Source organism: Ammodytes marinus (genome assembly GCF_949987685.1).
Source record: "Ammodytes marinus genome assembly, chromosome: 10".
Classification (NCBI taxonomy): domain Eukaryota; kingdom Metazoa; phylum Chordata; class Actinopteri; order Uranoscopiformes; family Ammodytidae; genus Ammodytes; species Ammodytes marinus.
This window is the reverse complement of record NC_137214.1, coordinates 26381628-26453716: the sequence shown is the minus strand read 5'-3', so window position 1 is coordinate 26453716 and position 72089 is coordinate 26381628. Positions and strand designations below refer to the sequence as shown.

General features: G+C 40.2%; 4 protein-coding genes across 4 annotated transcripts in view; 2 read left to right on the top strand and 2 right to left on the bottom strand.

The window, feature by feature from the left end:
* Nucleotides 1–478: 478 nt before the first annotated feature.
* thoc3 (THO complex 3) lies at nucleotides 479–4235 on the bottom strand. Its single transcript, XM_080035212.1, has 6 exons — nucleotides 4053–4235; nucleotides 3219–3375; nucleotides 2511–2715; nucleotides 1734–1895; nucleotides 1444–1544; nucleotides 479–948 (listed from the first exon to the last, which is right to left on the bottom strand). The coding sequence occupies exons 1-6, from the start codon at nucleotides 4206–4208 to the stop codon at nucleotides 785–787; spliced, it is 945 nt and encodes a 314-aa protein (XP_079891338.1). The 5' UTR covers nucleotides 4209–4235; the 3' UTR covers nucleotides 479–784.
* Nucleotides 4236–14007: 9772 nt separating this feature from the next.
* shtn3 (shootin 3) lies at nucleotides 14008–44316 on the bottom strand (the record flags this gene model as incomplete). Its single annotated transcript, XM_080036098.1, has 17 exons — nucleotides 14008–14134; nucleotides 14734–15010; nucleotides 17004–17133; nucleotides 17486–17548; nucleotides 18063–18077; nucleotides 18798–18901; nucleotides 19336–19406; nucleotides 19661–19841; nucleotides 20989–21142; nucleotides 21936–22082; nucleotides 22921–23015; nucleotides 23512–23593; nucleotides 23774–23871; nucleotides 24216–24384; nucleotides 24894–24988; nucleotides 39481–39541; nucleotides 44245–44316. 17 exons carry the CDS (start codon nucleotides 44314–44316, stop codon nucleotides 14008–14010), a joined length of 1941 nt encoding a protein of 646 aa, XP_079892224.1.
* A 1926-nt stretch (nucleotides 44317–46242) lies between these two features.
* Nucleotides 46243–51985, top strand: gm2a (ganglioside GM2 activator). Its single transcript, XM_080035031.1, has 4 exons — nucleotides 46243–46480; nucleotides 47179–47331; nucleotides 48898–49080; nucleotides 49876–51985. The coding sequence occupies exons 1-4, from the start codon at nucleotides 46376–46378 to the stop codon at nucleotides 50029–50031; spliced, it is 597 nt and encodes a 198-aa protein (XP_079891157.1). The 5' UTR covers nucleotides 46243–46375; the 3' UTR covers nucleotides 50032–51985.
* Nucleotides 51986–63793: 11808 nt separating this feature from the next.
* The window catches only part of pcdh12 (protocadherin 12), a 15983-nt gene continuing 7687 nt past the window's right edge, over nucleotides 63794–72089 (top strand). Inside the window, exons 1-3 of the mRNA XM_080035116.1 lie at nucleotides 63794–63829; nucleotides 64183–67089; nucleotides 70532–70623. Of these exons, the coding sequence (XP_079891242.1) occupies nucleotides 64219–67089; nucleotides 70532–70623 (2963 nt within the window). The 5' untranslated portion in view covers nucleotides 63794–63829; nucleotides 64183–64218. The remainder of the gene's footprint in view (nucleotides 63830–64182; nucleotides 67090–70531; nucleotides 70624–72089) is intronic.

The window sequence follows — 72089 nt, the reverse complement described above, 5'->3', positions numbered from 1 at the left end:
AAAAAATTTTGTAAGCTTCATCCTACACCTCGGCTTTAAAGGCAGCACACTTTTAAAGCTGTAGTGCGGGACTTTTTCATAATTGCATGTCGGTCACATTCAAGCCATCGCCAGACGAGTTGACACAAAGTTGATTAAGCCTATCAGCTCCACACAACTCTCTCTGTATTTCTCAGTATGGCAGGCAGCGTTTACCAGCTGGCGTCGCACCCCTACAATGGCGCAGGAGATCAGAAAAATCACAAAAACCGTCGAGGAAACATTTCAGTTGTTGAATCTACTGCTAAGAGAGTACAGCAGTTGAACTAAATATGTGCCGACAGTGTTGTTGTAATTACTCAGAATTACTCATGGGGGCAACCAAAGTTATGCACTATAGCTTTAAACGCACACCATAAAAGTGTATATATTTTATAAATAAAAGGAACAAACACCAATTAATTAGTGATTTAAAAACCAGGGTTGGAGAAACACTATGTATAAAGAGACCCATTTTTAATATCAAAAACAATGCATATCTTACATGAAAACAATATGTTACAGCACTGGGTATCGTGTTTTTAATCAGTGTACAAAAACCACAGGGAATGAAGTCACAGCTGTTATAATGAAGAGCTAGGACAGCTGCACTATCTGCTGGTGGCTTCAGGAATTGCAGAAGAAAACATACATAGCAGCATCCTTGGGGCTGTGATGCATGCTTTTGTTCCCTTATCTCTCTCCGAAGGCTTGACTGATCATAATTGGAACAAAGTAGTTTTACCATTTAAGAAACTGATCTGTCTCAAGAGTCATTGGGAAGGCCAAAGAGTTTGACGGTGCCTGCCTCCCGGTTGCTGTCGTATTTGCCCTCCTTGTCGTCACAGGCGTAGGCCAGCAGTGGCCTCTTGGGGTGCCAGGCAACAGTGAAGGTCGGGGAATCACACTGGACCTCCCACAGTTTCTCTCCTACACACAAACAACCATGGGGAAAAAACATGTAGTTTTGGTCACTTGAATGTATGCGCTTTTTTTTCTCATCTTCTTATGGACATTTAGGACTGAAAAAAGCCTTTTTAAGTCTTTAAACATTTTCTGGAGCTGCTATTTTGCATTAACATTTGGTAAACCTGGAGAAATCCATTAAAGAGGAGACATAAAATGATATTGAGTGGGGTTTCCATTTACCATTTTTTTTTAAATGCACCCACTATGGTACAAATAGGTTGTGTATCTCTATGTATGGAACAGCAACAAACTGAATAGCTGACTCAAAACTTAATACCTTGCCTGAGTAAAGTTTGTTAACATGTACTGAAACTGTGCAAAGGATTTATGATCCAAAAACAGTTTACTAACCACTTTGTTTGCCTACAAACTGCATTTTCAGAACAAACACCAAGCTCTTGCCAAAGTCCCAAATAGATAAGCTTTCTGTTCTTCTCTCCTACAATGCGTACTGACCGGTTTCCACCTCTGCGATGTCGATGAAGTGATCCTCCGAGGCCGAGGCTAACATCTTGCCGTCATGGCTGAAGCTCAGTGTCCTCACAGGCCAGTCCAGCCTACAACGTCACAATTAAAAGAAATTAACAATCAGATAAAAGAAAATATTAACCTAGATTAGTTTACAGAGTAAACTTCTAGTGATATGAGTCATATTATCATGTCATGATATCAAATATCTATCAATATATTCTTAAAAGGGGTTATTAGATTGTGCAGCGCACGCATGCACACACACACACACTGACCTGGAGAAGCAGCGAACACACACCAATTCCTCCACACTCCACAGGCTGACCAGGGCGTCAGCACTTCCTGTGGCAAAGTATTTCCCCGTGGGGTCAAACTTGATACAGATGCAGTTGGACGGGTGAGCGTTGATGGACTGGATGGGCTTCAGCTCTGGATAACTGCAAACAAACACACACTGTTCATTTCAGCTTCGAAATACACGTCAGAGACGTTTTTACAGAACAGACACAGCACCAGAGACCTTTCACAAGTTACATTATTCTGACAGGATCTTGACACCAGGTGCATTTACAATTTGTATAGGGGAACAACCAGTGTTGACACTAAATTCTGAAACGCAAGTGATATATTGTAATAGTGGATGCATGATTTTCTTGTGTGCTTTTAAATGTTATGGATCACAATGATCTTCTGTTGAAAGTTCCCTTTGCTGTTTACTAAATTGGTAAATACCACCTCTGCTACAGTAACCCGAGGTGGAAAAAAAAAACAGGGCAAGTGCAGCCTGTCTTTCGCGCATAACGTTTTACCAAATACTCTGTCCAATTAATCAGCTGCCTGAGTGTCATGTGATTTATGTTATAGGTGATCTGGCAAAGCTGAGACCTGGCTAGTAACTTCATATCATAAAGAAAAAAACAGCTTTCATAAATATTGTATACGTTGGGGGAAAAATAAATACAAATTTAGTTCGCAGAGTTTTTTCTGTAGGAGGCCTGGTGTCACTGTCAAATCCTGTCTTCCTTATTTCACACAGTTGGGTTCCTTCCTACCTCAGAATATTGATGCAGCCGTTGCCGTTGGTGAGGAAGAAACTGTCGTTGTCGTTATTCCAGGAGATCTCGTTCACCTCAAACTTGAACTGCTCTTCTGCCCTGGAGCGGTGCGTCTTGGCGTCAATGAACGTCACCACGTCATCTTTGTTCCCCACTGCGATGGTCTGACCGTCGGGGCTCCAGCAGATGTTGATGTTCTCCCCTACAAAAACATTAGTTGACACTTTAATAAAAATCTCAAAAATAGTAGTTTATCTGGGATTCATGGTTAATACAATGTTGACAAATGGATTCTGTTACATTGTTGTTTTTAAGTCTTTCTTCAGAAACAAATTGATACCTCAAAACGTACCCACCAGCCTGGAAAATCTCCCTGATCAAACATAGGTCTAGCCAGCAAACAGAATAAAATACCCCCAATGTTTGGGAAGGGTTTCAACTCGCCATGCTTTAAAATCCTTGTTTTAGGACGCCATAAATGAACAACTTACAGTATATTTACTTTTTTTCCCCCATGTTCATTTCTTACATGAGGACAGAGCCAAACAGAGGAGAAGGGATTGCGCAGAGTGTGCAACATAGCAGGTGAGATTCAGGAAGTGTTTCTGTGTTAAGTATATTAAAATGAATAGTTGTGTATAGCTAAAACGGTCAAATTTCAATTTCATCTTTAAAAAATAAATAAAAAATGCCACAAGCTCCCACCTTTGGTATTGACAGTGGCGATGCATTTGGTGGTGCGGACATCCCAAATACGGATGGTCTTGTCTCCAGATGCCGTGACAAACAGATCTGGGTTGGTTGGGTGCCAGCACAGCTGATCCACACTGTCACCATGACCTCTGTAGTTGTTCTCTTTCACCTGGGAACAGACACAGAGTCACATATTAAACCGGTATTATAGCCTACAATTGCCCACTTACAATATCTACCTTCAGCCCTGAGCTGATATAGACGTGTTGCAGCCTCTGTGTGACCAACATTATGCCATAACGTTATTTATCATACAGTAAACCTGTAACTTGGGAGCTTACTTGTACACATCCACATCAGGAAACTGTGATGAAAACTTAGTACACAACACTATTAAAAGAAAATTATAATTGGACAAATATATCATATGAAACATGTTACCGCTTTGAGTATTGTAAACAGCCTTACACATTCTGGCTAACTCCAAATAACTGTAAAATAATAACCTGTAGACGGTGTATTGGAATGATGTGACCGACATTGCTAGACCGACAGTTATAGTTACACACACGTGGAAAATAGAATTTAATGTAAGATTTCACGAACATTGCGAAGGTAAACTGTGTGACTACGGCTAATCTATCAGTCGTATCAGCGTCTATAATGTGTGAAGATCAATGTGTACAAGCCTGTTTTATGGCTGTTTTATAGCCGTTTGTTTGTTCCGAGTGCACAACATTGGTACTATAAATTATATTATACATTTTTAGGGCCAAACTCCTCAACATCCATACATTCACAGAAACGAGGCTAACGCTAGCATGCTCACAGAACACTGCCACTCACCAAACGGTCCTTCTCCAGGATAAAAACGCTGGCTGTTTTGTCAAAAGACCCGGAGGCAAGTCTCCTGCCATCACAGCTCCACGCCACCGAGTGCACCTTTGCTTGGTGCGCAGGGAATTCTCGACTTTTGTTGTTATTTTTGAAGCTCTCTTGCATATCTTGGTAGTATTGCGAATGCGACGCCATCTTGAAACTTTGTGCGTTTTGTATTCCGCGACATGTGAGCATTACCGCCACTTGCTGCTCCGGAGGATGGACCGCACTCTAAACGTGTTCTCAATCAGTCCACTATTGTCTGGGCCCATGACACAGATCTCATTTTGTAGTATTCCATAAGCTATTGCACTTAGAGTAGCCTACATTTATTTCTATGTTTTTGATAAGCTGTTGCACTCTTAGTAAACCTAGGCCTACCTGTATTTTGATAAGCTGTTGCACTTAGAGTACATTTATTTCTATGTATTTTGATAAACGGTTGCACTCTTGAGTAAACCAATAACTATGTATTTTGATAAGCTGTTGAAGAGTTAACCTATTGTGTTTTCCTGAACTGATAAGATTGTTAAACACTTAAACAACAGACAGCCATATGTTAATCAAATAGGGATTTTTTTTTATTAGCTGTTGAACTCTATTTGATAAAATAAAGAAAATATATGCACTCCTATGTCGTTGTAGTGTTTTACAATATATATCTATTGATGTGATGCTCATCAATTTTAGGCATTTTTTTCTGGCCCCTCATTTTGGATCATTTCCACCAACCGGCCCCCATTCAAAACTAATTGAATAGCCCTGACATATAGTATGATGTATTCGTATTCCCAGTGACGTGCGGTGAGGTCAGTAAGTGGGTAGGCAATGAGTTCTGAAAGCCAAATTGTTCTAAAGCTATATATTGTTTAATCAAACAACAACAAACAAATAGGCACACAGGGCCGATTTCAAATAAATTCCTCTCTTTCTCTCTGTCACACGCACACACACACACACACACACACACACACACACACACACACACACACACACACACACACACACACACACACACTTGTTGTATTAGGTTTGTACTAAGGAGTTGGCTAATAATCAGGTTTAGTCGAGCAAGAACTATTGCCACTAACTTCCACATAAGCAAGCAGCATACATTACTCTATTTTAGTAACATTACTTTAAATAACATCGAAGCAAAACTTCAGTCCGCCTTGAACCACCCATGATCGAGTCAAAAAAGTGAACGAGATAAATCGGCATCCAAAGCACGGACGTTGTCGCCCCCCTGTGGCCGCATATTGGAACTACAACCATTTGTAAAGCAAGACACAATCACATACAAGCAGTACTTCTGGTTAAACATTTCAAAATAAAACGTTACAATACTAGACACATTTACATACAATCAATAGTTTTTGAGTTTTTTATTACATTTTTTTTTTCAATTATCCTCCCTAAAGTCAGAATACTCAAGGCATTTTGTGCACAATGTCCAAAGAGCACAACATGTACGTTTACAAACTCTCTCATACATACACACACACACACACACACACACACACACACACACACACACACACACACACACACACACACACACACACACACACACACACACACACACACACACACACACACACACACACAGGAGCGGCAGCAGTTGCTTTGGACAATAAAAATAAAACTACAGGTGTATCTTGGCGTTTGCAGGTGAATGCGTTTAAAGACCTACTTCACAAGTGGAAATATGAAGGTGATTTGAAATCTGAGATTCTTTAGTATAAATGTGCAACATTTTTAGAAATTGGTTCATCCTAGCCTGAGAAAAGGCAGAAAGTGTTTTACAGTCTCACTGTCTAACCCTACATGTTGTGTGACATCACACATGGTAAAATGTAGGGTTAGGATAAGCAGTACAGCTGGGCCAAGAGAAGAGTAGACAGAGCAAAGAAAAACCTTGTTCATTATATTATAATAGCGATTTTATAATGATAGAATGCCGGTTCCATATGGGTGAAGTATTCCTTTGACAGAATTGTTTATCTACCGGAATTATTGATTGTATGTAAATGTGTCTAGTTTTCCAACGTTTTAATTTGAAAGGTTTAACCGGAAGTACTACTTGTATGTGATTACGTCTTGCTTTACACACGGTTGTAGTTACGATATGTGGCCACAGGGGGGCGACAACGTCCGTGCTTTGAATATGATACCAATTCAACTTTTTTGAGTTGATCATTATGGTTGGTTCTATGCGGACTGAAGTTTCGCTTAGGTGTTATTTGAAGTAACGTTACTACAAAAGAGTAATCTTTGCTTATGTAAAAGTTAGTGACAATAGTTCTTGCTCGACTAAACCTGATTATTAGCCAACCAGCGTAATGCAAACTGTTACAAACCGCTAGCTTAAGCTAGTGAAGCTAACACAATGTAGCCTACCTTCCTAGTAATACAAGGTTTTTAACGTGTGCTTTGTCCAAATAAAGGTGTTGTTTTGGACGCTTTCATTCACAGATAATAACTGGTTTAGTGAATTGATCATTTGAAACGGTAAATACATTTTTACAACGCCTTTTTAACCAACAACATTGCTTGTATGCAATTACGCCTAGCGACCAGTGTGGTTGTAGTAATGATTGATGGCCACAGGAGGGCGCCTGCACTCACGCTCTTAATAGGATTTAACTGATTGAGAACTTTTGGACTGACTCCATAAATGTCCGTAGGTGTAGTAATTCATTGTGGCCACAGGAGGGCAATATAGAGGCGTAATTATAAAGAGATATATAACTGCTCAAATAAACAAATATTACAAAAATAACAAGAATAAATAGTTATAATACAAATACAAGTTTATCAAATCAAATATTTTTTTAAATGTTTTATTTATTATATTTAGCTGGATCTGGCAGGGTCCTGATTTCAATTAGTTTCATTTTAGTTAGGCTAGTTAATTTAATGTAGGCCTATCCCTCTGCGGGAACACAACACAGTAAATAATCATAATAAACAATTAATGAAGAAAAAGTAATAGTGTATCAAGATAATTCTATATTGACATTATCAATCAATGTAGTCTAGTAGAGTAAAAGTACAACCCTAACCCTTATTCACACACCAGTATTCCCTCTAAAATGTATCAATTATGTACACATTGAAGTCTCACAAAATAAAAACATATAATAATAAACAAAATACATTTTCTAGTTTGCCCAAATTACAGAAAAGGAAGAAGAACATTGCTTAATGTCATTGACTGTTTCATGATTAGATGCATTAATCTCAAACTACAGCAGATAGAATTCCAATCCCTTTCTATCAGGGGCTTGTGCTGCTCTCTGTTCTTCTAGTAAAGAAAAATCAGCACACATTTGAGTTTTATTTGAAACTTATTTCAAGTAATGCTAAAATGAAAACGCTGTCTGTTTTGCCAATAGACCCGGAGGCAAGTCTCCTGCCATCACAGCTCCACGCCACCGTGTGCACCTTGGCTTGGTGCAAAGGGAATTCTCGACTTTTGTTGTTATTTTTGAAGCTCTCTTGCATATCTTGGTAGTATTGCGAATGCAACGCCATCTTGAAACTTTGTGCGCTTTGTATTCCACGACATGTGAGCATTACCGCCACTTGCTGCTCCGGAGGATGGACCGCACTCTAAACGTGTTCTCAACAAGCCCCAACCTCAGCGATTTTTACCGGCATCCAATAAGGAAGTGACCTACAACTGTAGTAACCAGAAAGTGCCACTGGGGGTGGCGCCAAGACGAGCAGTTTTTCTTTGACTCACTTGTTAGATAGGCCGTTTTCAAAGTCTTATTAAACCTATTTACAGCCTGGGCCACAAAACCATTTTAGTCTGTATGTTTAGGTCATATCTCTATGACAACACTGAGGGGGGTGAATTTTTTTGGCCCACGCTAGTTTTTATTCTTTTGGAGGTTAAAATGTATTGGCGCGATCTCTTGAGTGACAGCTCTCCGCCCGTTGTCCCTCACTTTGCCTCGGAGGTATACGTCAGCTATCTCCCTCCCCCCGACGTGATGTCGATTCCCCTTTTCGGCAAGAGGAGTGAGGCGGAGTAAAAATCTCATAAGATGGCGACGCGCACAAACCAGGATTATTTGATGCCGTGTGAATAACTGAGGTCAGCCCGGATGCTAAATCCATATTATTTACTATCTATGGTTCTCAATCAGTCCACTATTGTCTTGGCCCATGACACACATCTCATTTTGTAGTATGTATTCCATAGATAGTATGACGTATTCGTATTCCCAGTGACGTGCGGTGAGGTCAGTAAGTGGGTAGACAATGAGTTCTGAAAGCCAAATTGTTTTAAACCTATATATTGTTAAATCAAACAACAATAAACAACAAACAAATAGGCACGCAGGGCCGATTTCAAATAAATTCCTCTCAAAGCACGGACGTTGTCGCCCCCCTGTGGCCACATACCGCAACTATAACCATTTATAAAGCGAGACGTATTCACATCATAGATAGTATAATATTCACATACAAGAAGTACTCCCGGTTTAACCTTTCAAAATAAAACGTTGGAAAACTAGACACATTTACATAAAATCAATAATACCGGTAGATAAAACAATTCTGTTAAAGGCATACTTCACCCATATGGAACCGGCGTTCTATCATTATAGAATCGCTAGCTATTATAATATAATGAATAAGGTTTTTCTTCCCTTGGCCCAGCTGTCATGTCAATCCTAACCCTATATTTTACCATGTGTGATGTGTCATATGGGAACATGTTAGACAGTGACACTATAAAACACTTTCTGCCTTTTCTCAGGCTAGGATGAACCGATTTCTACAATTTTTGCACATGTATACTAGCCTACATTGGATCTCAGAGTTCAATACACAATCATATTTCCATCTGTGAAGTAGGTATTTAAATGCATTCACCTGCAAACGCCAAGATACACCTGTAGTTCTCTTTTCAGTGTCCAGAGCAACTGCTGCCACTCCTGTGTGTGTGTGTGTGTGTGTGTGTGTGTGTGTGTGTGTGTGTGTGTGTGTGTGTGTGTGTGTATGAGAGAGTGTGTGTGTGTGTGTATGAGAGAGTGTGTAAACGTGCATTTACATGCATGCTCTTTGTACATTGTGCACACAATGCCTTGAGTCTTCTGACTGTAGGGAGGATAATTTAAAAAATATAATTAAAAAAAATATATTGATTGTATGTAAATGTGTCTAGTATTATAACATTTTATTTGGAAAGGTTTAACCGGGAGTACTGCTTGTATGTGATTGCGTCTCGCGTTATACATGGTTGTAGTAAAGGTATATGGCCACATGGGGGCGACAACGTCCGTGCTTTGAATATGATACCAATTTAACTTGTCTTACTTTTTTGACTTGATTACTATGGGTGGCTCTATGTAGACTGAAGTTTCGCTTGGGTGTTATTTAAAGTAACGGGACTACAAGAGAGTAATCTTTGCCTATATGTACAAGTTAGTGACAATAGGTATTGCTCGTCTAAACCTAATTATTTGCCAACCAGCTTAATACAAACTGTTACAAACCGTTAGCTTAAGCTAGTGAAGAGAAAACAATGTAGCCTACCTTCCTAGTAGGCTAATACAAGGTTTTTAACGTGTGCTTTGTCAAAATAAAGGTGTTGTTTTGGCCGTTTACATTCATAGATAATAACTGGTTTAGTGCATTGATCATTTGAAACGGTAAATACATTTCTACAACACATTTTTAACCAACAACGTTGCTTGTATGCAATTACGCCTAGCGACCAGTGTGGTACTTGTAGTAATTCATTGTGGCCACAGGAGGGCAGTATAGAGGCGTAATTATAAAGAGATTTATAACTGCTCAAACAAACAAATATTACATAAAAATAACAAGAATAAACAGTTATAATACAAATACAAGTTTATCAAATCAAATGTATTTTTTAAATGTTTTATTTATTTAATTTAGCTGGATCTGGCAGGGTCCTGATTTCAATTAGTTTCATTTTAGTTAGGCTAGTTAATTTAATGTAGGCCTATCCCTCTGACAAATCTAATCAGTTCATTATAAGTCTAGGGGAGACAACGAGCACACATATAATTATTTTATCCCATTATTGTGTGTGGGAACACAACACAGTAAATAATCATAATAAACAATTAATGAAGAAAATGTAATAGGGTATCAAGATAATTCTATATTGACATTATCAATCAATGTAGTGTAGTAGAGTAAAAGTACAACCCTAACCCTTATTCACACACCAGTATTCCCTCTAAAATATATAAATTATGTACACATTGAAGTCTCACAAAAGATAATATAATAATATAATACAAAAAATATAATAATAAACAAAATAAATGTTCTAGTTTGCCCAAATTACAGAAAAGGAAGAAGAAAATTGCTCATTGACTGTTTCATGATTAGATGCATTAATCTCAAACTACAGCATATATAATTCCAATCCCTTTCTATCAGGGGCTTGTGCTGCTCTCTGTTCTTCTAGTAAAGAAAAATCAACATATATTTTAGTTTTATTTGCAATTTATTTCAAGTAATGCTAAAATGAAAATCCATGTTTAAAAAAAACTTTTATCACTCCATTTATATCCCAAACACACACAATATCTATAGTCACCCAAACTCTGTCAGATACAGTACATCCCTTTTTTTAATGGTTAACACCTATGGTTTTTGGTTAACACCTATGCAATTAGTAGAAGGACCTAAAACATAAGCCAGCTGCAAGGCCGACTGAAGGCCTCGATATGCATATGTTCTGACTCCTCAACACCAGGTCCCTTGCATTAGAACAAAATACACCAAATGGACTGAACAAAATGCGCTTTTTAAAAAATGTGATTCTGTGTTTCATGAAAGAATGACATGGTGTGAAAGCATCATAAAAATGTGCCTTATGTAATTGCATACTCTTCAAAACATGTTCTTAGTGTTGCACCATGTGTCAGTAGAAGCTATACATAGACAACAGGCCCTATGAAATAAAAGTGGAAGGACTGCACGGTGAGGTGTGCGTGATGGTGAACGTTATTATTACAGAAACAATGAGGGCATCTCAGAAGGTGTGCATATACAGGACTCAATGCTGACTCAGTGGAGGGAGGCGTGTGTGGAAGACATCTTATCTCTGGCAAAAGGGACTAGCACAGCATCGTATTAGTTTTCACATCACACAATGTAATTCAGAACGTACAGGTTGAGAGGCAGGTGTCTGTGGAGAGGTAGACAGAGTGCACAAGCACCTCAGTCCTCCAAAGCTGGTCCAATCCTTTGCTAATTTAACCACCAGTTACTTTTTTTCAAATGGCTTTTCTATTATATTCTCCCAAACGTTTTTGCTGCCTGCAAAGTGCATTTGGTGAACTGTGTGTCCCATTGTTGGACCCTGAGAACATTCCTGTTAGATGTGATTTAGTTGGAACAGTGCTACTGTCTTTGCTGTTGTCGAAGAAACGTCTTGTTCGTTTCCTCGTAACCTGAAATATCTTTCTCGTTTCTATTCCACGTTTCCACTTCAAACCCTCGCAATCTTTACAACACACTGATAGCCGACACGCTAGCAGGTGCATTCTGGACCTTTTCTGGATGTGTTTTACCCTGGGTGTACAAATTGTTTCTGGTTGTTGTCACTCATTTCCCCCCCATTTAGACCATTCAGGAAGAGCTTGGAGTGAAGAGAGAAAGATCAAGCATGAGACATCCTAAACAACTGGATATAAGGAGACAGGGCTACACAATTATGGTTGAAGACAACAGTCAGTTAGAGCTTGACGGTTCATCCTTGACATAGAAAACACAGTTTGACGGGGGAAAAAATGGACTTGCCGCACCTTTTCCGCCTCACCAACTGATGCTTGAAAAGCCAATAACTTGAACCTGTGAGTTTTATTAGCAATTCATCTAATAATAATCACAATTACGGCTGGGACCCCTTGCGATAATAAATAATAATTGATTGATTTTAAAAGCAGTGATATGGAAAACTGTGATCCAGAGCAAAATGATCAGCCTCAGATTAAACTTAACCATCAGCATGTTTGTTCCACCCAATAGTTTGGTATTTCGGGTTGTAAGAACTTTGCGGATTATCTCATGATGCTAGCATGTGTTTAACCATTTAGTCTTTGGGTTTTTCCATGCATTTTATACTTCCTTTTTTCTGTTTTTAATCCAAATACTGCAGTGACAGTGTGGAAATAAGGGTCTGCTTTCAAATAAACCAATGGCAATTTAGCTGTTTGTCCCAACCCTAATCATGAATATCTTTCTCGGTTGCTGAAGGAAAAGTGAATTCTAATTAAAAACCTTCAGTTCTTTTTCACTGCTGAATTATATGTTAAGTTAAATGCGTTTCAATATTGCCATCAATGAAGCCAATAGCCACAAATGATTAAATCAATAGTGCACTCGCAGCTACACTTGAGGGCTAGGGGGTAGCACTAAACAGTACGGTGCATTCCTTCTGATAACAGTGATACCCAACAGATCCTCAGTGCATTGAATAGAATAGACAGTAAAAACATCAACGTAAAGCTTTGCAGTCATTGTACAAGTGTCTGAAGAGAAGGTGTGCAAAACAAAATCGGTAAAGTTCAGTTGCCTCGTATGCAGTTCAGTCGATCTGTCCTCCGGGATCCACAGGTTTGTATTCAGAAAAAAAACAAGTTATTTATTACAGCAGATAAATAAATGTTCTGGGAACTGATTAACCATTTAGAATGTCAGCCATTGTAAAAAGCCCCACAGTGCCTGAACTAATGCCATGGTTTTGTATGTGTGTGTGTGTGTGTGTGTGTGTGATTTATCATTGATTAGTTTATCCTTCTTATAAACTACTTATTGACACATTTTTTCTTTCATGCAATTATTTTGAGCTGTAAGAATATTCTGCATGCTGGTACCTTCAGTTGAGGTTTACATGATGCTTTATACTTTTGGTTGATTTCTAATGTTGCATTAAATCAGTGGTTCTCAACCTTTATCACCCTCTATACATGACAAGTCACCTGTTTTTGAGGGGTGAGAGTTCAGTTGACCAATGATATTTTTTCCCTTTTTTGGGCTGATGATTACAAAAATGTTTTTATTTTATTTCATTCATCTGACTTGGCTCCCAGGTAGGGACCCACTGCAACAAACACTACTTCAACAAAAAGGTTATCTCGGGCTTTACTTTATTTTTTATTTTTAAATACATACTATCTCTACATTTAACTATTTATACTTTAAATAGACCATGTTTTTATCTATACAATTTTTTTTTATTTGCCAACATGAACTACCTACTTACACAGTAGCAGTTATATGTGTATTAGAGTAAAATGCAGAAAAGGGAGCTGTTACCTGTCAGAATGGTTTGTATCACCACCTTATTTTTTAGGCGTTTTTTTTTTATTTTGTTTTTAGCTGATAGGATTTATAAAGTAGTTTAAATATCTCTCAGCTATTGAGGAGCAAAAGACACAGTTTGTTTGAGGAGGTAGGGCTTCTTCTACAATGGCTTGACAGGTTAGGGTGCATTCACACCAAGCATCTTCTGAGCAGTTTATCTGTACCATGTCCAGCTTCAATTAATCTTTCCATGTAAGATTATTGACATTTAAATACTGGACTTGCGCTTGTGTTAGACGAATGTGGCAAAACAATCTTTGGAGGAATGCTTGGACCAAAACTATTTTCAATCAATGAGCTACATGTTGGTCATGTGACTTGTCTTTACAGAGCCTGGTTAGTTTTCAAATGGTTAGCATGAATCTAAAAAACAAACATACAAAAGTACAACAAAGTCAGCTTTTCCGTTGTGGCTCTAAACCCAATAAACAAACAAAAAGCAAATGTGTGATCACACCCTAAACCTCCAAGGTGTGAGACAACCCTCTTACACCAGACAATACAATTCATGGATCAAATTACAGAAACAAGCCCGGGATCCTCACAGTCCTTCCTAGCACTCGGCATCGGCACTTCCATTGGCGCAGATGGTGGTGTGTGCATCCTCACTGGGTTTGGTGTGTTCCACTCCGTTTGACCGGACGCACTTCTCAGTGGTATTTTGATCATCCACCCCCACACTGTGGAACCCGGACAGAAAGCAGAAAACGTCAGAGTGTGGCAGCAATCGAGTAATCAAACAGTGAAGTGATGTGTATGAGACAAATATGGACACCACAGAGTAAACAATTCATACATCAGTAAGTTTTAAAGGTCACATATTATGATTATTTTTAGCATTAAAAATTGGAATTTGGGTTGTTACTAGAAATTGTTTTCATGGTGTAGTGTCCAAAAAACATTTTACGTTTGTCACACTGATATAGCCTCTTTTCAGCCTGTCTCTTTTAGCCCCGCGTTCCAAAAAGCCCACTACTAATTTAGGTTGGTAATGAAGGGCGTAGCTTCTCCCCTTATGATGTTATGAGGGAAGATAAATCAAAAAAGTTTCAAAAAGTGCAGGTGGAGAAAAAGAGAGAGGGTTGTTTATTCTCATACCCTCGGAGTCTTCAGTCACACCAGGGACCCATTTTAATGCTAAAAAAGCATGAAAAAGTGAATTTTGCATAATAAGTGACCTTTAAAGTCCAATATTAGTTGCAGCACTGAATTATAGCCAGCATAGCATAGCATAGCATAGCCCCCCCTGATCCCCTATGTCATGTTTGTGACACTCCACCTGTTGATGCAGCCGTTACTTTGCAGAGAAACTGCGTTCTCCTTCTCAGACAGAGAGCTGCAGGACCTCCTCTCCTGCCAGGAGCCGGCTCTGGGAGCTTTGCCCGTGTCGGAGCTCTTCCTGCGGGCCACCACGGGCCCCGGGCCAGAGCCCCGTCTCTCTGTGCTGACCCTGGGACCCACCGGCCCCTCTGGATCCTTGCCCGAGTCACTGCTGGTGCGCCTGCTGTTCAGGCTGTCTGAGGACGACACGTGGCTCATCTGGCCCTCCCGTTCATCTGGTGAGGAAAAAGAAAACATTATTATTATCATTATTTTTTTTTGTCGATTGTCCAAACCTGGAAAATGACAAAGTTGAAAATGAATCTTGAATGTCTACAGAAAGTCCCTGATTACTAGGGCTGTGTCAAAAAAATCGATATCGCGATATATCACGATACTTAGTTTCACGATATCAGTATCGATTTTTATAACAAAAAATCGATTTTTAATTTTATACATTTTTTTCTGATTTTTTTCCCTTGCTTTTTTTTTACTTTTCAAGGCTTTATTGACAGTGCAGAGAGACATATATGAAATGGGACAGAGAGGGAATGCAATGCAGAGAACAATCACAGGTCAGATTCAAACCCATGTCTGCTGTCAGGCCTGAGCCTCTAGGATACTGACTATTGAAGTTAGATCAATTTTGTTTATAAGAATGCTTAAGATGTGTCACTGTGTCAGAAAAGCACACTGATGTATTTTCATTTTCAGTGTGTCCTGTACAGTTAGTACAAGAGTGAATTGGATTTATTATTTTGATGTTATGGTAGCTGCAGCAGTGTTTGATCATTTGCCAAAACCAAACAAAAGGAAGAAAAATAGTAAAGGATGTTGTGAAGGAAATAGTTTTGACTTCATATGTATGTGCAATTATCAATATATTGTGCTGTTATGTTTGACAAGGCAACTTGTTTATGGAATATCGCAACATATCGTGATATATCAAGATACGCAATATAGCGTGATATATCGTGATATATCGTATCGTGACCAGTGTATCGCGATACGTATCGTATCGTGAAGTCCTTGATGATACCCAGCCCTTCTGATTACCCTGCCTTTGATTTGCTTATATAAACTATTTGTATTCAGATCTGTTACGTAACAATGAAAGTCATTTTAAGATACATGTGCGTTTGCATCCTTGGCAACGTTTTACATACTAGTTCAGCAAGCCAGCAATATCCTTTAGCGACAGCATTCACACAACAGTTTCCAAATCACTTTGGATATTTTATTTACACACCTTAGACACCCAGCATACAGTAATACAATGTTCCCCTACCTGTATAACATCCTGTATTCATTCTGATACCCCACACACACAAAAATAGTTGCTAATCTTTTCTCAGATCACTACTTCAGTGTATCAAGTGCTCTGGATCTATTGTAAATAATAATATTTTTTGTTACTTGCTTTTGAATATAAGATACTTTTCTTGCTTCATTGATCTATAGCTGAAATGTAAAAAAAAATGTAAAAAAGATCAGACCATTGTCCCTCATTGACATTGGGATAAAATATTTGAAAAATGTGAAACTCTGCAGCTGTAGTTCACTCTGCCAGCCAAGGCCAGTTGAACACGCTCATTCTCCAACACAGTGTAAAATTGCTTAGAGTGCGGTCTAAGCGTGAGTCCAAACCTCTGACCTCTGCAGTGTTAACGCCACATGTTCTAAAATAACTGACTGACACACGCAACAGGATCAGTAACAGCTCGACCTCATCCGAACCCTCAATAAGCTGGTGCCATCTGGGGGTGTATCGTTGTTTAATCTAATCTTCTATAAAGCTGTGGTTTAACAAGTAACATCAGGATTGTGTGACGCTTGGATTACTACAGAGTTTCGAGGTCCTATCCAACGGATATAAAGATTTTACTTGCAAAACAAACTGGATTTGTTGAACCAAATTCATGAAATATGATGCATTTAAGAAAATGTAACCCCCATTTAAGAACATATAGTTTGATGTTTAGACCCTTTCTTAAGTCAGATTTCAAATGCAGGACTTTTGACCTGGCATATACAGTATGTCATATAAAACGTTACATGTAATGGCTGAAGTTTATGTTCTAGAAAGTGTACTGTGAAAACAATTAAAGATGTTTCAGGATATAACATTGTTTTTATATCAATTAGATAAATAATTAAAAAATATTCTTTGGTTGTTCGGAAAACTACACGTTACACCACCACCACAGAGAGTTGATCAGGTGTGTTTACCTCCAGAGCCGGCCTCTCCCGCCCTGTTCCGTCTGCGTCTCAGGATGACCTCCAGCTCGCTGTCCTTCTTCCCCGGGGGAGATGGGCCCGACTCCTGAGACCCTCGACTGGGGCTGCGCTTTACAGTCTCCTGCAACCAAACACAAACCGTCACTGCATCTATCTATCTATCTATCTATCTATCTATCTATCTATCTATCTATCTATCTATCTATCTATCTATCTATCTATCTATCTATCTATCTATCTATCTATCTATCTATCTATCTATCTATCTATCTATCTATCTATCTATCTATCTATCTATCTATCATCCATTCCTCCCTCCCTCCCTCCTCTCCCTCCCCTCCCCTCTCCTCCCTCTCTCTCTCTCTCTCTCTCTCTCTCTCTCTCTCTTTCTTCCTCTCTTTATATTTTTTCCCTTTCTGAGCAGCAGTTTTTCAACAGAGCAAAAATTAGGATGAATAAAAAGCCATGTTTACCAGGATGCCCTTAAGTTCGTCCATAGCGCTCTCCTGCGGTTTCTCCACACAGATCGGAGGTGGCTGAAAAAACAAAAACAAAATACATTTCTGATGAAAACTGGAGGATGTGTGTGGTTGTGTGTGTGTGTGTGTACCTGTACAGGTATCTTTGCCTGGTCCTCACTTCTTCAATGGCCTGTTCAAAGGTTAAGACTAAGTTTTACATAAGGTTGAGGTATGCATTATATGGGGTAAGTGTAAGTGTAAGGGTTGGAGTAGGCAATTCATTTTGGATGGTTAAGGTTAGAGCAAAGGGCTATGACAATGATAAGTGTCCTTACAAAGATAGAAGTAAAGGAAGTGTGTGTGTGTGTGTGTGTGTGTGTGTGTGTGTGTGTGTGTGTGTGTGTGTGTGTGTGTGTGTGTGTGTGTGTGTGTGTGTGTGTGTGCGTGTGTGTGCGTGTGTTTGTGCGTGTGGGTGTGGGTCAGGTTAGTGGGGTCAGAGGGAGGGAAACTTCTTTTGTTTTGCTTTTTCCCCCAAGAGAGCAACAGCGACTTCAAATCACAAGATTGATGCAAACATCAATATACTCACTTTTACTGCGACCCTCTGAGGCGGCACAAAGGAGAAACACAGAGGAGGGAATAGAGAAGAGAGCAATCAGGCAGAGTGCATTCAGACTACATCAAACATGGAGCCAACAGAGCTGACAATAATGTTTACTGACGTGCTGGTCTTTACGGCAGTAATGAAAAGAGTGAACAGAGGAGGAGAATTACAGGAAGACATGTTTGTTCCACATAGCGATGAAGCAGGGATAGTGTTTTAGCTGCTCTGACTGTGTGTTTATTTGAACACATCTGCTGTCAGGGAGCTGTGACCTTTGGCCTTTGACCCCCCTTACCCTGGTTGGATAAAGGATCAACATTAATTGGATTTATTTTTTTGTTTTATTCCTGCCTGGTTATATTTTCCTTTTGAATGCAGATAATTAAAAATAATAATAAAATAAAAAATGACATGGGTATGGGCTGCTGAGCCAGGCATTTCTGTTTTGGCAAAAATAAACCGGTAGGTGCTCTCTGTTGGACAAACTATATAGTTGTGATTATATAAGTGATGCCAAGTCACGATCAAGTAATAGGAATGGATCAAATGGTCTTTCCGAAGGCCACTGCAGATGACAGTTTTCAATGTAAAAAAACAAAGATTTATGATGAGACAATACCTAAATATAAAATACTAACTTATATACGAAATGCCACGCAGTTAAAGGTAAAACCTGACAACAAGCTGAGCTCTGAGACCTCTGCACGTCAATGCCCTCACCTTGCTCTCCTGACTCTTGACAGGCCGCAGCACAACGCCATGTTTGATCCTTTCCATCATTTCATTCACAGCCTTCGATTTCACTTCATCATCGCCCTCACCAGCTACAGAGAGAGAGAGAGAGAGAGAGAGATAGAGAGAAAAAGAGAGAGCGAGAGATCAGTATTTACAATTTCAATACAGTACATGATATAGATGTAGATAAGTGTACGTGGTACGATAACAATGGATGTGATGAGACCATAGTTAAAAAATCTGCTTGTAAAACACCACTGTAGTTCATTTAGCAAGGATCTAAGCATCACTGTGATGAAATATTGTTAGTCTTTTCAGGTAGTTTATTTTATATACAGTATTGACTAACTTTGATTCAAAGGACATATCCCGATAGGCCTATATTAGTATAATGATATACAGTTAGATATACTTGTCCTGTGATACAAGATTTGATCCACATTGTTCATTGCTATCTAATAACAAGATCTACTGCGTGTGACAATATAGAATTAGAATGAAGCTGTGGTGTGGTGGGACTTACCTGCAGGCTGCTCTGCCTTCACAGAAGCTTTAGAGCCTTTTGAAGACTTCCTCATGATGGCGATTAGAGAGCTGAGAGACAGACAGACAAGGACTGAGAATCAGATACATTCTGTAGGAGTTCTGCAAGCCACCAGGCTCTGATCCTTACTGTGTTGTTTCTAAATATCAAGGCACTTTGCAGATTTGATAATGATGATAAATGAGGCTTCCATATTTAATAACTGTTGTCAGAGACTTTTGGAATATGTGTTTTAGTGTGAGTGTGTGTGTGTGTGTGTGTGTGTGTGTGTGTGAGAGAGTGTGTGTGTTGTTGCCATCCTCACCTGAGAGGGTTGCATCTGGAGGGTGGTGGTGGGGGAGGGGGTGGTGGTGGAGGAGGAGGGGGGGGAGGAGGCTGTGGGGGAGGGGCCGGGGGAGGGGCCACCCCGGGATCAGGAGGAGGGGGATCCTCCGGGCTGCTCGTCATGGCCATCTTTTTCTGGGTCTCCTCCTGGAGCTCGTGGACTGTGGACAGTAATGAAAACAATGGACAACAGTTAACATCCTAATACAGTTCTACTGTGACTTCTTTGACTATTCCTCAACCTATTACTACTCACAAACTTTCACAAAGATATAAGATAGGCAGGCTCTGTTGACATTTTTTTAACGGCACCTGAAAACATATATTTTTTCTTGTTTTGGAGTCACACATGCTGTTTTTAAATAACTGATTAACAATAATTGACTGATGCCTTTCATCGTTTTAAATGCTTTTCTATTTAGTAGATCTTTAAAAGAAAAAGGGCTAAGCACTTACTACTCTTTTTATTTAATTTGATTTGACATATCGATGTCATTTTATGTCTATTGTGAAGCTTGTAATACATGTAAATGGCAATTATTCAAGCCACCACATTTAACCCTAGAGTGAAGACTCTTTCCCAACACACTATCTTTGGATGCCGTGCAGCACAAACTGCCAATGAAAGAGGCTTCTGTCACCATCGTCCTTTCTAACGGTAACTGGGTGAAGTCAGTTGGTGATTTTGGCCCTGCCTTAATGTGACCCATTTTACACACACACACACACACACACACACACACACACACACACACACACACACACACACACACACACACACACACACACACACACACACACACACACACACACACACACACACACACACACGCACACACACACACAGACAGATGCAATGTTGCAAGGAGGGAGAAATTGAGCATGTGTGCCAGCTTTTCCTTCAGCACATGGGTCAGTGGTCTATGATAGGGAAATAAACACAGAGGCCACAGGCGAAGAAGAAGAACATACCCAACACAAGGAGCCACTATCCCAATATTTCCAACAACCCTTGTTTGTTTCTTTTGTAATGTATAATTTCTTAACCTAAATGAACTTTTAATCCATCTGATCCATAATTGTATTTATTATAAGTAATGTATTCTCTTGTATTTTTATTAAAATAAAATAAAGTGCTTCTTAATCTTCTTCACTGATTGAAATTGTATTTGTATTCAGTTTGTTGAAAGCATTTTGGGTTGCTATGCTGCATATTCATTCTTAACTTTGGTGGGTCTCTGTGTTTTCATCTGTGTGTGTTTGTATGTGTTTGTGTGTGTGTGTGTGCGCGTGTCCTCCTCAGCCTACCTCTGTTTTCCAGCTCCCCATTCTTCTTCTCTGCTTTCTCCAGTCGTCCGTCCAACTCTCTCTTCTCATCCTCCAGCAGCTCCAGCTGCCTCTGCAGCGCCTCCAACTGCTTCTTCACACAACTCTGCTCCAGCTGGGCCTCCAGGCTCTGCACCTACACACACACACACACACACACACACACACACACACACACACACACACACACACACACACACACACACACACACACACACACACACACACACACACACACACACACACACACACACACACACACACACACACACAAATTGATGAATTACATGCTGGCTACACAGTGCCTCAGAACATTTTCCAGAGTTAAGGCTGTAACATACTCCGCGAGAAGAAAGAACAAAGTTCTCTGTGACAGAGCTGCGAGAAGTTCTTTCTGGTCTGACATTACATACTTCACGAGAACTCAACTGCCGAACTCCTCACCGCGGCGCATTGTTACCATGGAAATTTGACTCAGTAGCGCCAGCTGATTTCACTTCGCTTTCCTCATTGACTTCAGACTGACCAATCACACAATAGTTCTCGGACAAGCTGCGAGAAGAAAGTTCGGCCCGGGTGATGTGTCGAGAACAAGCTGCGAGAACAGCTAAACAAGAGCTGAGAGAAGAAAATGACGTCATTTTCTTCTCGCAGCTCTGTCACCGAGAACTTTGTTCTTTCTTCTCGCGGAGTATGTTACAGCCTTTACCCAGGTAGCTGTATGTGTGAACTCAAATGTCAGGGTTATTCGACCCAAACTTTTCCCAGGTGGCACCCTATTAGGAGTGTGAACGTTTAAAACATTTTTTAAACGGTTACACGGCGGAAATGTTTTTGTGTGAACGGTTTCAGAAAAAAAGCTGAAAAAACTCTGACAGAAAAGACAGGCTTTCTGACAATACGGTCTCAGAATCTTTTCGGGGCTTTACCTTGTGCTGGTGCTGCAGACGCTCGCCCTCCAGGGTTTTGGTGACTGCAGCGACGTCCTCCAAAGCTTTTAGTAGCTGAAGGCTGGGCTCAGCATTCTGCAGCAGGATCATACTCTGCCTGTTGGCCTCCTTCTGCTTCACCAGCATCTGTGTGTGTGATGAATGATGGGAAAGTGAGTCTTAAATATACAAGTTTTTACTTCAAACGTCATCCCAGTTTTGATCCTGCAGGCTTTTCACATTTCAGGTCAGTAAACACCAGAACTAGGACATTTCATTAATCAGGCAAATTTCAATTTCTTTTACACACACACACACACACACACACACACACACACACACACACACACACACACACACACACACACACACACACACACACACACACACACACACACACACACACACACACACATCATTTACCAACACAGCAGCTCAGCGTTTATTACTGAGGCTGAGAGCTGCATCAGTTCACAGCTTTAAAATCTTCGAAAGCAATTAGTTATATCATCAGACGTGAGGAGTTTTGAGAGTTGAAGCGGATTAGTCACAAGTATATTTTGAGGAAATTAGACAATTTCTAAAATGTATAGGTTGTGAATGATGGTAAGATTATCTTCCTTTGCTATGACTTGGACATGTTTACGGGTTCATGATATGAAAAGAGGAATTAAAGCTTTTCTATGTTGACTACAGCAAAGTAAAACCGCCTCGTTTTAAAATGATGTAAAAAAAAAAATACCTCGCTAAAACCTAAAAAAAAACTCGACATTTGTTTAAATCTAGCTTGAAAAGGTCAAGTCCCTAGGTTTTATTTCTGGGTCTAATGAAAGTGTAAATAGGCGACTTCACAAGCTGATAAGACCATGATGATTGTGTATATCTGTCACATAGTTTAAACGTTAATTTGCCCTCTAGTGGCCAAACATGTATTAAAGCAGCTTTAAGGTCCTCTCTCTTGCACTACATTGTAACAACGCTTCACCTCGTGTGCGTAAGTCTCAGCTGTGACTCTCAGGCTCTGTTCCAGCCCGAGCTGCTCCTTCATCCCGTCGTACTCCTGAGCCGCCATCATGGACACTACACAGTCAGACAGACAGACAGAGTGCGTTAGGCTAAGCGTAAACAAACAACAGATTAGCACTGGTTTGAATACATTTTGTTCAAGCTTTAAGCTATTCTATCGAAACAGATCACAAAGTCTGACAGTACAATTTACATCAACATTCATCTTGCAAAAATGAAAACTAAGTATTTTGCAATGTTTTCCCTGTATGTTTGTTATTTTGTCATACAACCGTGCAATGTTTTCCCTTGAGTTGAGATTTTTCTTAAAAACTTGCGTCTTTGTCGTAAATACCAGCAAAGTATTCACATTCACGTTCACCTTTGAATTGACCTTATATTTAATTGAGCAAACTCTAGCATATAACATACTTAGCATGCTAATGTACAGCATAGCTTAACATGCTTGGAAATTCATGTGTGTTTTGAAGCCTTTACTTAATTGCTAGTGTAATTGGTTTGAACCTTTGATTTGAAAATGTCCCTCTGTGTGTGCCGTGCTGTGACTCACCTCTGTTAAATCTCTTGATGGTCTTGCTTTGTTGGTCAACAGTTTCACGGAGCTCCTTCATCTCGGCCTGGTTTTTCTCCGTCTGGGCAGAGTGAAAGGAAAGTTAACAAGATCAAGCGCCAGTAATAAAAAATGTTTAAGGGACTCAGAGACTATTATCTGTCATTGGCTGACATCTTATCGTATATAAAACCATTTAACTGTTGTTAAATGATTATTCACTGAATTAAATTACTGATACAACACTGTTCTCCCTCCTCACCTGTGAGGTCAGCTCTTCTATCCGTTTCTGCTGCTCATGAACCTGACACACAAAGTTCTTCTTCTCTTCCAGTAAGCTGTTCACCGTGTCCCCCAGCTCTGACAAAACAGAACAGGATGGTCAAGTATGTTTGGTTATTGAATAATAACTAAATACTGCACAATCGATAACAGAACGTAGTGTCTACTTTTCACTATTTATCAAAAGCTCTCAATATAGAGTATAATGTCAATCCTCAGGGTAGAATGAATATACACAGTAAAAGGTATGGCAACAGCTACTCAGTTCCTATCGTGTTATGTTTTGTACCTTTAAAGGTGGAGTCAGCGATTCTCAAAAACTTTTTTTGTCAAAATCAGTGACATTATCCTTACGATCTGCTATATGTCCGTACTGTGTGTTTGCTGGAAAACAAAATCTGGTGTTAAAACATGCTTTGTACCTTTAACCTGCTGTTGGTACTGTGAAAAAGTGTCTGGGCTTCCGTCCGCTGTGTCTGTTTCAGACTCAGTCTCCATAGTGACGCAGTCTGAGATGCTCGGAAGCATCTCCTCCAAAGATGGGCGTGACGACAGACTCAGGTACTTAAACTTCCTGTTCTCACTGTTCAGCTGCAGGGCAGAGAAAAAAAGGAGTTGAAATGGAATCAATCAAACAACAAGATTAACAAAAACAATTAATAATCCAAATTACAAAACCTTCTCATTTATATTAATAAGAAGCATCATGGTAGTACACAGTATTTATATTGAAGAGTTTGCTGAATACATTTTTTAAACATTTTATATCCGTCGAGGTTGTTTCAAATATGGTACTTATTAATAAATATTTAAGGTAAAATAAATGATGTATGTGCTGTATCTACATGTAAACATTATTACATTTTAATACAGGCACAGCGTTTTGCTGTGGAGGCAGTAACAGATAATGTATTCAGAGCATGTGCAGAGTCATCCTGACTCAGCTGTTCATTCTATTCCCCTCCTAATGCCAGCTGGACCCTGATAATGCTAATCGTATGGCATTGATTATTGAATGTGTGTGTGTGTGTGTGTGTGTGTGTGTGTGTGTGTGTGTGTGTGTGTGTGTGAGAGTGTGAGAGTGTGTATGAGAGAGAGACCTTTGTGGCCAGGGCCTCTGCATTCTCCCGGCACGATTTCTCGATCTCCAGCTGAGTCTGCAAAACGCTCACTTCCTCAATCACCATCTGAGACACTGAGGGGAGGAAACACACACACACACACACACACACACACACACACACACACACACACACACACACACACACACACACACACACACACAGGCAGTATTAGGATTATGTTATATATTATTGTATTAACACATAGTAATCAAGACATAATAAATTATATATTTTTTAAATCTAGTTTCTTTAATTGTGATGTATACCACCCAATTCTGAAAGGATGAACATATTTGTCTTCATATGGATTTGTTAAAAAGTAGTACTTGTCAATAATCTATGTTTCTAAAGGTCTGCTTTCTGAGATACAAATCGGTTTGCAGATGATATACCGATACAGTTACAGGCTTCTTGACCTATATTCTAAAAATGCAAATAAACAGAAATCATATTCAAAAACTATTTCAAAATAAAAATTTTATGTGATTTGCCTTACAGCTGTGTACTCATGTGTTTAACTATTTGAACAGCAAGCATATCTTATACTGCTACATCCCATGTTGTACAGGCAAACTCTAAAGGCAGAGCTGGATTTGCATACAACCAGGATGCTTTTTTCTGTGATGTGTCAAGGCAATGATCAGTCAGTTTTAGTGTAAGGGTGTATTCACACATGGAAAGTCCGTTAGTTCACTTGCTTTGGTCCAGACCAAATAGAATTTGGATTTTTTTGTTTGGTGTGGTCCACTTTCATATTGCCCCTTTTGCAAGTGAACCAGCATTACGAAGCAAAACCACACGTGATCTAAGGTCATTCATTCATTGGACAGACATTCTGGGGTGGAGAGAAGCAGGAAGAACGAAGTAAAAACTGCGAATTTATCATTGATATAATATGGAGTTAAAAATAATAAAAATGCCTACATCTAGCCTATAAATAAAGAAGAAAAAAATCTAATTATTGTTGTTTCATATGTTTATAATATGTAGCCCTATGACAATGCCACGTTATGTGGCTTCTAGCCTACGATGTGAAACATAATTTTTACTGTATTTTTGCTGCTGGACGCGCGACTCGCGTGAAGAATAGGCTCAAACTGAAACACAGCTGATTAAGCTGTGTATCAGCTGGGTGTCAGTTCGGCGCAGTTCAGCACCAAACTGACACGGGGACAGTATTGACGGTCCCGTTGGGAAGAACAATAAAAACACACACTTCATGCAAAGCGCAGCGTGAACCTGTTGGCACTGTAGGCTACGGGAGACGCTCCTCTCCATCTGATCGCTGATCCGCACGCATCATTATCAAATGTAATATTTTCGCTCGGGGCTCCCGGTCAAACCACAACTAATCTTCCTAACAATGGCGACAACAACACTTTCCCATAATGTGAAGCTGATGGCGATTTATTAAAAAAGAAAAGAAAGAAAAGGCGCAGTGCTTCCTGCAATTGGGTCGGATCGAGTCCGGCCAAATTCACACCACAAACGAACTGCAGCAGAGTGCGTTTTGAAGCGCATCGAGACTACCTCTTCAGCTGGGTCTCGGAGCGTTTGTTTGGTCCGCCCCCGAGTGCGATTGCTGTATTCACACCTGTCTGAAAGATGCGCACCGAAGGTGGAAGTGCACCTGAGTTCGTTTCAACCGAACTAAACACAGCATGTGTGAATACACCCTCAAACAACAAATAGGTTTGCTTTGTTGTTAAGATGCTCGCAGCTGTGGAGCGTGCCACCATGCAGAGCTCCAGCCACTCCTCAGTTTATTTTAAAATGACCCAGATACGGAGACTTTGGGAAAATCTAGGCTGAGAAAAGGGAACTTGACGTGATGAAGCTGCTTAGCCACCTTGTCAAAATGAAGAAGCACTCATCTCTCTCTCTCTCTCTCTCTCTCTCTCTCTCTCTCTCTCTCTCTCTCTCTTTCTCTCTCCTCTCCTCTCCTCTCCTCTTCAACCCAACCTCTTTCTTCTTCTGCTGCTGCATTTTCAATTTAGTCAGATTTCTTGCACAATTACAACGGTAGAAATCCATTTTACACATGAATTCAAACCATAGCTATAAGTTAAAATCAAACATCACAAAAATCTCAGTATTATTATTTTTAAGCAAACTTAACTACAGCATTGAATTAATAAATTATTTCTTTTTCATGGAATTATACATGGAACTTACTAACAACACCCCAGACCTTCACATACTTTCCAACAATACCACTCCAGGAAGTATTCCACAATATAAAATTAAAGAAACACACAAACAAACAAAGCCCCCTAAATATAAGCCACAATACAATAATCCAAAACAAGACTTATTTCACACAACATTCGGAGGATTATATCCATCATAAATTACTTTCTTCCTCCTGTCCCAGGCTTTAAAGACATTTTCTGAAAAATGCAAATACATTTTCAAAAATAACAACTACAATTTCCTCTCTGCCTTTTTTTCTCATCCGTCTCCCTCCATCTTTATTTCCTTTATCGCCGTGGTGACAGAGAGTCAGACCTAGACTCCTTTGGGCTCATTGCCAGCAGGAAGCTGCTAACATCCCTGATCCATTAACAGACTCCTTCCTGGAGGATGCACAACAAGCACCAAATGTGATTATACTGCTTAGGGTGCACAGTGAGGGCATATAGAACACTTCTCCTGCCCTCAACCACTGCCACAGAGTCTTAAACAACATGATTGAAGGTTGCTTTTATTACATGTATTTGTTATTTATTAAGTTGTTGGTTGGTTAAAGCATGTATCATAAACGTGCAACCTAGTACATGTCATAACTAGAAGACCTACTACTAGTATTAGTAATATAGTTGATGTTTGACATATTCCTATATAGACTGTACTGTAACTGGAACATTATTTCACTGATATAAATGTTCTCGGGAGTACAGTTATCCACTGTTCTACTTCATGGGGTAAAACAGTGGGGTCAGATAACCTCCCTTGGTGCGGAAATGTGATCTCCTTTGATGATGTCATACTCAGGATTTCAGTCTGACCTCATGGTTCATCACACTTCCACGACACTTAACCTTTTGCCCTTTTACTATACCAACCAGCCACTAATAGCTTATTACGTTAAGGGCAACACTTTATTATATTATTGGTTCATAAATGTTATTACGTTTTTGGCAAGTTACTACATTATCGATGTTTATTACATTTAAAACTGAAAATAGATTATGTTATTGTCAGTTACTAACTTGATTGCTGGTATTACATTATTGGCTGCTGCAGACACTTTGGTAATGCACAGGCAAAAGTGAGTAGATAGAACGCCTCATCTATAGCATTCACACAGGCCTCAAGTCTGTACTAACACAAAGTATGCAATGTGTGTTTTTTTTTCATTATAAACTGTACATTATTTAATCGCACTGACTGCGCCCCTGTATTATTTAAAGTGACTTCAGTACAATAGCCCTGACCTTAGAACACAACTGTCACGTGTGTCAAAAATACAGTTCCCAACATGCAGCATGTACAGTGCAGTGCTACAGTGTCACAAACATCAGTTCAGCAGTAAATTACAGGCTGCCTGTCTGTCATTGTTCGCACATACACAGACTGGTTATTAGGCTGCTGTAAGTGAAACCCTCCTGCCTGCTCAGCAAAGACACGCTCAAGTATCATACAGATTACAAAAGGGTCTAAACACCTGTCACACTGTAGGCTAAAGCACTGCTATCAATCAACCCTGGAAGATTGGTTTATTATTATTATGAACTGCTGCCGAGTTCGAAGAGTGACAATGATGTCATCAAAGTAAAGTGCAGTTTTATGTTCACAGACAGGAGCCTCATGGTTCAGCTGTTGATGTGCTTCCATGTGCCAATCAGACCGGAAACAGACATGATGTATCTAGAGAGCTGTGTTGTGCTGTGGAAGCAGATTATTTTGGTTTTTGGAAGAATCATGAGATGGCATCCAACACCAACCAAATAAGTCCCATCAAAGACCACAAAATCCATCATATACAGTAAGAATCACACTGCGTACGAAAAAGGGTTGAATTGTTCCCTCCAAGTCAAAATGAAAAAGCTTTCAATAAAAGGATGAGGGCATCTGAACTGAAGACAATAATTCCAAAGCAGATTTTAAGCATTTCAATATCAACGACTGTAAAAAGTGAAGCTTAGAAAACAGTTGCATTAACTGGGTATTACAGTAGAAAACAAAAAAAGCTCCTTTCTGGTAACTTAATTCATAAGTACATGATAGACTCTATAGAAAATGCACTCAATTACTGAATTGACACGGTAAATACAGCTAATCTTACATAGGAAGTGTCTTTTATCTTTTTTCCATGGAAATGATCAGTAATCAGACCTGTAACCAGTTTGTTTAGAAAACATAGTTGTTCTTATGCTAACATAATACACACAGTGCATTACTTCATGTCTTAGCCAGCCCAGACACGTATCAATGTATCTACTCAATATAATATTTAGACTACTGAATACAAATACTGTATTTTTTTAAATTGAACATATATGATATAAAAAGCGCTTCATACCTTTGCATCAATAATAGCAACATTACCATGACAACTATCTACATAACCAAAAACCTGTATCTGTGTCAGTAAGGCCTGCAGGCCTACTGAGTGCATTACACTCCACCATGGTTCCACCCCACTGGACCTCAGGTGAAGGGTTGCCATGACTAACGCTTTTCTGTCTGCTCGCAACATGATGCAACATAGGCTTCACACACCAGCACCACCAGGCCAGCTGGTTACAAGGCAGGTGTGTGCGTATATGTGGTGTGTGTGTCGTGTGCAGGGATGCTTGTAGAGAACAGGCTCTCTCCAGGACCTCCTAAAACAGTGCAGCAATATACAGCAGTGTTCTGATCATGCATTGATTTGATTTCTAAAGCACAGACTGCTGATGCCATTTACATTAGCCTATAATATAAATGACCAGCAGTGTGCTGTGGAGGTAGAGGTAGAACATTTGTTTGAAAAAATCCATTATTTCAATCTCAGCAGGCAACAATTTCGAAGTGCTGGATTTTATCTCGTATTTTAGAGATACCTCTGTAAAAAAAAGTGCATCATGCATCAGGATTTGATAGATAATACAATTATTATTTTTTCCTTAAAGAGATCAAAGCTTGTATACATTGATCAGTAATCCTAAACCTCCTCTCTTTGGTGACTGATACAGATAACTGGGAGTCCATTTAGAGAAAGCTAAGGAGCAGAGGAAGAACAAGGAATTGTTCCCCAAGGACAAGCGGCGCCACCGTTTCACTCAGGATCCTCCAATGTGTATGTGATCTGTTTCACTGGCTGATGCAGGTTTTGGACCGATGGCCTTATCTGTAATTTAAGGGTGTATTCACACATGCCATGTTTAGTTTGGTTGAAACAAACTCAGGTGCACTTCCGCCTTCGGTGCGCATCTTTCAGGCAGGTGTGAATACAGCAATCGCACTCGGGGGCGGACCAAACAAGCGCTCCGAGACCCAGCTGAAGAGGTAGTCTCGGTGCGTTTCCAAACGCACTCTGCTGCAGTTAGTTTGTGGTGTGAATTTGTCCCAAATGCAGGAAGCACTGTGCCTTTTCTTTTTTAATAAATTGCTGTCAGCTTCACATTATGGGAAAGTGTTGTTGTCGCCATTGGTAGGACGATAAGTTGTGGTTTGACCGGGAGCCCAGAACAATATATTACATTTGATCGAGAGGACGCGTAAAAATGCTGAATGTGTTCAGCGATCAGATGAAGGAGAGGGGAGCGTCTCCCGCACAGTGCCAACAGGTTCACGCTGCGCAAGAAGTGTGTGTTTTTATTTTGCTTCCCATGTACGGGACCGTCAATACTATCCCCGTGTCAGTTTGGAGCTGAACTGCGCCAAACTGACACTCAGCTGATACACCGTTTAATCAGCTGAGTGTCGGCATGAGCCTATTCTTCTCGCGAGCCGCACATCCAGCAGCATAAATACAATAAAAACTAGAACTGCAAGCAGTTGTGAACGGGGGCCAAGCCTCCCACGCGACTCGGGATCGGGCGTCATCGTCCGCGGCGCCGGCCCCTCGCTTCACGGAATCCGGGGATGTAAAGTTTTTGAATGTGGGATGTTTGGTTTGGGAGTTATAGACCAAAAGACAAAAGTAATGGCAGAGAAAGATGCTGAAGTGTGTTTTTGGCTCCCCCTTTTGGAGCAATTTAAGGAAAAAGTAGAACCAGACTGAGAACCATAGGACAAACACATGTGTGAAGTTTGGTGTTAATAGGATAAATCGTTTTGGATTTAGGAGCAGTTTGGTAAAAGGTAGCTATGTGCAAATCTTTAAAGCGCTACCGTTTGGTCTTCCGATGGTCGTAGAAAAATTCTTTACACAACATTTGCTCGTGGGAGTCAGTAGAGCATAATGCTTTTGGTTTCGTCGAAATCGGAGAAAAACTGTAGGAGGAGTGTGTTTTGGTGACTGACACAGTTTTTGCAATGTAGCGAAAGAAAATCCCATATGCAAATGGGCGTGGCCTATCTCATAAGATGCAGCTGACTTGTGGGCATCTGTGGATCTAAAGTGTTTGACTGTGGGATGTTCGGTGTGGAAGTTATAGCCCCAAACGCGTTTTCTTTGCTTTTTGTGGTTTTGGCGCCCCCTATGGATGACATTTGCAAAATTACGTTGGGTAGAAAAATGCGGCTCAATGTACCGAAGAAGTGGATGTCAGGTTTTTGAATGTGCGATGTTCGGTTGGGGAGTTATAGCAAAATCAAATTGTCAACCTCTCCATTGTAAAGACACTTATTTGAATTTTCCCATTTTCCCGCCGAAAGACTTAGGAAATGGCGAAAACAGGCAAAAAAATTGAAAAACTCTTTTTTTTAATAAGTCCGGCCCACAAAGGAATTTCTTGCCCATATTTTTTTGATAGACTCAAGTATGCCCCATGATAGTCTTCCTTGAGTTTCAAGAAAATCCCTCTTTTTTTTTTTTTTTACAGATTTTCGCAAATTTTTAAAGCGCTACCGTTTGGTCTTCCGATGGTCGTAGAAAAACTAATTGACCAACTCTTGCTCGTGGGAGTTAGGAGGGCATAATGCTTTTGGTTTCGTCCGAATCGGGCGAAAACTGTAGGAGGAGTATGTTTTGGTGACTGACACAGTTTTTGCGATGTAGCAAAAAATTTATATATACGCAAATGGGCGTGGCCTATCTCAAAAGATGCAGCTGACTTGTGGGCATCTGTGGATATAATGTTTTTGACTGTCAGACTTTCGGTGCGGAAGTTATAGCCCAAAACGCCTTTTCCTTTGTTGTAGCGCCACCTAGTGGCTGGGATGTCTGAATTTTTTCGTCTGCGTACCAGGCACGGACCTGGATCAGCCATGCAAGTGGCATGTCCCAACCCTTTATGGTTTGGGCTGCAGCACCACTTTTACGTAAGGAAAAATAAAAAGAATAATAATCCCTACAAGAACAATAGGGTTCCCTGCCCCGCAGGGCTTGGGAACCGCGTTGCTCTGCAAAACGCGGTCCCAGCCCTACTCGGGCTTGGCCCCCTAATTATGTTTCACAGAGTCGCAGACTACAATAGTAGTCGCAGACTACAATCCACATGATGTGGCATTATAGGGCCTCATATTATAACCATATGAAACAGCAATAATTAGATTTTTCTCTTCTTTATTTATAGGCTAGATGTAGGCCGTTTTATTATTTTTAATCCCATATTATATTATTATATTATTATATCAATGATATATTTCGCAGTTTTTACTTCGTTCTTCCTACTTCTCTCCACCCCAGAATGTCTGTCCAATGAATGAATGACCTCAGATCATGTGTGGTTTTGCTTCGTAATGCTGGTCCACTTACAAAAGGGGCAATATGAAAGTGGACCACACCAAACAAAAACAATCTAAACTCTATTTGGTCTGGATCAAAGCAAGTGAACTAGCGAACTTTCCCTGTGTGAATACACCCTTAGTAAAAAGGTGCTCATATCTGTAATCTTACCATCAGGTTATGGTTTGTGGATCGATACAGAACAATTGGTAGATAGATGACATACATTACCTAAAATATAAGACAAACCAGAGCTTGTTTAATGAGGACTTTCACACCGCATACTAATATACACTTCACTGCTATACCAAGATTACTAACATTCACACTATCTTAACCCTATTGTGATCAGCTATACTAGGTATTCACCTCGTCTTGTTTAACATGAAAACCTCAATCAATCATCTCTTCCAACAACATTATCAGCTGATCAAAATATCTAAGATGACTAAAGAGCAAGAAAAACAGGACACAAGTCAAAAGTAAAACTGTACTGTAACTGCATTGCATTAGATCACTTAACCAAGTGACCTTTGACCACCGGGGCCGGTGAGGCTCATGGCTGGGTGAAAGAATAATAGTGAGAAATAGAGAGGCTGTGGGTGGCTTCTGGGTCTATTTTTAATCCCTGTTCAATGTTTAATGCTTGTGGATGGGCTTTAGTGGTGTGATTCCCTGCCAGCCAGAGCCTCATTTAAAGCCTAAGCGCTCTCTCTCTCTCTCTCTCTCTCGCTGTGTCTTTAACCAGCGCTTCAACCCACATGCCACGGCACATCTTCCTCCACTCGGCTGCACCGCAGTCCAGCCGCAGCTCTGTGGGTGGCTGAGACGTGACACAGGCGTCAGAGAGCGGGTCACCCTCTGCTATTTATAGTTCTGATCTCATTCTACTACGTTTTACAAGATAAATCCACATCATTGGGGGAACACTTGATAGTTAGCTAATGATGACGAGTGTGAAATATGTCAATCTTGTTTTCTTTTATCTTATTAGTACGAGCAGTTCATTTCTTTACTCCGCAAATCTGCACTATTTATTTTAGAATATATAATGCACATCACATGACCGGACATTATGTAAATAATGTTATGATTGGTGAATGTATTTGGGCTTTGCAGAGTTGTTTACCAGGACAGTCCTTATTGTGTTATTTTTGTTTGATATCAAATAGGCAAAGTAGGTTTGGAAGAATTAAGAAATGAAAATGAATGTCCTAAACAATGTACTAATGATTTAATCAGCCTGGTTTGAGGACTCTACATTGCAATTCAATCTCCAAACTAGTAGGAGAAACACAATCAACTAATCAGACCTTCAGGCGGCTACACACCTAGCTACATAGAAGTAGTAGTAGTACAATTTATTTCGGTCCATGACATAATACAAACACGATCAATAATTTAAAAAAATAAATAATGGCCGAAAAAGGTGTAGGAAGAAGCCAAGGCTTATTATGCCTACCCTCTTGACATTAATTACATATTATATATAACAAAACAATAATATTTGTACGTGAAAGAGTGGCAGAAACACAGCTTTAGAAAATTGCAACAATCATAGATGATATTGATGCTGCTGTACAGGTTGTCATAAGTGAAGATGAAGAAATAACAGCTAATAAATGTAAATATTGTTTTATAAATTTCGAGTGAAATTTTGAGATGACGTCAGCAAGACGGATATGTGTGTACAAAACATTGGAGAACTTCAATGAAATGAAGACTACAGGTAAAATATGTATTGATTAATAAAGTTACTATTTTAATTAATTGACTTTCCATTAATAAAACCTGTACTAATCTGACACGCTGCTTTTGTTTTTCAGCAGTAAACTGAAGCTGGGGAAAGCCTCTTTAGTGACGTTGCATACTATTAACAGATGATTTGGAGGATTAGCCAACGATAAACACATTCATCCATGAGTAAAATCCCAGGGTGACAACTGTAAAAAGACTGGACATGGAATTAACATACTTCAACACGCAACTGTTTCCGGTTTGAATCAGAACCAAACCTTCTTATGTACTGATGTTCAAAATGTAAAATTAGGATTTCTGGGGAATTTTGGGATGCAAGTAAGTAGTTAATTAATTTACAATATGGTATATTCATTGCTGGTCTTGTATTTAAACCAATGAATGAATCAATAATTGATCAGTCGATGTATCAGCCACAACTCTTACAATATAAATCATTTTAAGTAATTTATTATCGCAAAATAAAACCTTTTCTAAACTGGGCCTTGATTAGTTAATCAGTCCTTTGGTGTTTATTTTCTTCATACTATAGAATCAAAATTCAATATTCATGTAAAGTATGTCATTTACTGTTAAAAAAACGTAATCTATAATGACCAAAAACCATCTTTTGTTAACTATTATTCAGTTAAGTGAAATGACAATCAACATACATTTATAATGAGGCTAACTATTAGTCGTGTGTTGAAGCCGGAAATGTCAGGGAGTATCAGACTCCACTGGTCCCATGTCACCAGTTTGTTGGTCCTTTGTGTGCTCCCAGTGGGTAATTACTGTGTTTGGGAAAGCACTTTAATGCAGGGAAAGTGCAGCCACAGGCTTTTATAAGTGCAGTAGGCTGAATAACTAGGCTGCATAAGCTAACATCGCTACAGGCAACCAGTCCTGTGTGTGGTTGAATGACATCACAGTTACACAGTCCCGGCTACATGTTCAGCTACAGTAGCATTGAGCGATGTACCACTATTGGTCGGTTCTCTCCAGGTGAGAAAAAAAACTACATTTTCGCATTTTTTTCTGAATTATATTTTTCTTTTTCAGGGGCTTTTGGGATTTATTTGCATTGACAACACCTTTAACATATGTTTATTTTTATTTGTTAAAATATATTTGCCAGTTAATGGGCATATATGAAAGTAACTAATTTTCACTTCTTTCTCTCTCTTAATCTGATTTAAAACTCGAGAGGTTTTTGGCTGCTAATACAATCCCATCCCGTGAGGTATTTGACACCCAGCTCCTTTGCAAACAACTTGCTCTGCTGCTCTGCCTGTCTAATACGAAGACTAGATTAGAGACTGTGAGACAGCCGCTCCGCCTGCTTCCTACCAGCTGAAAAAAGGCTCAGGATGATGCATCCATCACTGTGGGGAAGAGGCAGTTTACTCCTTTAACATGGAGGAACTACTGAGTTCAAGAACTACCAGAGATCCTTGAGTTTCTCCCAGGAACTGTCTGAAGTACTTCTGCTTCTTCTGACAGCAAATACACCTTCCGATAGACTTTTTCATTTTAGGACGCCATCTTACACTCACTGAAACACCTCCTCTAAAAAGATGTCCTTTCATAATTTACATGTACATAATTCACCTGTTCTTCTTTCCTTGTTTCTATTTTGTGGGGTAGGAAAGAAAGGGACGCACAGTTGTTTTCTCTCTTGACTGGTTTCTCAGATCAACACAGCATGAGAAAATATAATACTACAAAACAGCTCTCTGCTGTTTTTTCACCAAACACTTTCGGCAACCTTATTGGTGTTTTGTTGAAGCTCACACTGGTCCCCAGTTCAGTGCATGTGTGTTTACAAAGTTAGAAGTTGGAAAGATTACGCTCAAAGTACAGCTGAGTCTTAGTAGTTTTAGGAGAAATTTTCTTAACAAATAGCCTCGTTTGGCCTTGTAAACAATGACTTACTCTATCAGTAAGAATGGAAGAAGTATTAGTGACTTTGTTTAACTGTCACAAAAAGTTGAATTAGGAAGGTCGGGTGGATGATTACGATAGTGTGGTGAGACCAGGTCCGATCAGAACCCACAATCTGACGGCTTTTCCTTCAGTGAGTGAAAGGCAGCTGATTGGTTCATGTAGTTTATGTAGTCATCAATCTAGCCTCCGGACAGATTAGGCCCTCCCCACTTTCTGTCCGTTAGTAGAAGGCTCCTGATTGGTCCAGGTAGTTGTTGATGTCAACATGGATTGATGATGCGTAGCTCATGATATATGGTTGGTCTCAGGAGGCTAGTTTGACGACTGCATTAACCACTCAGAAGCTGCCTTCCATCTAGGGAGAAACGTTTTGTCAGACCGTGGGCCCTGATTGGCCCTGCCATTTTATTACCAGAATTCTCCCCACATAGATTGGAAAAAGTCCAGACCGATCTGTTGGAGATAAACAAATGTGAAGCTCACGAGATCAGGCTGGTTATTGCACCACATCTCTTGACATCAGTCAATGTTAGTTTATTTTCAGTTTGGCCTCATTTATTCTAAAACATTTACCAAGTAAAGTGAAGAACACTTTACCAGACCTTAACAATAAAGCAGATTAATATGTTTTTTAATTTTTTTATGATATCTTTTGGGCATTTTTATGCTTTATTGATAGTGCAGAGAGACAGAGGTGAAATGGGAGTGACATGCAGAGAATCGAACCCGGGTTTGCCGCTGGGCCCGGCCCGGCGGGGAGGGGGGGGGGGGACCCCTACCAACTGAGCTAAGTGCGCCTCCAGATTAATATGTTTAAATCAGTAAATTTTGGATGGCACAAGATTAAAAGTCCTGGAATTACCAAAGGCTTCTAAATTTGGAGACCATCAATGTATCTTTAACATTTCATAACAAAGGTCTCCAATACTTGTCTAGTTGTTTCACAAAACCAAAATAAATCATCCACCCCATCGTTCAGCAACCCAGATGCAGTAGTGACTACTGTAGATGTAGTGTGATCATTTGGTTCTCTTCATTATTGAGTGGAGTGTATTATCTCACTGTGAGTTCCGGGTCAGGTCATGTTTTCACTGGTTATTGCCAGTTAATCTGTGCAGAACTCGCTCAGCCTGGCCTTTGAGATTCAAACGTGCCCAAAATCAAGTACCTGTCGGCTTGCAAAGTCTCCCTCATTAAAAGCATTAAATATGGCCATCAAATATGGAGGAGCAGGTAGAAAGGCTTTTTAAAGGACCACAATGGATAAAGAGTCAGGCAGGAGTGGCAGCCCCCTCCCACATGCACACACACTCATCCTTCCCCCCACGTTCTGCTGCTGAATAATTCATGGCGGGGGTTTCAATAATTCATTGGAATAACATGACAAGGGCGACTGCTGTCTTCTCTGGGGAGAGGCAGTGAAAGAATAAATGACTGGATGAATGAAAGACTGAACGGTATGAAGCGACGGGACCCTCGGATGAAACTGAGGATCAGAGTTTCTGCTGACTAAAGCTCTCAGTTGGTGATTTGGGTTCATCGTCCAACGAAAATGACTTGTCATAGTTTTTAAATTACAGTTTTACCTCTTTCAATTTTATTTGAATAATAATTATTTCATTTTCTAACTGTCCAACAGAAACACAAAATTACTTCAAATCTACATGTTGGCCTACATCACTGCAGACAGGTATAGAGACCCAATTACGGCGCTTAAGAATAAAAAAATTATAACAGCAAAATAAAGCTAAAAGCCTGAAAGCCCATGTTTCATCCACTCACAGCTATCTGGCATGCATCCTATCAACTTCCTGTCTTAATGAAGGGATTCGGTATCATTGTAAAAGGTAACCTAATTGAAATGTCACACCTGAGTGCACTCCAGCTGGAGACTGCCCAGTTCTCCGGTTACCCATTGAACAGACTGGTGCCTGAATTGATCACCAACCTCTGTTCTATCTATCTATCTATCTATCTATCTATCTATCTATCTATCTATCTATCTATCTATCTATCTATCTATCTATCTATCTATCTATCTATCTATCTATCTATCTATCTATCTATCTATCTATCTATCTCATAAATGGCCTAAAATAAATGATGCACTGCAAATAGTGTTGCAATAATATGAGGAGAATACGATTTCCAGGAATTTTCACTCATTAATAGAGAAACTTCTACCTTCATGACAGTCACAACAAGCCTCCAATGATATTTAGCAGAAGTTATTCATCTATAGAAGTATATATGCGTCAGCTTATTTTATTTCCTCTGTGCAACAATCCTTGCTTACATACTGTAAGCCCACAGACCTGACATCTCTACCACATGCTTTTGGTGTGTGATTATTATAATACAATCGGTAGAACCTATGGTCTTACCTTCGTTAATAGTCATGACGGAATCCAGGAGCTGATGCCTTATCAGCCTTCTTCCTAACAGTTGATGATTGAGGTTCAGCTGATTACTGTATAAACTCCCCAAAGCAGTAAAGCTCTCCCACTATTGGCTACCTAACCTGACAGTTGTCATGGGAATGGAGACACCCTCCACCCTCCACTCCCCTTGTAAACACACCCATTCAGAGAACAAAGTGTCTGTGATGTCATGCCGTCAGAGGTGAGGGGGAAAAGGTGAAAAGAGGAGGAGTAGAAGGAGGAGGTGGAGAGGGGCAAGAAGGAAAGGTGTCACCTGTCTGATTAAAGGCGTTGGGATGTGTCAGTTTGCTTTGTGGTGCCTGATATCTTGACATATTGCTTGTGTTGAGGGGAACTTTTCAAGATAAATGTAATTTTTAAAGGGCAATTCTCATTTACTACGATTATAGGTGCTATGTTCAACGTTTTGGCCATTGTTTTATCAGTTATGATAACACTGTAAAGACACAGAAAGTATGTGATCAACCACAACGGTTAACCACGGTGATCGAAACCACTATTTTACACTTAAAGAGCTGCAGTCTTCGAGTACATAACAATCCGTAAAGCATAGAACACCGATTTTGTATGAGGAGGAAACTGTGATGAGGTAGGAGTTTAAGGAGGTAGATGGACTCACCTCTCTTGATGTGTTTGAGTTGTCTCTCAGCCTCGTCTCTCTCCTCCGTCAGTCTGTGGCACTGCAGGAACAGACAGCAGGTTCAACGCATTAGATCATGTTCCAGGACAGAATGAATATACAGTTACACACACACACATTATTAATATCATATTGTTTAATAAAGCCTACAGCCGTGTGTAAGTTATTTTCAGGGCTGCCCTGGGTACGTGCAGGCACATATTAATAATAAGGATAAACAATAGAAAAAAAGACAATGAGGATGTGAAGATGTTTCTTTACAACTGAGACAGTAGGCAAGGCCGTAAATATATTTAATAATGCTGTGAAAACAGCCTATTTAACATGGGAGTCAATGAGAAATTGCTCCGTTTTGGTACCACCTTCGGTGGTCACTCAGTGAACTTAATTTTTTGTCACTTCCGCATAGAGCTGCAACGATTAATCGATGAATCGATTATTAATTGATTATTAAAATAATCGCCAACTATTTTGATAATCGATTAATCGTTTTGAGAAATGTTTGAATAAAAAATGTCCAAATTCTCTGATTTCAGCTTCTCAAATGTGAATATTTTCTGGTTTCTTTAATCCTATTATGACAGTAAACTGAAATATCCGTGTGTGTTGGACATTATTAGAATACATTTGAGGACGTCAACATGGGCTTTGGAAAATTGATCAACATTTTTCACCATTTTCTGACATTTTACGGACCAAAACACTAATCGATTAATAATCGACAGATTAATCGATTATCAAAATAATCGTTAGTTGCAGTCCTACTTCCGCATTGTATGCTGGTAGAACTCGCTGTGGGTGGGGATTGGGAAGAACTAAACGAGGTGGACATGTGGTTGTAGATCCAAAACTGCAAGATATTTGTCAAATGATCATGTGAATTAATACTGTACAAATGTAAAGTTAGTACAAAATGTAAACCATACTATGTTCATGTATACCTCTTTACTTAAGATTCCATGTAATTCTTCTTTTTACAAATAGAACCAAACAAACATTTGAATTGGAATAAATTATTTGACCTTGTCTGCTTCTTATGCAGCCCATTTGTTGTCCAGGACCCAAGGTTGAGAAACTCTGAACAAAAGACTTACAAGACCGCTATGCAGGCTTTGAATGCATCTTTAGAGCGCTTTTAAATGGAGAGCAGCCTCTCTCTCCCCTGGAATCCTCAAATACTCCACAGACATAATAGAGCAAGAATGACTGGAAAAATACAGACAGCTAAACATTCTGCCTTGGGACTCCAGACTAGGAAAATGCACCACAAGGAGTTTTGCTGTGCACCATATTTCCATAAAAACATTTATTTGTGTTGCTGTTAAAGGCTGTATTGCCCTTCTCCATCCTCTAAAACTGTTCCCTTCACTCCATCACTTCTGATAACACATTGACTCTCTCTGATCCTGATGACTTGGCAGCTGCCCTAAAAAAAAAGCCAAAAAGGTTGCAACTACCCATTTTCACACCCACAGGATCCACAAGTTTCAGTGTGCTATATTTAGGATGAGAGCAGCTGATAAGCCTGAACTCGATGTTGGAGGGATGAAACTAGTGTGACAGCAGAAGCAGCAGCAGCGGGAGAAGTCACTGAGGTTAACAAGTGCAAACATCACATCCATTTTGACAACTCCTGGGTGGAAAGGAAAAAATATGCATCAAACTTTGAAGTTAATTAACCAAAAACCTTAACTTGATTTAGTCAATGAGTCAAATCTAAATGTTGGGTTTCCAATTTTGGAATTGGATGGGATAGATTGTTGGAGGGGATATATTGTAAACATTTTAAAATTATATTGTTTTGGAGTTAATATAGTATTCTGATTCTAAATCAATTTAGTTTGTCATAGACAATGCTAGGTGATTGACGGCCGGAGGCTTGGTCACAGATACAAATATCCTAGTATCAGTACAAATGATACACAACTGTTAGAAAGTAGCATATACATTTAAGGAAGTAATCTAAGATTCATGTATTTCAGTGAGAAATCAAATGGGTTTGAAACAGCAGTCCCACAAAGCACAAAATATGGTTTTGAGTGCGATTAAAAAAGCTTCCCAGCTATACTTTTTCTGCTGATCCCAAGCCTTCCCTGGTATGCGTGCCAGCTCACCCAGAAAGGGCAAGGAAGACCTGATTTGTTTTCTGCTCTGCTCTTTGTGGGTTTTCATCCTTTTTACCAATGCCATCTGAGTTCAGGTTAACAAGGGAATGACATCATCGTCTCATTATTGAACAGAACTGAAGTTGCTTTCTCTTTACTTCATTGGACAGAGAAGCACTGCCGTTCTGAGCGGCCCGCAGTCAATAGTGGAGTATCTGCAGTGCTGCTGTGCACTGCACACGCTTCACTTCCAATGGTAATGGGAACTCATAAAGCACTCGATGACCTCCCTGGAAGCAAAAGTTGTAGTAGTACAAATACTGTAGAATCTATGGCTTCGTAATAGTTGAAATGTTTACCTTTGATTGTCCTGCAGGCCGGTGCAGTGATATTAAATATAAAAGACGATGACAAAACGCATCATTACTCCAAGTGTTGTTGCAAATAGACTGATGTCATCCGATCATGTCATGACAGTTAGCTAAAATATAATAAATTGCCAGGCAGTGTTTTTTTTTTTTTGGCCATTTTTATGCTTTATTGATAGTGTAGAGACATAGTTGAAATGGGGCAGAGAGGGGAGTGACATGCAGAGTACGACCGCGGGCTGGAATCGAACCCGGGTCCGCTGCTGGCCAAGGCCCATGGGGGGGACGCCCTACCAACTGAGCTAAGGGCGCCCCTTAGGCAGTGTTTTTAAGCTCTGGACCAACGCTGTTGCATGTTTCAAAACTAAGTTTAACGTTGGACTAGGAGAGAAAATGTACTACTGCATAAGCTAACCAACCCAAACGATTGTAACCAGGAGATGAATGGCCATCTCACATTTGTATGTGTGAGTCTGAAACAGGGCTTATACCATTAGATTTAAACACTGAGAAATGTGTTTGAGAAATTATTTTGACAGTGTGAAGAACACTGCTGCTGCAGTGTACTCGGTGGCCTTTCAAATCCCTTGCTGCAGCCAGGTCAAGCCTTTATTTAATGACGCATTCAGGCAATCTTTGTCCCCTTGTGATGCATTCTACATTACTCCTGGAATTAGTTTCTTTTTTGTTTTGTTTTTATAGAGTATGTTTCCCTCATGAACACGGAATCTTTGGCTTGTTACTTGGTTTGATGGATGGATCATCAATCCTTTTATCATCGTAATTGTCCTAATGTTGCCACGTCGTTCTACAAATAGCGGTCAACATTTCGTCTGCCACAAAACCAAGCTGAAATCCACTGATAAAAAGGACATAAAAGGACAGTCAGAATTCAGCCTCCAGCAGCAGGAAGAAGCACTTGGCCCACTTTCTCCCCAGCGTATACCTGCAGTCTCACACACTGTCAGCTCACATTTCCCCTGAGAGAGCACAGTGAAGGCAGACACCAAGGCACTGACGCTGACAGGGTGAGCGGTACAATTCCCTCTATCGCTCATTCTGTACAAGTGTTGACGAAACGCCTTCTCTTAAAATTAGAGGTGCCGCTGCCATACTGAACTGTCAAATTGAAACTACTTTCAATGACTATTCAGTTCCTAGTAACTTGATAGCTACAACAAAACCAACACTGATAGGGGATGCTGGTCCAATTTATTCAAAGCCAGGGTTGCTAGTTCCGTTTCCTTTTTATAGGACAATGGATGGAGCAAGGCACTACCACTGACCGGGTTTAAGGGTTTGAATCCCAATGCAATGCAATGAGAAGAGCAAAGGTTATCTTAATGCAGGTCAATGACCAGAGCAAGGCATTAACACACTCCTAGGGTTGGGGGTTCAATTTCCAGTACTTGTTTTTACCAACATGGGTCAGATTTGTCAACAACGTGTAAGGAAAGGAAAGGCAGGGTTGTTAGCTATATTCCAAATGTGGGACTGTGCAAGGAGAAGAGTTCAGCTCCTCATTTAACTCAAGGAATGAAGCAAGGCACAAGACTTTGGGTTTAATGTCCTCCATAGGTCAAAATGTGGAGCCACTCACTAACACATATCACAATGGTTTGGACATTAATTTGGGGGATACTTAAGTGGGTAAAGCAAGGCATTATCACTGTAAGGAGTTGTGGGTTGAGTTCCTACCACCTTATTTTAGGTGTAAACTCCTCTAACAGACAGCATCAGAAGCAACTGCGGAAGTGATGAAGGTTTTGGTGTGTTAAGAAAAATCCATGGAGACAGATGAGACATTTTTATAGAGTAGCCTACTTCTGCTAAATATCAGTTTGAACCCGAGGCGATGCTCTTTCTGTGAAGACCGACGGATATGGACACACAGCCTAAAAAAAGACTGTCACCATATTTCTTTCCAAAAACGATTAAAATCTATTTAGATATCACCCATGAAACTTCCCCATGAAACCGTCCTGACCTATCTCTTCGATAATGGGAAATCATCCCTTTTCCACTCCGCTTAAATATCGAGAGGAGCGACACAAATTTAGGGAGGGGTCCGGCTCTTTCATGTCTACAATATAACCTCGAGGAGAAGCCGGCCGGCGAATTATACCGGCTAAATTAGCCCACACAATGTACCATCTGGAAAGACACAAAAGCCATCTTTGGACACGTTAGAATGGTTTTAAATGCAACATTAAGTGGATAGAAGGCATACATGTGAGCTGTTTTAGATTTTCTTCTTCTTTTAGGTTTACCTCTGTTTGTGTGTGTGCGCCCCTCTCCTCCTCGCATCCCTCCATCTGCGCCGACGATGAGCAGGGAAGCATTTTTCGGGAAAAAGAGAAATGAGATATTCCAAACTCTGTCTTTTTACAATCAGATTTTCAAAATAAACTAAAAATTACGCAGGTGTCCTTTCTAGCAGCACATATGTCTGGATGCGAGCCAATTCAATTTTTTCTTCCCTCGAACACATGGGCTGGATGGAGAGACGCTCAGTGCACTGATGACACGATCCTCCTCCTCCTTTCACTAACAGCATCATCTGGCTCCCCTCCTCCTTCCGTCGTGCTGCAGGCACACTAGGACCAAACCATTTGCGTAGGCCTACGCTATAGCGAGATATTGATGATTGAGAATAGTTCTTCTGACTGACATTATGAACTGATTCTTTGTCATTTTGAATTTAATTTTGCTAGTCAGTGTTTCACTGAATGACCCCTTTATTATAACGATCACACGTAGAATAGCATTTTTTTGCTGACCCCACGATGGGAATCAGGGTGCGTTCAAGAGCTGATAGGAGAGTCGAGTGCTAGAACATCGTTGCATTCATGTTAAATGTTGTAGCATTTTTTGTCAACAGTCGTGTCTCTTTCTGTCCGTTTTAATGTTAAATGTTGTAGCGTTTTTTGTCAACAGTCCTAGTGTCTCTTTATGTCCGTTTTAACTTATTTTGTTTTCAAGAGATCCCAGGCAGATTGATTGTATGTTTTGTTTTATGTTAATACTGGCCTGTATGACAGTTAATGGCCAATAGGTAGATATATTGTCTAGCTGTTACATTATTATAACTGTAATATGCATATCATCTCATTCATCAACACTATTTGAATTATAATCAAATGTAGGTTAAACATATGGTCTGATTTTAGTAGGCTATAATAGAGCATCTGTTTAAAACAGGCAATAAGTCATTCAGTAGGCTAACATAAGTAGCCTATAATAGGCTATCTTATCCTTTCACAGATCAGATCACAAACACTTTGCCACATGGATGTATTTTCGTGAATAATCAGCTAAACGATTTTTAGAAACTGTTTGGAATTGCTTCCTCCTGAGGCCTCAGATCAGCTGCAAAGGTCACAGCCTTTGACACTGAGCTGTGTGTGTGTGTTTGTGTGTGTGTGTGTGTGTGTGTGTGTGTGTGTTTGTGTGTGTGTGTGTGTGTGTGTGTGTGTGTGCGTGTGTATGAGTTTCGTATACCTACACTGACATCTACAGGCTCTAACTTGCAACTACACTAGAATATCAACCATTTGCCAGGAAACATTCATAGATAGTAAACATTGCAAGGCTTGTACACTGTAACAGATTACACGCCTATAAATAATGTGTGTCTGAATTGAGGAAAAAAGAAGATATTTCTGGTCCCCTCATAAATAAAGAGTGATTAGTTTGATCTGGTTTCTGACCATTTGTATAAACCAAAATGAAACAGAGCTGTTTTAAATACAAATATACAGTATGGTCAATATCTTATGACTTGCCCAAGGATATCAAATAAAACATTGATAAATTAATGGAAGACACAAATACAGATCTACTAAATAAATACAATGTAGCCTAGGTTAAATGAAGTTTAATCAATGTAGGGCCTACCCTTCCCCAACATGCAAAAATAAATGAAATACAAACACGTGTCTGAAATGGTAATTGTATTTTTTTCTAATGTCATTTATACCATTGAATGTTCAAATACACATTAAGTTCATTCTTAGCCTAAAACAGGTTTACAAATTGTATTATTTTTGCCATATTATTTGACTACAGAATAATAATACAAAACAACATTACAGATTCAATCCTACAAAAATTACAGTACACTCCATATTTTATAATTTTTGTATTCTTTTTAAATGTGCAATAACAGTATACATAACAACAACCAATGACACCAAGGCTTCTGGATACAAGGATACAAGTGACATGACGGTCACGTGACAGACTGGGCGGCAGAGTAAACACGGAAGAGACTGCAAGCGCTGCAACTTCAGCGGTTCCTCATTCAGGTCCCGTTAACGCTCCGTTTAACGGCTTATCGCCTCAGCGGACTGATTTCTCCCCTGTTTCGCTTCGGGATCTGCGTATCTCAGAGACAACATAATGGATAGACTGCAATATGTGACGGTCGCTCTGAGCCTGGTTCTGGCTTTAGTGTTGACTCAGGTGGACTGCAGCACAGGACTGAAGAGGGTCACCAAGGCACAGGTGAGACCACCACCACAGCAGCAGCCAGAGACTTTGAAAGAGTGCTTTGGGAATGGAAGTGATCTCTATTTTGAAATTGAATGTTTTGCATTGCCTTTTGACCTGTACACATGCAAATATGTGCATGTCCTCTCTGCCTTCGCTGCAGGAAGTAGTCTGAAAACATGCTCCACTTATTATTTAAGGGTAGGCTATATACTATGGCATAAGTGGTGTAGTGGGCCTACAGTGATTTTGTACAGGGAACATTATTCAATAGGGGATATTGTGCTATGGAAGTATGCTACCCCTGACATCTTAAAGGTAGGCTTATTTAAGTGTCACAATATGCTACTGTTACTGAGGCTTACAAGACATAATATGTATTAAATTAATACAAACACATAGTTGATACTAGAATCAAACAATCAGGTCTTTTTTTTCCTTTGTGGGATTGCAGACAAAGATAGGCCTACACAGATGTGATGGATTAGGCCTACTTGTGTAAGGTTTCAAGTCTGGGCAAGTTGATTTTCTGGGAATGAACTAAAACCTGTCTGGAAGGTCGGCAAAACACATTCAGAAATCTGAATTACATCGTTACACTTGGACACAGGAATTTGAAATGTCTATTATTTGTATTTTAATAGCCAAACATTTAGGGAAACACTGGTGTTTGTTGACTGACTGTGTCATGTGTAACTGTGTGTGGTGTGGAGGTTCGGGGCTTTGACTGGAAGAACTGTGGGAAGCCAGATGACCCAGCTGTACTGAAGACTCTGACTGTGTCTCCGGATCCCATTTCCATCCCTGGAAACCTGGCCGCTTCCGCTTCTGGATCCACTTCTGTGGAGATGGCTGCTCCTCTGTCGGTGAGTACACTGACCCTGTCCTTAAAATGGGATTCCACCCGGCCTACTGTTGTTGTTGTCAATGTCAGAAGGGCGCCTCAGGGTGTGTTCAACTATCTTTAGAGCCTTATTCAAATAGATGACTTAGTTTTTAGTTAAGTGAGTTATAAGGCAATGATTAGCTCACTCACTGGTATTCCTGCCTTGTTTGAGCTTGAGAATACAATGTTTCTCAAAACTCGAGTGAAATGTTTCTGGATTCATGTGAGCGCACAGTGTTGTGTACTTTGAACTGAGCTGTGATCAACAACAGACAAAGTGCAACTCATGAGGTTCTTTCTATCAAAGACCCATTCAGTATTCCGAGAGAAAACTTGGAAATTAATACTATGTTTATCCTTGGAATGCCCTAAAGTTATGTTGTCTAAATGGAGTCTGGGTAATGGTGTGCTTTGTGTATTTAATCGAGTTGTAGAAGGCTCAGGAATCTTGTGCGGTTTGTGGTGCAATGTTCCTGTTTGTTCTCTGATAAGTCAGCATGAAGGTCTGCAGGTTGTTGTTTGTTTATCCAGCAGTAGTTTTATGAGCCACCACTTCTGCCTGTAAAGCGGCATGTGTGTGTGTGTGTGTGTGTGTGTGTGTGTGTGTGTGTGTGTGTGTGTGTGTGTGTGTGTGTGTGTGTGTGTGTGTGTGTGTGTGTGTGTGTGTGTGTGTGTGTGTGTGTGTGTGTGTGTGTGTGTGTGTGTGTGTGTGTGTGTGTGTGTGTGTGTGTGTGTGTGTGTGTGTGTGTGTGTGTGTGTGTGGCTAGCAGGGATTAGAAACCACCTGACTCAGTGGGTTTCATGGTTTCATATCATATACTGTATACAGTTTTGACTTTGATCACATGTACAGCAGTAAAAGCAAAACTACAACACAGCTTCCAAACTGACCTACTCATCATCTGCTCTGTATAAGAATTGTATTATTGTTTTGCTGTTATAGAAATGTTGACATCAAGACTGTAAGGTGCTAATACAGTATAAATGAACCAATATAAAGAGCCTGCTTAAAGGAACAGAATACACCACCAGATACATAAAAGATAGGTTTTTAGTTTTTGTCACAGTGCAAAATGATTTGGATTGAAATGTGTCAGGTCTCTGAACTCCCTTTGACAACCAGAGTGAGGTGAAGTTATGTTACTAAGAACGTTATCACTTCTCTCTGATAGCAGAGACTCTCTTCCTCTTTCTCATGTGACTTTCTCAGATCCCAGCTCAAGGTCTCCTCTGTGGTCACACTTCATTCTTTAATCATTGTAAACAGTCTTGTTGTTCCTCTTTTCGGGTGCTGTATCAGTGAAACCAACATCTCCCACTTGTCAAATCACATTCTCTCATATTTTGAGTTACATTTTTTTTTACTTTTTAGCATATATTTTTCGTAGTAAGGCAACTTTATTTAGCATAAGAAGAACATCATTCCTCTTTCTTTTTTTCTATATATACATTTTACTTGAGGCTGCATAATTGTGGACGAAGATCTCATAAAAGAGCCTTCAAACCGATAACAATTAAGTCAAACTTTTTCTATACCCCCCATCAGTTGAATGTGACCCTGGAGAAGGAGGTGGCAGGTTTCTGGGTGACGGTCCCCTGTTTGGAGGAGATAGGCAGCTGTCACTATAAGGACGGCTGTGATCTTCTGAACCAGCTGATCCCCCCCGGACAGGACTGTCCCGAACCACTGCACACATATGGACTGCCCTGCCACTGCCCATTCAAAGCTGTGAGTCTTTTCCACTGAGTCCTTTGTTGTCCCTTGTTGAATGCTTACAGAAATGTTGTGTATGATGACATGTTTCATGAGCGTGGCAAAATAAACATTCATTCCACATATTTTTCAATTATAATATGTTTTCAGCATTCAGCTAAAATAGTTGAAATACATAATTTGAAGATAAAAACATATTTTTTTAGCATCCAGACCTGCGTTAAAATACAAACCTACATAAACACTGTTGCTATCCGTGACATTTGGATGAGCCTAAAACCTAGTGAACTAACTGAATGGGTGGTATTCCCCTATTTAAGGTGCACTATGTAACTTTGGGTGTGTCAGGAGTGAACATTGTCTAAGGTAAATTCCTATAACTGAATAAACAAACTTTCCTCACAAGAGAATTGGATCCCTGCGACACTGTTTGCACTTAGAAAGCTACCTGAAAAGAAACTGTTTCCCTGCTGTTGTTTACAGGAGCAAGGCCCATAGTTTTACGTTCGGTTACAGGTGCCTTAAAATAATTTAGTTTTAATTTATGATGAAAGTAATATTCAATACTAACAATTACATGTAGAGAAAATATATTTAGTAAACTAACTGCAGGATCTGCAGATGTAAACAAATCCCCTTCCCCTTGAAACTGCATAGTGCACCTTTAATGAAATAGCAAACAGCTGTTAGAAGTGGATAAATAGGAACTTATGTACACGTTTGAGTGCCAAGAATGCCCCTGATTTTTTTAAGACCTCCTGCTTGTCTGAACAAAGTCTTAACCCCCCTTCTCTTCCTCCTCCTCTTTAGGGTGCGTACTCTCTGCCTCAGTCTGACTTCTACTTGCCCTACATGGACCTGCCCTACTGGCTGACCAACGGGAACTACCGTGTACAGGGCGTCCTAGGCAGCCAGGGCAAAGAGCTGGGCTGCCTGAAGATCGCCCTCTCCCTTCACTCGGACTAGACCAACACCAAACAACTGTCAGAAGGATTCAAGTCTTTGTTCATTTGCACATAAAAGTGATTTGGGGGAAAAAAAGACATACTGTAAGTTGCACAAAGCACTGATGAACATTTCACATTTTATACATAGACTTGTATGTAGTTATCGTTTAGTTTCTACATTGTGATGGCCTGTGTCAGTTCACCCGGAGAAAAACAAGATTTCTAAGAAACCAAATTTCTAACAGGATACAAGAACTCCTGCAGGCACACATGATGCAGAGTTCCCACAGGTCTTTGAAATCCTTGAATTTTCCATTCAATCTGTTTGTTTAGATCCATCTGAGCCATCAGTGTACAGTAACAGTACTCTTCTTTTTATCCAAGAGTGAGAAGTAATGACTGACTAAGATTTTTCAAGAGCTGAAGAAATGACAAGTACTTGATAAATATTTCCTTTCATTTAAAAAAAAAAACACCAATACATTTTATTTTTATTTTTGAGAAAGAGTAGCAAAAAACATTTGAGTTTCACCCCCTATTTTTTACCGTGTCTCAGTCTCTTGTTGCAAGTTATAGGCTACACATTTTGAAATTAGAACCATAGTCACATTCCTTTTTTTTGTTGCTAATATGGACAACAGTGTGACCTTTGTTCTATGCAATGGGAATTCCAGGAGTTTTATCTAGTTAAGGTACGTTTGAAAAAGGTGGCATGCGTAAAAATGTGGATGCCTTCTTCAGCAGCATGCTGCTCTTTTATTAACTGAGGTGTGTGTGTGTACGCGTGTGCGTCTGCACAGGGAAACATTGTAATTTCATGCCGTTACTCTCAGAATATTGATAATGGAGTCAATCAGTTTCTTAATCACTCAACCAAAATGCTAAACCTTCATTGATCCTGTGGAAACTTAAACTAGCTAAAACTAAAACCAAACTTTAAAAAAATTACCTAAATAAAAACCTAAAATAGAAACAACCAGTTGCTCAGAAAACAAAGCAGAAAATGCAAATGGTGTAGTACGTTCATAGATAGAAGCAGAGGGGAGCTTCTCAAATGCAGGGAAGTAAACTGAACATTCTTCCACTTCTGTGCCACCCGTTTGTGTACCCAATTTACTAAGTTCATATTTGTTTCCTTTGTATAGTTTATCACAGGCGTTCAGATGATCTCTGTTTGTCGTTTTAGAAATTAAAGGGAGTTTAAGGCCAATCGTTCTACTGTTTAAAAAGGATGAAGCGATGCTTGCAGTTTCATTAGTACAGGGTAAGTGTGATGTCACAGAGCCACCATTAGAGGGAGAGCTTTTCGTGCCAAAACATCATTATTTCATTCATGCGGTCACACAGACCTCCTCGTGCCTCGCTGCCTGCTGTCTGTAGATCACTGAAACATTGTTTTTAATCTCACTTTGTTTGAATGCGGAAACAAAAGTATCTGCTTACAGTTCTTTTGTTTTTTTATGATGAAATGCCCTTTTTACTATCCTTTTTATAGTTATAATGGTCTCCATACATGCTTGTGTGCTTTGTTATTTGATTTAAAAGAATAGAAAGTGCTTTCAGATATTTGCTTTAATCATGGCCATGTATTGTTTTGTTTTTGTACTTTCTTTGTAATCGGGGTGTTTTGTAAAATGGCTTTGAGCTAATTAGCAGAAGCTCTGCTGGGAATTAAGCAGCGCTGATCTCATTCATTTATATAATATAATTAATAGCATGTATGAGATATTTTTTCATGTGATTTTTATTATTTTCATCAATCTCAGTGTTTTTACTAAGTGCCTGATTAAATATGTAGGAGTAATCACATCAGTCAGAATCATTAAACAAGGGGAGATTGATATTTTTAATTAGATTTTTTGCCTGATTTTTAATTTAAGTGTTCTACAGTGTTTATCAATGATGACGAATGACAAAATCAGTGTCATGCCTGTGATGACTTCTACACAGTGTACAGTTTTAAATACAAATTATTCCACAAACATTGTCTTTCTCAAATATTTATGATTAAAAAGCCAGTTATTCCGAACTAAAGAACCCACTAGTAGTAGTTAGTGCTTCATATTCCTAATACTGATGCAAATGAATAATTCAACTACTACTACTACTAGTACTCCTCTTCCTCCTCATGCTCTTAGCACTCCTCATCCTATTGCTACCAGTGAACTCCACCGGTGTACTTTTTATGAACTCTAACAATATGTAGTGCTTTGAAGTTTCACCCTTCGGATCATGAAATAGACAGGACTTTGATCTTGTAGCTGTGCTGAGTACAAAAGCAGAGCAGTGCTTGGATCACAATGATGGAGCAGCTTTGTGTTTCTCCACAAGATGGCAGCATCTCTCCTCTGACAATCTGGTGTGTATAGTTTACGCTGAATATGTGCTACAAGGCACTTTACAACATGATGCTTTCTTCTATTGCTGTGGGTGTGAGTGGCGTGCACCTATTGGTATTACAAGTAGTACCCTATACTTATTTCACTTTATGAAACCATGAAGTGTAAACCATGCAACATAGCACCATACCAAAAGCCAAACACCAGAATAGGCCAACTATTTCTTCATGATTTATAAAATGTCCTATGACGAACGATACAATAATGACAGCTTTAAGAAATTATAATACAGAGCCCTGGGTTCTTTATTATGACAAAGGTTCTAGTCTCTTCAAACCAAGAATGTTAAGAGGAAGAAGCAAAGAAAATACCAAACAAAAGGAGGAAAGAGAGGAATTACACATGAAGGAAGCAAACAAATGCACTGGTCCCGCACATGAGGTTCAGCAGCGGAATATGATCGCAGTGGTGTTAAGGTGATAAGCAAAGACGTGTGGACCTGGGGCCTATTGCATAAAACTAAGATAAGGGATTAACCTAGGATATTTCGGTTATCCTGGCTTGCGTTAGCCATGATCCGGTTGCATAAAAGCGGAGGGACAGAAGTTACCATGGAGATTTATCCTTTACGTTTAGCCTGGTCCCGACCTTTTTTTCTGTAAGTGAATTCAAAAAGTGAAACTTAAGTGATAAACTTATTCTGTTGCCTGATTGGCTCAGTCAGCTGTCACTCCGATCTGAAATCAAGGTGTTAAACAGTTATTCCATGATCTTCTGTGGATTGCTTTATTTTCATTAGCCTGTTTTAAGGTACCACATAAAAGACTGCATTGTCATTTAGTTAAATAGTTCTTATTTTTTATTTATTTAACCTGAACCATTTATAATTAACTTAATTATAATTAGATTAAGATGCAATGATATACATTATAATAATTGATGTTCAATATTGCAGGCTATATTTATACAATTGATTATCGATGGCAGATGACCCCATCTGATAATTCACAAGCTAGGCTCTGTAAACGGGCATGTTGCCAGCTATGGTGGGACCCTTTGTTAAAGGTGAAGTAAGCGGTTTATTTATATTAATATAAGTGTTAAATTGCTCTTTATTCATACAGTAATCACTTACACAATGTGCACGTTTCATAAAGCCAATCTCTTGGTCAGCTGCCCTGCATGAATTAAGCAAATACACTTTAAGTAGTATCCCGAAACTTTATCCGATCTTAAGAGAGAACGCTACAAACCGACACCCTTCCGCACCCGTCTCACTCATGCTCTCACTGCCGGTGCATGACAGAGCGACACATGGGTGTTTATGCGCCTACAATGGCAGAGCAGGTAAACATCCTTCCCAATGTCTGTTTTGATGTTTTCTATCAGGTTTTATCACACTTATGGATCTGAGATGTGCTAGATAACTTGCTGCTCGAAGACCGCAGTGCATTAATGTGGTGACGTAGGGACCAGCGAGGGGACTGCTAACTGCAGTAACTGACTGGAAGTTAGCTAAAAGAACCATTCCGCTTACAGCTCCTTTAACATACCAGTTTACAGAGCCTAGGCTGTGTATTAGCACCAGATTTTTTTTTCACACTTCGCTTCACTTTCACACACAGTACGGACAGGAAGCAGATTGTTAGGAGATTTTTGACAAAAAGGGATTCTGACAACAGGTGTTCTCCAGAATAGCTGACTACACCTTTGATGATGCTGTCGAGCAAGTCCGGTGTACAGTATATGTTTGACCAGTCATTTCAACATTGATAAAATAGCCTGTATGGCTATAACCAGCACACCTAGGCCCAGAAATACGTATACAAATTCCCAAATCACAATCTGGTTCTAAAAAACCCAGTTCACATCTGTTCTCAGGATTCCTGGCTTTGTAAACTAGTGCTCTGCTGATGAAAATCAGCTTCCGCCGTCTGGCAGCGTTCATTAGCCGTTCTTTAGAGGTTTCATCACAGATCAAAGACTCAGATCAGACAGAGGGACAGCACCTCCAGAGAAGAAACAAACCACACGTTTCTTTTAATCTTTTTCCAAGGACATTTCCATCTCTGTGCCACCCCTGTTTGTGTATTTGTAATGACCAGACCTTAATGGCGTGACCTTTTTCATAGTATCGATAGTACTATGAAAATGTACAGTGCTCTCAGGCAGCAGCTGCGCAGCATGTGGCTTTTATTTTTAGGAAACCGCTGTACAAGCCATATGTGATCAATCAATGTCTGTATGAAAGCACATGTATGTATGAGGAGCATAGCAACGGAGCAAGTAGTTATTTTTCTAATGATGAAATAATTTTGTACTATGATGATGTGTGAAATGTGCACTGCAACAGAGGAAGTCGCAGAAGCAGCTTTACATTTATTGAGGTCGGCCTACAAAAGATCTGACGTGTGTAGCCTATAAAATACTCCCTATAAATACTTGTCTTGTTTCTAAGTATGTTTTGCCCAGATGCGACTCTCCAAAGATTTGGTTAGAGTGTACATTAGGTTAAGGTTAGGTTCTGGTTAGGCATTTAAGAGAGGAGGGTTACTGTTGGATTGAACTCATATAAGAGAAGAGGATGTGGGGTTAAGGTCAAATAAAGGGAACACAAATTGAATGGGAAACAGACGTTAAAGGTGGAGTCAGCAATTCTGGAGAATGCTTGTTGTCAAAATCACTTTTTCAAAATCATTAAATATCTCAAGCACCAGAAATGATTTTCACCACAGACACAGTACCGACAGATCATGAAGAGATATTCACTGATTTTGACAAAAGGTAATTTTGACATCAAGCTTTCTCCAGAACCGCTCACAATCACAGGTGAGATGAGAATGGAGACTTAAAGGTACATTTTACTCCAAGGAGAACCAATAACTATGATTAACAGATCAGATATGTGTGCTGTACTGTAGCAGACAAAAACAAAATAATTTTAATTTCAGGTGGACTTTTAAGAGGCAGCTGCAGACCACTTGTTCCTCTCAGGCAGGAAGTGCACTGCTTTGGCAGCTGCAGCCTTTTAACCAGGGAGAAGGTAATGTGGCTTCACTCAGAGAAAGAACCCCAGCATGTGGACTCCAGACACACATGCTATATTAAAAAGCCTGAATAATACGCTTGATTTGTAAATTCAGTTTCATTTACCTGCAATGAATGCTTTTGGCCACTGGAGGGCAAAATGATTCACTGTAGTTACCATTTAAAGGTGAAATCAGTGATTCTGGAGAATACGTGTTGTCAAAATCAGTGAATATCTCCTCAGGATCCGCTACATATCTGTGCTGGGTGTTTTCTGAAAAATAATAATAACCAAATGTTAATAAATAGCATAGGCATTTTTAGACTGTTAGTTCTATCAAAAAGTGATTTTGATAACAAGTATTTTTTCCAGAATTGCTGGCTCCACATTCATGATGTAACAGAGATTAGTTTTGTTTTGGGTTTTTTTTATAAATGTGAACCTTAAGAATTGGATTAAAGATAAAAGTGTATAAATTAGTAGAATGTGCCACTACTGAGTCAGAGTGTGACTGAGTATATACTAGTTTTATCTGAATGTGTCTCCCTCAGCCATGCAGACCTGTTTGTGATTTATATACAGCGCAATTCAATTATAACGGAGATGCTCTCACAGCGTTTCTCTGTGTTGGATTCAGAGATTAAACGAACCTGAAAGATAAAACCGTTTCCCTGAGAAGAAATGATCATTACCACTATTCCCAATGATGGCTCGCAGTTAGTGGTAATTTGTTTCTCTGCATGGGAGATAAATGGGAGTGAGAGCAAAATGGATGTTCTAGCTGAGATCTATTCAAGACACTGTACAACTATTGCGCTTCCCCCACCTATAGCTCAACATCGTGGCAAAGCAGGGAGAACACACTTATGATACAGAACTGACTGAATACAAACCTGATTAATTATAATACTATCTTATATACCACAGGCCATTGAAAATATACAGTGCACTTGATACATTTCAGATTTCTCTCCATTCAATTCTCACAGAACAGTTATGTATGCCTCATATTATAAATTAATATCAGGTACACTCATTGTAAGAATAGCATGTATTTTCAGTTTCACCAAAGCTTACTAACAACACTAAGACACTACAACACAAATAGGCCCTGATCTGAGACCTTCTTCCATGAATAAAATTAAAAAGAATAGTGCAATAATCGTGATCATGGGATGAATACATTTATTGTAGATAATGTAATTTTCTTTGCAAATGTCATGTGCTTGAAATGTCACGGCGTCTGCATGGAAGAATACTTGCTGTGTTAATGTAATCAGCTGGAAATAAAATCAATGTTCATGTTTTCATTCCTTTTTAGACCCATTATATTTGCAAAGGCAAAGTTGAAGGTTTTGAATTGTACAGACATGTATACACTCAAATACACAAATACAACTATTGTGCTGCCATACATCAGAAATAACCAATGCATGCATAGACGTTTCTACATGCAATATTTGTTTAATGTGAAAGGGTGTGTGTGTGTGTGTGGGGTGGGGGGGGGGGGGCATGTAGGTCAGTAGATGTGGGTGAGATGGCGGAAGATCCACAATCACAGGAAGAAACATTTAACCCCGCAGACATACAAACTTAAGTGTTATGATGCTACTGCTTCCTCTGTCTCCATAGCAGCGTGTCGCCTTTATATAATCAGTTCAATAACAGGACAATAAAATAATACACACAGTGTACGTATATCGTTAGTATTGTGCACATTTCTATTTAAGCAGATTTGATTTGAAAAAAATGTCAGATCCACCTTCATTACTACTCAGTACTTGTTGCTGTGATAATTCTACATTCACAAACAAACAGTACGGTATGCATCATCATCCCCTTTGCAGAACAAGCTGCCAGGGATTCATTTCATAAACAAGTGCACCTGGGACCAAATGTAAATCATTTCTAAACACAACTGTGCCCTGCTGCTGTAAACAACAGTGAAACATTAACTTTTCGGGTAGCTTTCTGACTTCAAACAGTGTTCCAGGGATCCAATGTTTTGCCTGTGAGGAAAGTTGGTTTAACCAGTTATGAGAATAAAATTTACAAAATGTTCCCTTCTCTTTCAGACTCAAAGTCAAACAAATCTGATAATTTTGAAATAAAATACAAAAAAATTATAATTTGAATTAATCAGTTACTAAACAATCAAAGTTTGTAATCATCCACTACTACTCTCCTCTCCTGCAGGACATCCTGTTTCTGACCTTCCACCATCAGGCCTGTTTCCCGTGACAGGAAACTCCTTCACAGATGCAGGAGAGGAGACGATGGAGGAGGAGGTAAGGAGGGTTTATTAAGAAGGAGGATTCAAGTCTGCAGAAATGTTTGAGGAAGGGAAGAGAAGGGAACAGAGGGGTGGAGAGGTGAGGGAGGTTCAGACAAAGAGGTGGTGATGACGAGGGGGAAGAGGAGGGGCAGAGGAAGGAGCCCAGGGGTCATAGGTTAACATGTAAACAAACAAATCACTGGGACAATAGGACCTCGAGGCGAACGGGTTCAGCTCGGACACCGATTGGGTGTCAACAGATCCCCGTGTCATCACCTGTTGTCATGTGGGGCTCCACCAATGACATGACAAGGTTCTGACAGAAAAGTACTGAAGGTCATGTTGGGGTGAATAGGGGGGCTATATTTAATACAGTCTGTCATACTTATAGTGTTTATATTTCTGCTTCCACCATTGTTATGTCGACATTTTTTGTTGTGAGTGTAAAAAACTCTGAAAATATGAGTAGCTTGTAAAAAGTGGACATGGTTGATTGACAACAACAACCACAAAGGTCACAAATCATTGTGCACAGTTCCATCTGAAGTATACTACAAAGCGAGATTAAGGGCTGAGCGAGGTCTGTTGAGTCTGAAGCCAGAGTTTTCAGTATCACGAAAGGTGGCTCTCTTTCTACCTGGCTAGATCACCGTGGTAACAGAGGCTGCATGGCTAACCTGCTCAGACCAGTTTTTGTTTCAGAGTTTGAGCTAACATTCGGCTCTTAGAGCGCTGCCCTTTAAGGAAACTACACATTTGGAAATCCCGCGGACCTGACTATATTGTCTGAGCGATACATTCTCACTGAGGAAACTTGTTAAATAAGTAAACTTATTGATCAGTAAGTTAATGAACGAAACAAAGCCGTGACATAAGGCTTACAGCAGAGTGAACTGTCACATCGCTGGGGCTTTTTGCCACATGCATACAGTTATTGATGCAGAAAATAGCCTAGACCTACTGTATGCAGCGCCACTCTATGCTCTCACCTCAAATTATTTTACATGGCGATCTACACACACTGCATCTTAATAAAGCGTTCTATAAAAAAATCACAGGTTGCAACATTATTTCACTGTGGGCTTCTTTCTTTTCATCAGTAGCGATTACAGTTGGGACGTGACAGGTGACAGCTGTCACAGTTCGGACATCGTTGCAGACTCGCAGGTTAAGCTTCTCACAGTAGATTCATATTTGTCCGAAAAATACAGACTACAGGTCTTTTAATGTAGGCCTATTGGTATTTGTAAGATTCAAATAAAAGGCTAATAGTCTAAATCAAAATTGTATTCATTATGATGTGGCCCAAAACTAAAGTGATTTTCCATAGGCTATTCATTTGGGGACAGTGTCAGACTTAAATTGCATTCTTAAGTGTGGGACTATAGGCGTAGTGCTATAAATATAGCAAAGTAGCCTATATATATTAGGCTAAATGGTATAGTGTTTAAATCCGAGTTCAACGTTTCATTGTTTTATAATGTCACGTTACACACTGCGAGAACGATCGGCAAGATAAATAAATAATTTCCATGCTGGCAGCATTCCACTCTCCTTATTTGCAGTAAGAGTTTTTTTCGGCTCTCTGTTTTCTGCTGACTGACAAACTCTTCCTCTTGAATGAAGTTGGCGACACACTTGTTTTACTCAGCTGCCGCAATCAGTCCGTTTGTGTAAAGTTAGCGACACAAGATCAGTCCATTTTGTGCGGATGCAGAGTCAAATGACGGGTCAAACTCCCCCTTTCATGGGGACGTGCACAGAGCCTGAAGCCGAAACCCTCGTTCAACATAAGAGGTTGATAACTTCCTTCGTGATACCGGTTAGCTCTGAGCGAGGGGATGTGTTATGTTGAACCAGATCAAAAAAAGAGAGCCGGGCTCTGTTGAGTTTGTTTCGTAGTATACCCCTCAGAATCAGCTTTATTGGCCAGGTTTGCGTAAACAAACAAGGAATTTGACTTTGGCAACCATTGCTCTCCAAGTACAACATTCACTAAAAACTAAAACATTAAAAATACATAAATTCAAAAAGACAACATTGCAAACGATCCCATTTACATAGCAGCAAGTGAACAGCATTTACTATACAGGAGACCTCACCACAACAACAATCCCTTCGAAAAACACTTCAGACGATCAAAACAAATCAGGATTCAGGTGTTTCCTCAGTGAAATTCCCCTTCAACAAAACAAAGATCAGAAACATCAACTTTAGGAATACCTTTATTTCCACCTTATACCTGAAGTTAAATATCATGTTTTTCCACTTATTCAATTATTTATTTAGGTTATGACAGAGTAGCGCATGACTCTCATGTAAAAAATCATGGAAAACCTGAAATAAATGATACTACACCTGACCCTCACGTACACCCTCAATGTCACAATTGTATGTGGCAGTGGGACAGTGAATGTGGTACTTAGTCAAAACAAACCGGAATGTGACAGCCGGATATTTTTATATTTCTTTAATAGTTTTTGTAAAAACAACGGAGCTCTGTGGCACAGAGGAAGAAGATACATCCGATTTTGATACACACACAAAACGTATCCAACGGATGCATTCATTGTTGATTTGGCTCTGTACAGGGGATGTTTTGAAAATAAGAAAAATACAGAATGCTTGCACTATGAGTTACGCAAATGAAATATGATAAACATTCACTGAAGTCACATATCACAAAGCTAATATGGAAAATTAATGGACACACACCCACACACTCTCTCGCTCTCTCTCTCTCTCTCTACAGTGTATCCTGTCAATGGAGAATTCGGTATTTGTTCCATTTATTCCACTCTAATCTGGCAACATGTGGGTCATATGGTCAGCTACATCCTGCTTTTAACCTCACACTCACTCACACCCACACTTCCACTGTTGAAGGGTTTTTCAGCTGCTTTCAGCGAGGCTTCAGGCCAAACAAAAGGTGAATTTGCTGCACCACTAATGGCCACTAATGGGGTCACGTATAATTGCGTTCGCACAAACACACACACACAATAGAGAGAAGCTCTATTTTCTTTCTGCCACCTTTTCACAAACCTCAGATAACCAGAGGTGTGCTTATCCAAACCAGCATACTTGGAATTATGTCCATGTTGGATGATTCTGTACTTCATTGAGTGAGACAGATTATAAACGTGGGTGATGTTGGAGAGAGAGATCAGAGTTCCCATGCAATACATTTTCATTATTATATTAATCATATACATAATCTTTCCCTAATCCTGAAACAAAAGTCTTGTGAATTCACGCCAAAGAAGGAAAACGCATACCTGTATTTTAAAGAGAAGATGACTGTCCCCCGTGCTCAAGTGATTCTAATGTAAAACCTACAAGTTATACAAGCGTATACTTTAGTGATAACAAATAAGGTTGAGAGAAGTTTGTAACAGTAAAGAACAGTAGAGGTCAAATGTGTTCGCAGAGCATTTTGAAAGTTTGTGCATGCAACCCGCTTGTGTGTGTGAGTGTGTGTGTGCAAGAGAGAGATAAGACAGTGTGCTGTGATCTGTCGTCGGCACTGTTCCTTATCAGCCGTGCTGGAGAAGAGAGGGATCAACTTCACTTGCAGGGAATCACTGTAAAACATGTTCACCTTAATCACCAACATGTCCCAAACTCTTGCAGCTGTTGCAGATGTTCTGTACAGTAGTTATTTTCTTATTTCCTTCATGTAGAAAAATGCAGTGTCTCCTTGAATTATCTGTAGCTGGTAAAGAAAAAAAGAAAAAATCCACATTATGCTGTCTCAATTTAAAATGAATGACAGAAAATGATGGAACACCGAAAGGGTCAGTGTTTACCAGCTTTAACTGTGAGTCTTGATGTGAAGAAAGTTGTGAGTGCACACTGGAAGATTGATGGTATAGGCAACATCCTGACCACACAAACTTTCATACAGGTGGGGAATTAATTGGAAACAGACGTGATCCTGTCCGTGTCTGCAAAAGCATTCTCTTCCTGTAACTTATACAACTTGGAATGCTCTCTCTCTCTCTCTCAACACACACACACTTTCACATACGGGTCCAGTTGATTGGCTGCAGATAAGGAGTTTTTTGGTGTTTGCTTTGCTGATAGCCTGATCTGATTGGCTGACCTCTGCCCTGTCTGGATTAGGTTTGGGTGGCCTGGAAAGAGACTGCAGACATATCGGTCAGTTAAATGGCATTTAAAATATTTTCTACTTCTATTTAGGATTGGGGGGGGGGGGAGGGGGGGATAGACCTGTGTCTAATGTATGTGATATGCAGCCCCATGCCGTATACTCACTAAGAAAGCTCCAGGATTTACGTATACCAGGTTAAAAATGTGGGACAGGTAAGAGGTAACAATATGGTTTGGTTTACTTTATAACAGAAGGTTTATCATATTTCAATTTATTGTCATATTACATTTTGCTTGTTTACTTTATATACAACACTTTGATTAGTTCAGAATGATTTCAAAAGCTAATCAAATGTTAATAGATGTTATATCTTGAAGTAAATCCTGTACTCCCTCACATAGTATACTGTATGTAGGAATTGAACCCATCACCCCTGGACTAAAGCAACTCATTCTTCTTTGTTTTCGCTACAGTCATCCATCTCTCTGTCAGCTGGAAATCTTTCATTGGCCAGTGACAGTCCTGATGGCTTTATGCTTTACCCAGTCCCCCCTCCCTCTGAGCCGAGAGAAAAGTGATACGCTTGAACCTTCTTCTGTCTGATTCTCTCACCGTATAGCCTGCAGGATATTCTTGGGAGCAGAAGAAAAATATGCCTTGTGCATGCTGGGAAGACATTTCGCTCAGTGGATCTGCAGCTGTCGAGCTCTCACTGGTTTTAATGGTATGAACTTTGGTGTCTGTAGGTTTCTAATCCAACCAAAGAGAGCAGCTCAAAGAGAAGATACACAATATGATGCTCATACTTAAATGCTCTATTGTGTCTTGTTTTCCAACATAATTGTAAATTATACTTCTCAAAGAAAAATAAACCTGTTTGCCTTTATTGCCCTTTATTTTACACTAAAGCGTTGCTTATTTGTCTCTTTTACATAGTCAATCAGAGCCACAGAGTATTTGAGCCCTGTTAAATATGTTATTCTCTCTACATTCCTTTTTTACAAGTGCATGCAACTTTTTTCTTAAAACTTGTCATTTTTTAGCTAATTTTAAATGCAAACAAATTCTCAATCTATTGGCTGCTTGAACAAAATACATTTTGTGTGCATGGCTGGCTTCTCCATAATTTAACCTTTGAGACTCAACAGATTCAGGAATGTATCATGATGTCCTTGAGACAAGGGACTCTTTTCACTAATGAACAAATCCTTAGCAGCAAAGGAATGAGCTCCTGCCATGAAATGCTGGAAATGTTGTGACCTTTTGATGTTGTAGCCAGCGGTTGAAGATGAACGCACTAACCCCTTCATAATTATATTTGTGAAAAAAGTTGGAATGTGTTTTTGTCACATTGATGAGAGGCTTTTAAATTTAGAATCATCCACAATTTTTCAGAGTTAAAACAACCTTATCATCTTGTTCATTTCCAAGAGCGTATGACAAAGACAACTACAAGTTGGAAAAGAGAAAGCTGTCATTGTGACATACTGTCTGTCTTTGACTGCAGGCAAATCAAACTTGATTGAATGAATACCCAATTTACTCTTCATAGTCTGAGCAATAAGCATGTCTGCCTGTTTTCACAGAGTTCAATACAAAGTGTTACTGACGACTGACATCTTCTGAACCTCTCGGCCTGTCTGTATTTTTTCTCTCACCCTAGATCATGTGTCACAGCGATGGAGTACAAATATGTCCCGCTGTAGACTTTACTCCCACTGAAATCAACTTAACACACATTTTCCAGATGATTTAAAGGCCCAGACTGCAGGTTGTGTTGAGTTTATGCAGACTGAAAGTGGGAGAGAAGCTTGAGGTGACTGAGAGGCGGTTTCATGTTTCTCTAAAAGCACTCCAGAGTTGTAGCGAGGTTCCTGCGGGCAGGAGGGATTTTCTTTGTGTTGAGTCTGGATTCATTTGCATATGACCCTCCCACTCTACTTGGATTGGCCGTGGCTCCGTAAGCATGGGGAAAGCCACATCCAAACTTTCTCAGTTGGAGCCAAACTTTTCTGAGTTAAGGAGGATGAAGTGAGAGACTGGACGCCAGCAGCTGTATGAGTGAGTAACAGCAGCAGGCAGAGAGAGACTGGTAGTGTAGGAACAGATAGAGGATGATGCATTTTTAGGTTTCTATAATTATCTCCTGGCCAGGCTGGATGTTACTTTTTTCAAGGTATGTGCTTTACAAAACCAACATATTTCTTCACCGATTTGATGTTGGTAATTGTTTTGTGATAAAAAAACAAAACAAAAACAAACTGTGGAACTTTTTCAAAGAATATTTGATTTGATCACCATTTAATATAATGTTTGTTACACAAAGACAGGATCTTTTTCACTTATATATGCAGTCTTAAAGTAATTTCAAATTTTGTTATTTTCTTAAAGTCATTTTTAAAATGTGTTTTTAGGCACTATACGGGAGATTATTATTACTTCATATCATTATGCTGCTGGCTCTGCTTCTGGTTCTGAGTCTTTGCTCCGAGTCTCACCCCTCTGAGCCGTCATCGATAACTATCCAGTACCGGGTTTGGGAGGAGCAGCCGGCAGGAACTCGGGTCGGCCGTCTGCTGGACGACCTCCGGCAGAGGGACGAAGGTGGTCCCCTGGAGGATTTCCAGGTGGTGGAGCATGGAAAGGCCCTTCCCTTCTCCATCAGCACTCGAGACGGGGTCATCTCCACCCAGGGCCGGCTGGACAGGGAGGAGCTCTGCCGGGGGTCGGATTTGTGCGAGTTGGCCTTCAGCGTCCTCTACAGGAAAAGCGGTTCCATGAACTGCCTGCGAGTTCGGGTTGAGGTGATGGACCAGAATGACCACAGCCCCAGTTTCCCCAGCCCGCTGCAGGAAGTGGAGATCTCAGAAACAGCTGGTCTCAGGATGCGTATTCCTTTGGACCGGGCAGTGGATCCTGACGCAGGGCCTAATGGGCTCCAGACCTACTCGCTGTCCGTCAACCAACACTTTGCTCTGGATGTGACAGTTGCTCCAGGAGGAACAAAACAGGCAGAGTTGGTGGTGATTAAAGAACTGGACAGGGAAGTTCAGGATTCATTTGACCTTACCTTGGAGGCATGGGATAAAGGTAACCCTCCCAGGTCTGGGAGCACATTAGTACGTGTTAATATTCAGGACTCAAATGATAACAGCCCTATGTTTGAAGACAGCACTCCCTCTGTGGAGCTTCCTGAGGATACAGCGCGTGGGACAACCATCATCAATCTTAAGGCCACTGATCCAGACCAGGGTGCCAACGGAGAGGTGGAGTATTCGCTCAGTAAGCACTCACATCCTGAGGTTCAGAAGCTCTTCTATGTTGATCAACAAACTGGAGCTGTAAGTCTCAGAGCACCTCTGGACTTTGAAGTCCAGGCCTCTTATGAAGTAACAATACAGGCCCGTGATCGTGGGCCCAATGCAATTCCCACGCACTGTAAACTGCATGTCAAACTTAGAGATGTAAATGATAATGCACCGAGGATCCACATGACCTGGACTCCACCCAACTCACCTGTGGCGACTGTGCTAGAAGGAGCTAGAGAGGACACCTTTCTTGCTCTGGTGATGGTCTCTGATGCAGATGCTGGAGACAATGGCAAAGTGAAAGTGCACATTCAGCAAGGATCTGGCCCTTTTCGCCTTAAGCATATCCACGGCGACAATTACATGATTGTTACCAATGGCGGCCTGGATCGAGAGAAGGTAATGCAGTACAACATCACGCTCCTCGCCCAGGATTATGGAGATCCCCCACTGTCTTGTGTTAAACACCTGCCTGTCCATGTGCTGGATGAGAATGACAATACCCCAGTGTTCTCCAGCTCACTCTATAAGGCTTCCTTTGAGGAGAACAATATGGCAGGCTACCACGCTCTCAAAGTTGAAGCCAAAGATGTCGACCTGGAGCTCAGTGGAAGGGTGTCCTACTTCATACGCAACTCAAATGAAGTGGAAACTACCACACAGTCTTTCACCATACACCCAACAAGTGGGGTCATAAGCGTCCAACATCCCCTAGACTACGAGGAATCCCACACCTACTCTTTCATTGTGGAGGCTGTTGACCAGGGTCATCCACCCCTCACTGGCACAGCCACAGTGCAAATTGACATCCAGGATGTGAACGACAACTACCCAATCATCAAAGAACCAAAACCCAGAAAGGGTGTGGCATCTCTAAGTGTACCTGTCAATGCAGACAAGGGAGAGATTGTGACTGAACTAGGGAATGAAATGGAAGAGGGATCCACCACTTTGCCAATCAATCATTTAGTCAGGGAGGGAATTGTTGGATTCCTTGCATCCACTATACAAGCTGAAGACCCAGACTCTGGGCTGAATGGAGAATTGAGCTACCTCATCACTGATGAAAACCCCTATGGACTGTTCTGGTTGGATCAGGCTACGGGTCAGCTGTTTGTTAACACCACAAATGCAACTGAGCTAATTGGGAAAACATTTAAGGTGAACATTGCCGTGTCTGACATGGGCAGTCCAAGCCTGGCCACCAAGGCAACTCTAGATGTGACTTTCATCAATCTCAGGGACCACCTTAAGAACTCTTCTCCTGGTCACCGTGGACAGCTCAGCTTTACCATGATGATGGCAATCTGCCTAGGTGCCACCTGCCTACTGCTTCTGTTGGCCGTTGCTTTGGTGACAACCTTCTGCCGCCCAGGAACAAAAAGGGACAACCGGGCTTACAACTGCAGACAGGCTGAATCAACCTACACCCGCCACCCAAGGCGCCCACAGAAGAACATCAGGAAGTCTGACATACAGCTAATTCCCGTCATCAGAGGCCGGAAGGAGGACCCTTCTGAGGATAACGGTGAAGACCAGCCATTGGCTCCATCTCCAATGATGTCAGAGGACCAACGAACTGAGAGACAGTATACCTCAACGCCATCAGTCTTGAACACAAGCTTTCATTCCCAAGGCTACCCGGAAGGAGATGCCACTCAACCTATGACCCACCACTGCAAAACTCTTCGGAAACCTGGAAACATTGAACTTGATGGCTGTTTGCCTCTGACACCAGCAACATCATACCGAACTCTTCGGACAGCTAGGAACCCTTCATCATCGTCTTCAGTCTCACATTCAAGCACCTTGAAGCGCCAGACTCATGCCGAAGGGGAAGAGGCCGAACTGCTGAGTTCATCATCCCAGGCAACACTCAGGAGGCCCAGGACCTCTGAGGGTCGAGGGGGGCCTGATGCTGAACATCGGCAGATGCTTCGGAATCTGGTTCGTCTGTCCATGGCTGCGTTCGGAGATTCCATTGAGCTATCCTCAGCTTCCCCAGAAGTGCAGGTGAGTTGTGGTATTTTACCTCTTTACAAATATATTAGAAATTTAAATGAATTCTTAGTCCATGACACTCATAAGTTAAATATGTTTTCTAAACCTTGTTTTTTAGTACTAATGTTGATGTGTTGATCAGTTTAAATTGACCACCTTAGTCACAAACAAGCGTTTCCATTCAGATTTGCTCTTCTGATCATCCATGACACAGAAGAAAAGGAATTTAGGGATTTGTTTTCTTTTCATGATATGGATGTACAAATGTCTTTGTGGTGAAATTTTTTGGTCAGATAGACAAGACTATATGAATCAAGACGTGTCCATCTTATGATGTCATTTTAAGTATAAGAAAGAAGGGTTTATGGACAGTTAATGCAAATGCAATACATGCTGGGATGTATGCAAACTAACTTGTAATCAAATCAACTCAAATCAAATCAAATCAAATCAGTTGTATTTGTATAGCCCAATATCACAAATAGACTTTTGCCTCAGTGGGTTTTACATTGCATACAGTATGACACCCTGCCCTTACACCCTTAGCTACAACGTTTTTTGTAATGACTTTTACAACAAACGTTATAAAGTACACAGTTTGAATTACATTTTATATCACAAGGCTAAAACTAATGATTAAGATCATATTTTGTTTTGAAGGCAGAATGTAACTTCACTGAAAGTGAGTTTGTCAAATATACCCATTTACATTGCAATAATGATTTAACTTAACTTGCATGATGATTTTTTAATGTCTTTTTATTTACATTATCCACTATATCTTCAACATCAACGCTAATATGCTGCTGCTGGCTATCATTTAAATGTAATTTACCTCCCTCTTATATGTGTGATCACATTTATTTCAGCATGTGCTTACAGTTAGTGCTGGAGTAATTAAGTCTCCCCCTGCAGGCTTCGAGATTAATCTGAAGTGAAGTCCATTAGAGAGAAGAGAGTAAGATCCCCCCACCCCACCCCTCCAACCAACCCCGCTAAAACACACACAGATCGGCTTCCAATACATCTTCCCAGCAGCCCCTGCTTTTTCAGCCTCCTGTTTGATGACTTACTCAGACAGCCTTAAGGCTGGAGTTGTGTGTGTATGTGTGTGTGTGTGTGTGTGTGTGTGTCTGCATGTATGTGTGTGTATAAGTGTGTGTATATGTGTGTGTGTGTGGAGGGGGATCAGGGGTATAACTAGCTGACAGATGATCATGAAGCCAAAAAGCGGCAAGTTTATTCAGGTGCTCATGTGTCACAGACGGTAAACCCCCCCAAGAAAGTCTGACAGTCCATTTGACTGAATATCACATATCAGATTCATATTGAAACCAGAAGAGGACAAGGAGGAGGGTGAACTCCCCCTCATGCTCTGTAGAATTGCGAGTATAAGGGAGGGTGAGGGAGATGGGCCAGCCAAAGTAAGCTGTGATGTGTTTGTAGTGTAAACTTACACCGCTCTGACACACTGCTTTGTCACTTACAAATGACCCAAAAATCACTTTTACCGGGTTAAGCTGCTGCCAGAGTAAAGAAAAAAAAGAAAAAACAGCTCAGGCTAACATCAGCAACTCAGAGTGGATACTGAGCAGGATACTGTGCAGAGCACAGTTTTTCAGCTACACATACCATATGTACACAGATTTAACCATTAGAGCAGGACACCAAACACAACAGCTTTAAAAAATGTTATCTTATTTAATCAATCTGTGGTTAAATATGTGTTCGACTGGTTTTTGAATGTGTGATAATGGCCTGTCCAGTTGCTCTTTATATTCATTCTAGATTAACTATATTATTCATCTTAACTTTTTAAGGGAATGTGGACAAAATAATAAAAAAAATTGTATGTGAAAAAGTGTAAATGTCATATGATAAAATAAATAAGAATTAAAAGGGACGAGTGTCCCTGTTCAATGGCCTAAATAAACAGAGTAGCAAAGATGATGAAGGTTTACTTCACATATTAGAAATTCATCACACGAACAAAAGACTAAATTGCACAAATTTCATCAACACAATTCAAAACAAAAGCTCTGTCAGAACAATGCTTGACCATAGACAAACTGTTGAGTGCTATTTTTAAACCAATCATACTTAATAAATGAACTAAAGAAACAAGTTTCTGTAACATAAGAGCAACATTCCGAAGGTTTCTTGAATTTAGGTCAGCACATCATATTGGCATTAGAACCAGTTTTAACACAGGTTAAGTCATTGAGGGGCGACGCTGCATGCCAACGCCCAGCAGACAGAGAACAAAGACCTTGGCCAGGTTTCGACATCCTCACGTGAATGCCATTAGAGAAAGGAAAAGGCCTTAACTCTTTTTTACCCAGCGTCCCCACTTCCTCTACCTTCCCAGTCGGCCCAGTTGGCACTCATTGGGCTTCAGACGTATCTTTCCCCCCTCGAGGTCGCAGAGGAAGAGGCCTGCCTGACGCCCTGCGAGGAGGGGGGATTTACCATTCAACTACATATACATACGCCTCCACTCGTCCATATTTCTGAGCCCATCCTAGGAGGAAACCGACAAGAGAAGAATAGGCTTTTTACGTAGAGGCCATATCCTGTCTCTGCAGCAGCATGCACGTGCAAAATGTCATGGCTAAAACACAGTCATATATTAGCATGTGAGCACACAGACACAAACAAACTTGCGCGTGCACAGACACACACACACACACCTTCCTTAGTATGTGTGTGTGTGTGTGTGTGTGTGTGTGTGTGTGTGTGTGTTTCCTCCCTTGTGTGCATTGGGTATCCGCTGTATAACAGACCTGTCAGCAGAAATCTGCGAGCAGTGAGACGGATGCAGCCGCTCGGTTCTCACACTGTAAAAAGAAAAAAAGAAAATGTTTATCCATTCTCTACCTGAGCGTGGCTGAAATCAGCTTCACTCACAGTTCAACCAGCTAAACCAACACAAAGACACACTCACTGGCCCAGATAAATATACTCTACAGACTACACAGTGTCATGAAAGTTTTTTTTTTCTTTTTCCCGGACAATGTTTTTGAAAGCTTTTGACCATGGGAAGCTGGGATTTAATTGCATTTGATCATTATATTCAGCATTCAACATTTGTAACTTACACATGTTAAAAATGCCCTAAGTTAATTAATTGGAGATCTGTTATCACCTTTAGTTGGCAGACACATTGCCATTTCGAGTGGCAGCCTAATCAAGTCGATTCCTACACTCCTAATGGTTAGGCCACTGCATTGCATAATGGTATTGCTGCATTATGGTGTGAGTTTAGGTGAGAATGGGTGAAATAGCAGCAACATGTTGTCAAAAGTACTGAGATTTTATTTTAAATCGTTATAATTTTAATTTGTTGTGACCACGGTTTCAGTTCAGCTGTTTATGAAAAGAACATGTAGTCTTAGGATGTGTGTAAAAGCATTACTCTAACCCCTCTTCTCCATCATCCTCTTCCTCCCTACAGCAGATCTCCCAGCTCCTCTCTCTCCTGCGTCAGGGTCAGCTGCAGCCCAAGCCTAACTTCAGGGGGAACAAATACTCTCATCGCAACGGCAGGTCAGTCTCACTCCTTCTCAAACAAAACCACAACAAAGCTGACCCACAAGTACTTGATGCAAGGCCCTTTCTTTGATTTTCTTTATTTTCTGTCTGTTCCAAGCTTTCACTTTAAACAACATTTCTTTGTTTTTTTCAGTTTCTTTTCTTTTTCATAAATTCTCCCCAAAACTGATAGTCTAGCATTGACCAATATCCAGTATATTTGCTGGAATTCAAATTGTCACATATGTTTTGGTATGTACAAAGTAATGCCAATTGTTTGTAACTACTGTATGTGTAAAAAAGGATGGACAGAAATTTTTGGACAGAATTTTTTTTTTTTTATAATCTGATGCAAATAAAACAACTTTTGAGACATGTTGCTTTGGATGCTCAGTTATGAAGCTAATAGCATGGCAGGATTATAGATTATGTGTGTCATTGGGCTTTGCCGTTGAAATATGTTTTACCTTTTGGCTAAAGCTTTATGTGTGGAGGACCTCCCACTGTCTGTCGCCTGTGGGTTTCAAAATGAAAATGATAATACAACAGAGAAGTTGGGTTTAGTTTGAGGCCTCTTGTTGTTTCTCTCCTTTCGCTGCCAAATCACTTCATGATGTTGATGTCTTGAAGATATGATGCAAAAGTGAACATGGCAGATATTTAGTTTCCTTGCAGAAAGCACTCAAATGTCCGTCATTTGAACATTTAAAGAGATATATTATACATCATACAATATTTGTGGCTCTAGTGCAAAACTGCAGGTCACATCCTGGACATCTCTGTTGATGGGTCAATACAGTACCACAGGTCACTACACACAACCACAGTCTCTTCCTGCTGACCTTGTAAATTACTTGCAGCTTGACTTTCAAACAGACAAAGAATCTTGATGCAGCTTCTGTCTTCTTCTCTCTTTCATCACTTTCTTCATCACCGGTGGTTTGTAGCTGAGCCAGCTGGCTCCAGGTTTCAGACTGTGATCACTGCTGGCCTCTCTGATCAAACCAGGCTGCCTCCGATAGCAGGACAGACATGTGTTAAAGGGGAATGCCACCTATTTTAAGGACTCACAGATGTGTTTTTTCCTAAACCATGGCTGTCTGGTGTGTTTTTTTTTGTTGTAAAATTGGGCCTCTCTGCAGGAATTCTAGGTCATCACCGACCAGGCGGGTCTTTGTGTGTGTGATTATTGTGTGGCCGCCTTGTGTTATTTGCATGGGATGTTATCAAGGTAAACCCAGTGCTCAGTTGTGCATGATAGCCCAAACTGTGTTGCACCACTTTTCAAATAGGAGGTTAAACATGTCATCAGATTTGATTATTACAGTAACAGGACAAACATCACCTGATACAGTTGGACCATAATATACCTTTTATAGGGAAACCCCTTGCTTTTCGTTGAGTTGGTGCCAGACAGAAGTCGTAGCTGATAAATGTCTTCCTCAGTGGTCTGAGTGACTGAAATAACAGCAACAGACAAA

Bases quoted from the DNA above. Each gene is read 5' to 3' on its own strand.
- gm2a (XM_080035031.1), top strand. From the start codon at position 46,376: ATGGATAGACTGCAATATGTGACGGTCGCTCTGAGCCTGGTTCTGGCT. The intron at 47,332-48,897 runs GTGAGTACACTG...ACCCCCCATCAG, and splicing joins AGATGGCTGCTCCTCTGTCG to TTGAATGTGACCCTGGAGAA. The intron at 49,081-49,875 runs GTGAGTCTTTTC...CCTCCTCTTTAG, and splicing joins GCCACTGCCCATTCAAAGCT to GGTGCGTACTCTCTGCCTCA.
- thoc3 (XM_080035212.1), bottom strand. From the start codon at position 4,208: ATGCAAGAGAGCTTCAAAAATAACAACAAAAGTCGAGAATTCCCTGCG. The intron at 3,376-4,052 runs GTGAGTGGCAGT...GTCTGTTCCCAG, and splicing joins TCCTGGAGAAGGACCGTTTG to GTGAAAGAGAACAACTACAG. The intron at 949-1,443 runs GTCAGTACGCAT...GTTTGTGTGTAG, and splicing joins CATCGCAGAGGTGGAAACCG to GAGAGAAACTGTGGGAGGTC.